Source organism: Pimephales promelas, chromosome 22, assembly GCF_988280905.1.
Source record: "Pimephales promelas chromosome 22, fPimPro1.hap1.1, whole genome shotgun sequence".
NCBI lineage: Eukaryota > Metazoa > Chordata > Actinopteri > Cypriniformes > Leuciscidae > Pimephales > Pimephales promelas.
The window spans coordinates 29,193,032-29,260,848 of NC_142790.1; the positions used below are offsets into that span (position 1 = coordinate 29,193,032).

The window sequence follows — 67,817 nt, forward strand, 5'->3', positions numbered from 1 at the left end:
TTTTGCACTAATGCCACAAACCACATGCTAAACTATTATGACTCATCTAATCTTTAGCGCTATCATCACACACCACATGCTAAACTACTATGACTCACACAAATATTTTTTCAGGCACCCCAAAAGAGCTACACACACAAGTGACTAGGATAATGACCAAATACAGATGGTCAACGTCACACTCATTGTTCCCTATATAAAGAGATAAGTTACAGCACAATATTGCAAGCTCACATCATTGTGCCATCTAAAGGTAAGAGCACACATCATTTAGATTAAATTGTTTATGAGGACTGAACAATAGAATAAGAGGACTTCTCAATAATGATGTTTCTTTTTTATTGAAAGGACTTGGACAGTTTTGGATTTCATCTGGTAAGACATGCTTATATAAATTTTAACAGGTGTGTGTGCATGTGCATGTGTATGCATTTATGTTTATGCAATATTTTCTTTTTGAATACAATAATTATTGAGAAATATTGTACATTTTTATATTCATAAATAATTATATTTAATTCATATTTATATATATTTTTAATTGTAAACCGGTTGTAAAAGTTCAGAGAATTTTGTCATCTATTTCTCAGTCTGATTGAAAGATGGGGGATGCTGTGATGGCAGAGTTCGGGCCAGCCGCCCCGTTCTTACGAAAGTCAGACAGGGAGCGTCTGGAGGCCCAAACTCGCCCCTTCGACATGAAGAAAGAATGCTTTGTGCCCGACCCTGCGGTTGAGTATGTCAAAGCCTCCATCACCAGTAGAGACGGTGACAAAGTCACTGTTGACACTGAATTCGGGAAGGTAAGATTTGATCTCTGCAGTGTTGTAGATTGTAGACAGAAGTAGCGAGTGACTGTCAAAACATTTTTGTGTGTTATCCACAGACAGTCACTGTGAAGGAGGTTGATGTTCACCCCCAGAACCCGCCAAAGTTTGATAAAATTGAGGACATGGCGATGTTCACCTTCCTGCACGAGCCCGCTGTGCTGTTTAACCTCAAAGAGCGTTACGCAGCCTGGATGATCTACGTGAGTCGAGTCTTAAAACACTCACATGTTCTCTTTATCTTGCATGAGCAGATCTAAACCTTCTGTGAATCTCTCACAGACCTACTCTGGGCTCTTCTGTGTCACTGTGAACCCCTACAAGTGGCTGCCAGTGTACAATCAGGAAGTTGTGAATGCATATAGAGGAAAGAAACGAACTGAGGCCCCTCCACACATCTTCTCCATCTCAGACAATGCCTACCAGTACATGCTGTCAGGTGATGATCTGACTTCTTATTTTTTGGGATTTTTGAAATGAAATTTCAAATTGTAAGTTTCTTATGTTTCATTTTCTCACAGACAGAGAAAACCAGTCTGTTCTGATCACGTATGTAATGCATATTATGCCGTAGCATAATATTCCTCCTTTCACTAATATTTTCTTTCAATGCTGTATTTGAATTACTGTTTTTATCCTAAGTGGAGAATCCGGTGCTGGAAAGACTGTGAACACTAAAAGAGTGATCCAGTACTTTGCGAGCATTGCAGCAGCAACAACCGGCAAGAAGGATCAATCAATGGAGAAAAAGGTGCTTAAATACCCAAAAATGGCTCATCATGGAAGAATGAAAATACCTACTATATGGCATTTACAAAATAATTACTAAATTAAAGATGTCTTCAAAATTGGAGTTAAATATTATTAAACATTGGAGTCAAAAATTGTCATAATTTATTACTCCCTTACTTGGACAATATTGCAATGCATTTACAGGTAACAAACAACATGTTTGTCCCAATTATATTTCTAAATAATTTGATGGATGTGACTTAGGTTCTCTAAGGATTATTATTATTATTACAAGACTACATAGCGTATGAAAATGTGCATGGCAGTTAACTGAAAAGAAGGTACATCAAATGTTTACACACCTATTGTTAAAATATGATTCTCAGGGTACTCTGGAGGATCAAATCATCCAGTGTAATCCTGCTCTGGAGGCTTTCGGTAATGCCAAGACCATCAGAAATGACAACTCCTCCAGATTTGTAAGTTGGGTTTTTACATTGGTGTTGTGATTCTATATTGGTTTTTTCATGATATGTTATATGAGCGTGTTGCATTATTCACAGGGTAAATTCATCCGCATCCACTTTGGCCACAGTGGAAAGTTATCTTCTGCTGACATTGAGACGTGTAAGTACTGCCCAACATTATTCCAACAAATCACACATTGATTAAATGTATAACTGTTTTAATATTCATCTATTCATCAATTCATTTAGATCTGCTGGAGAAGTCTCGTGTCACTTTTCAGCTCAAGGCTGAGAGAGACTACCACATCTTCTATCAGATTCTGTCCCAGAGAAGACCAGAACTGCTGGGTAAAATTACCCATCATATCTATTAATATTGCCATCTCTAATTAGAAGAGTCTTTTCTGATCTATGTTGCCATTTCTCCATAGAGATGCTGCTCATCACCAACAACCCCTATGACTACGCCTTCATCTCCCAAGGAGAAACACAAGTGGCTTCAATTAATGACGGTGACGAGCTGATGGCCACTGATGTGGGTGTTTGTTAAAACATAGGCAGTTCACAATACAAGACACCAAATATTATAAAATATTATAAGAAATAGTCCATGAAGCATTTGCAATTTAGTTACCATTAGCACTTTTGACAACCTGTATGACTATATTTTTGGTGTAAAACATAAATTGATAATCTCTTGGCTGATTTCCATACTTTAAAAGCCTATAGTGATCAGGGGCTGTCAATAAGTATTAAAAAGTACCATAAAAGATCCACAAAACTTTCACCAACATGCAATACTTTTGTGTTGGACATAAGGAATTAAGTCATACGGGTATAGAACAACTTGAAAGAAAATTGATTCTCTCGGCCAGTCTATTCTTTAAAAAGAAAGACTACTAATGCACTAGTCAAAATTAGAATATGAAACATTTGCCATGATATTTTAAATGCTCTGTTCATTTGTTGTAGGAAGCGTTCGATGTGTTGGGCTTCACCCATGAGGAAAAGAACAGCATCTACAAGCTGACTGGTTCCGTCATGCACTTTGGCAACATGAAGTTCAAACAGAAGCAAAGAGAGGAACAGGCCGAGGCTGATGGGACTGAGGGTCAGTATAACTCAGAAAAATGAAATCAGTAGAACTTGGAAACATGTTGTATATAGAGTCATAACTCTGTATTCTTTTTAACATGTAGAAGCTGACAAAATCTCATATCTGATGGGCCTAAATTCAGCTGACCTGATCAAGGGTTTGCTCCACCCAAGAGTCAAAGTAGGAAACGAGTGGGTCACCAAGGGACAGAGTGTCCAGCAGGTAATGAATGAAAATAATAATCTAATGGACATTTACAATTTTCAACATCATAAGTTCACTTTCAAAGACATACAAACAAAATCTTTCATGTATCTGAAAAATCGCTTTCTATTTTGCAATGTGACAAATTCTGCAAAATTCTATATTTTCTTTATTAGGTGTACTACTCTATTGGTGCTCTGGCAAAGTCAGTGTATGAGAAGATGTTTCTTTGGATGGTTGTAAGAATCAACCAATCCCTGGCCACCAAACAGCCTCGCCAGTACTTCATTGGTGTGCTGGACATTGCTGGATTTGAGATCTTTGATGTAAGTGGAAATCAACAGATTTTTTTTTTATTCAAGAACAAATTCAACAAGAAGTACAATCTGTTTGACCATTGTGATTATACGTTATATTCCACCTGCAGTCCAACACCTTTGAGCAGCTGTGCATCAACTTCACTAATGAGAAGTTGCAGCAGTTCTTCAACCACCACATGTTTGTGCTGGAGCAAGAGGAATACAAGAAGGAGGGCATTGAGTGGGTTTTTATTGACTTTGGCATGGACTTGCAGGCTTGTATTGAGCTTATTGAAAAGGTGGGTATATATCATGTTGATGATTACACTGTGAGGGGAAAAATCACATTTTTTGATTTTAACTCTTGTGGTAAATTGATATATTGACTGCCACGATCTACAATTCATTTTAGCCCATGGGTATCATGTCCATCCTTGAAGAGGAGTGCATGTTTCCCAAAGCCAGTGATGCTACATTTAAAGCTAAGCTTTATGACAATCACTTGGGGAAAACTCCAAACTTCCAGAAGCCCAGGATTGTCAAGGGTAAACCAGAGGCTCATTTTGCCCTCGTTCACTATGCTGGTACTGTGGACTACAACATTTCAAACTGGCTGGTAAAGAACAAAGACCCTCTCAATGAGACGGTTGTAGGGTTTTTCCAGAAGTCAACTCTTAAGCTGTTGTCCATTCTGTTTGCTAATTACGCTACTGATGACTCAGGTAAGTACACACTGACGTGTGTCATGAAAATATAATAGGCACTACTTTTACGGTTTAATAATAACAAAAAATATTTATTTCACAGCTACAGATTCTGGAGGAAAGGCTGCCAAAGGCAGCAAAAAGAAGGGTTCTTCCTTCCAGACGGTGTCAGCCCTTCATAGGGTATGAAATATTAAAACACGGCTTTATCTCACACGGTTTTATTGCATTTAAATCTGAATCATTTGTGGTCTAACAACAGGAGAACTTGAACAAGCTGATGACCAACTTGAGGTCAACTCACCCTCACTTTGTGCGCTGCCTCATCCCCAATGAGACCAAGACTCCTGGGGCGATGGAGAATCCTCTGGTCATGCACCAGCTGCGCTGTAACGGTGTGCTGGAGGGCATCAGGATCTGCAGGAAGGGATTCCCCAACAGGGTCCTGTATGGAGATTTCAAACAACGGTTAGTATGAAGGCAAATTGCTTTCATTTCTTACATAATTATTTAATGTATGACTCCAAATTTAATTGTACCTTGTTTAACTTTAATGTAAGCATTTGCTAGAAATAAAATAAAATAAATATAGAAATAATTGTTAATGTGTGTTGCTTTTTTGGTAGATACCGCATCCTAAATCCTGCTGCTATCCCTGAGGGACAGTTCATTGATAACAAGAAGGGTTCAGAAAAACTTCTGGGCTCTCTGGACATCGATCACAACCAGTACAAGTTAGGGCATACTAAGGTATTATTATATTGACATTAACTTTTTAACCATTAATCAAAACCACGTTTCCATTGTCATCCTGTTTGATGCAAAAAATGTTTCTATTCAGGTATTTTTTAAGGCTGGTCTTCTGGGAACTCTTGAAGAGATGCGAGATGACCGTCTTGCACTTATTATAACTGGAATTCAGTCCATGTCTCGTGGTTTTCTATCAAGAGATGAGTTCAAGAAAATTGTGGAAAGAAGGTTTGATTCTAGCTCTTTGATCTTTAATGTATTTTCCAAGTTACATTTTATAATTTAAGACATAAATTTTAATTTTATTAATTTTAGTTATTTTTTAATATCTACAGAGACTCTCTGTTGGTGATTCAGTGGAACGTACGTGCTTTCATGGGTGTCAAGAATTGGCCCTGGATGAAGCTCTACTTTAAGATCAAGCCTCTGTTGAAAAGTGCAGAGACTGAGAAAGAAATGGCCAACATGAAGGAGGAATTCACCAAGTTGAAGGAGGCTTATGCCAAATCTGAAGCCCGCAGAAAGGAGCTTGAGGAAAAGATGGTTTCTCTTATCCAAGAGAAGAACGACCTGCAGCTATTAGCACAGTCTGTAAGTTCACATGAGACTACAACTCTGGACTTTTCACAAGTCACAAAACAAAAAAAAAGTTTTCAATTATTATTATTTTCATGTTGATAGGAGCAAGATAATCTTACAGATGCTGAGGAGAGATGTGAGGGTCTGATCAAGAGCAAGATCCAGCTTGAGGCCAAAGTCAAAGAAATGGCTGAAAGACTGGAGGATGAAGAGGAAATGAATGCTGAGCTGACTGCAAAGAAACGAAAACTGGAGGATGAATGCTCTGAGCTCAAGAAGGACATTGATGATCTTGAGCTCACTCTGGCCAAAGTGGAGAAAGAGAAACATGCCACTGAGAACAAGGTCAGTTTTTAGCACTGAACCTGTTAGTGATGTTAGAATTGTATGTTAAGTGTCTGTTGATGCAATAACACATTTCTACAGGTTAAAAACATGATAGAAGAGATGGCAGCTTTGGATGAAATCATCGCTAAGCTGACCAAGGAGAAGAAAGCTCTTCAGGAGGCCCATCAGCAAACGCTGGATGACCTCCAGAGTGAGGAAGACAAAGTCAACACACTCACCAAAGCCAAAGCCAAGCTGGAGCAACAAGTGGATGATGTAAGAGTCAGAAAACACAACACTAGAATTAAAATGAGAAACATTTAAAGTAATTACACAATTATTTTTATATTTGTTTTGCATGATATTTAGCTTGAAGGTTCTTTAGAACAAGAAAAGAAAATCCGCATGGATCTTGAGAGAGCTAAAAGAAAGCTTGAGGGGGACTTGAAGTTGACTCAAGAGAATGTGATGGATTTGGAAAATGACAAGCAGCAGACGGAGGAGCGGATAAAGAAGTAATATATTTTATAAAATATACAAACCAATTTTAATATTAAAAGATATTTGGTAACACTTTACAATAGGTTCCAGTTTACTTTAGTTAACATGAACTAATAATGAAATGTACTTCTAAGCATGTATTAATCTTACTTGATGTAAATTTAAACATTCACTAACAAATTATTAAGCTTCATTGCAGACACAAGCTAACAATGAAAAGTTTTCTTTTTATCAATAAATCTCAACAAAGTTTAATAGATACTGTAACAAATGTTTTGTTAATTGTTAAGTTAATGTTGTTTAATGCATTATCTAACATTAACTAATGGAACCTTAATGTAAAGTGTTGCCAGATATTTTTAATGTGAAATTGTATGTAATCATTCATCCTGTTTACTTGGCAGAAAAGACTTTGAAATAAGCCAGCTCAATAGCAAGATTGAAGACGGACAAGCTTTGGAGTCCCAACTCCAGAAAAAACTGAAAGAGTTGCAGGTAAACTTTGTATGTTTTAATAAGATAGAAAGTTGGATTGTTAGAAAATTTAACCTTAATTGTTAATTTATGCACATTACTAGGCCAGAATTGAAGAGCTTGAGGAAGAGCTGGAGGCCGAGAGAGCAGCCCGTGCCAAAGTTGAGAAACAGAGAGCTGATCTATCCAGAGAATTGGAGGAGATCAGTGAGAGGTTGGAGGAGGCTGGTGGAGCCACTGTTTCTCAGATTGAGATGAACAAGAAACGTGAAGCTGAGTTCCAGAAACTGCGCAGAGACCTTGAAGAGTCCACTCTGCATCATGAGTCCACTGCGGCTACACTGAGGAAGAAACATGCAGACAGTGTGGCTGATCTGGGGGAGCAGATTGACAACCTCCAGAGAGTGAAGCAGAAGCTGGAGAAAGAGAAGAGTGAACTCAAACTGGAACTGGACGATGTGGTCTCCAGCATGGAGCAGCTTGCAAAGGCAAAGGTGAGTGAGAGAAATTATACTTAGAGTCTATAAATTATGTTTTGTCAGTGAAAGTAAGCAAACAAATATGATACAATTTATCCTCAAGACAAACCTGGAGAAAATGTGCAGGACTCTGGAAGACCAGATGAGTGAGTACAGAACCAAGGCTGAGGAAGGTCAGCGCACAATCAATGATTTTGCATTGCAAAAATCCAAGCTGCAAACTGAAAATGGTAAGAACACAAAATAGTGTGTTATGTTACCAATTGTACCAAAACGATACTTAGGAAAAAGTCAATATTTTTTAATGTTGCATTTTAGGTGAACTTGCCAGACAGTTTGAGGAGAAAAACTCCCTGGTGACTCAGTTAACCAGAGGCAAACAATCCAACACTCAACAAATTGAAGACCTCAAGAGACAGCTCGAAGAAGAAGTCAAGGTTTTCAAAATCTCATTCAATGTCTAAAAATTTAGCTAAAATCCACTATTGTAATAAACAACTGGCCCCAAACATTTGCTTGGCTTTAGGCTAAGAATGCCCTGGCCCATGCAGTTCAGTCTGCTCGTCATGATGCTGATCTGCTGAGGGAGCAATATGAGGAGGAGCAAGAAGCCAAGGCTGAGCTACAGCGTGGTATGTCCAAGGCAAACTCTGAAGTGGCTCAGTGGAGAACCAAGTATGAAACTGATGCCATCCAGAGGACTGAGGAGCTGGAGGAAGCCAAGTAAGACACAAATAACAATTAAAAGTTTTGTTTTTAGTGATTAGACACTTTTCTAAAATGTATGCTAAAGTTTGTGGCCTATAACACATTTAAATACAGTTTAATGAATAATGCTTCTGATGTTCACCATATTTTGTAATTTGATTACTACAGGAAAAAGCTGACTCAGCGTCTGCAAGATGCAGAAGAAGCTGTGGAAGCTGTCAATGCTAAATGCTCCTCTCTGGAGAAGACCAAGCACAGGCTGCAGAATGAGATTGAAGATCTCATGGTGGATGTGGAGAGATCCAATGCTGCTGCTGCTGCTCTGGACAAGAAGCAAAGAAACTTTGATAAAGTAAGGAGAGAAAGTACATTTTGTCATTAGCTGGAAAAATCAGCCATGAAAAATGTTACAATATAAAATATCAAGTAGCATCGAAAATGTTCAATGTTACATTGATAGTAAAAGCAACTTTCTAACTATGGATTGGCACAAGTACTTTAGGGTATATTCGTTACCACTAAATCATTTGACCAAAACGTCTCATTGGTTATTTTGACCTTGTTAAATTTAACCAGGTCCTGGCTGAGTGGAAGCAGAAGTATGAGGAGTCCCAAACGGAACTGGAAAGTGCCCAAAAAGAAGCTAGATCTCTGAGCACTGAACTCTTTAAATTGAAAAACTCGTATGAGGAGTCATTGGACCACCTGGAGAGCATGAAGAGGGAGAACAAGAATCTCCAAGGTAAGAGTGGTTTTTCAATTCAAAACCATTACTTTAATTGCTTGTATTTATGAGATCGTACATTATTTCTATTGCCCAGAGGAAATTTCTGACCTCACTGAGCAACTTGGTGAGAGTGGGAAGAATATTCATGAGCTGGAGAAACTACGAAAACAACTGGAGCAAGAGAAACAAGAGATACAAACTGCTCTCGAAGAGGCTGAGGTAAAAGAACAACCATTTACCCCAAAGTTCTTGTTCATTTGAGAACTCCTTGATTTAAATCAATCTTTAGTTTAAAGCAATTGATCATTCCAGATTATTTTAAGGGAGGTCAACTCCCACCCCCCCAAAAAAAACAAAAACAACAACACATGGCTAAACAAAAACGTTAAATCTCAATTATAACAAACACCCATTTTACTCTTCATAGGGTTCCCTTGAACACGAGGAAGGCAAGATACTTAGAGCTCAGCTGGAGTTCAATCAGGTCAAAGCTGATATTGAACGTAAGCTGACAGAGAAAGATGAAGAGATGGAGCAAACCAAGAGGAACTTGCAGAGAATGGTGGATACCCTGCAAAGCTCACTGGAATCAGAGACTCGCAGCAGGAATGAAGCTCTCAGACTGAAGAAGAAGATGGAGGGAGACCTCAATGAGATGGAGATTCAGCTCAGCCAGGCTAACAGACAGGCATCAGAAGCCCAGAAGCAACTCAAGGGTCTTCATGGACATCTCAAAGTATGACAAATCTTCAAATCAAGATGTTATGATGCTCTGGTTAGATCCAACATAGTTCTTCAGTCTTTTTATTTGTAAAATTTGTACTTTACAGGATGCCCAACTGCAACTAGATGAAGCTCTTCGTAGTAATGATGATCTCAAAGAGAACATCGCCATTGTGGAGAGACGCAACAATCTGCAGCAGGCTGAACTGGATGAGCTGAGATCCCTGGTGGAACAAACTGAGAGAGGAAGGAAACTGGCTGAGCAGGAACTGCTGGATGTCAGTGAGAGAGTTCAGCTCCTACATTCTCAGGTATGACACATCTGTACTAATACTATGCAAAATAAATCCTCTTAGTAAACAATGTTATCAAAAGACAATGTCAACATTGTCCATGTTCAGAACACCAGTCTGCTGAATCAGAAGAAGAAGCTGGAGGGGGATAATACTCAGCTTCAGACTGAGGTTGAGGAGGCAGTGCAGGAGAACAGGAATGCCGAGGAAAAAGCCAAGAAGGCCATCACTGATGCTGCCATGATGGCAGAGGAGCTGAAGAAGGAGCAGGACACCAGTGCTCATCTGGAGCGCATGAAGAAGAACATGGACCAGACCATCAAGGACCTGCAGCACCGTCTGGATGAGGCTGAGCAGATCGCCATGAAGGGAGGCAAGAAGCAGGTCCAGAAACTGGAGGCCAGGGTAAGCTGCTGATGTTTTTAGGAACAAGTACAGTTTTCTGCTAAATGCTTTATTTTAACTTAACATTGTTTTGTACTAAAATTGTGACACAACTGTTAGGTGAGAGAGCTGGAAAGTGAGGTGGAGATAGAACAGAGAAAGGCCAGTGACTCCATCAAGGGGATTCGTAAATATGAGAGACGTATCAAGGAGCTCACCTACCAGGTAGGAAAAATGTTGCCTAATAAAGAATTTCCCCCTGATTAATTTGATCATGTTATTTATTTAAAAAACAAAGTGCTGTCTTGGAGTATTTAACTGTATATTGTATATACTAAAACATTTTTGCTTTGCATAGACTGAGGAAGACCGTAAGAATCTGGCTCGCCTGCAGGATCTGGTGGACAAACTCCAGCTGAAGGTCAAATCCTACAAGAGATCTGTTGAGGATGCGGTGAGTATTTCCCCCAGTGGTGCCATCAAATGATACGACTTCTGTAATTGTATCTTTAGATTTTCACAAATGATGTTTAATCTTTAGGAAGAACAAGCTAATGCCAATCTGGGCAAGTTCCGTAAGATACAGCATGAGCTGGATGAGGCAGAGGAGAGGGCGGATATTGCTGAATCTCAGGTCAACAAGCTGAGAGCCAAGAGCCGTGATACTGGATCCAAGGTAAGAGTAGGCAATTAAAATAAGTGATTTTGGTCACAAAAATAAAAATCTCAGAAAAGCCACAAATAAATAGTCATAGTTAAGTCGACTGGATAGTTCAACTCTATATCTCCACTTTTTAGGTTGTGTTCACATTTGGCATGTTTGGTTTGATTAAAACGAACCCTGGTGCGATTGCTCTGTTAGTGCGGTTAATTTAAATAAGTGTGAATGCTACCATTCGAACCCTGGTGTGCATCAAACAAGCGGGCCGAGACCGCTGAAAAGATGGGTCTTGGTCCGATTCCAAACAAACTCTGGTAGGGTTCGAACGAACTATGAATGCAACACAGACCAAAGGCAAGTAAACAAACCAACAATAGGAAGATAAGAACCTAAAAAGGACAGAATCCTGACACATAAATGTTTTTTCTTGTTATAGTTGTGATGCTGCCATCACAGTTCGGTAAAGGCATCAGAACTGTCTCCTAGCAGCAGATCTTCGTTTGTGTAGCAGATCTTCCGCTGTTCTGACTCCATTTGAAACACATTTTATAAGCTCTACACAAATTGTCAGCTGGTCAAAATACCATCATATTGTAGGCTATTCAATATACAACGAGCGCATTTGCTCAGCACACAGCATTGTTTTGAATGTTCGCTCCGTTCGTCACAGAATAGGCAACACAAGATAACAGCCGACCAATCAGGTTGTGCACATATCCCTATGCCTTTAGGTTCTGTATCTTTAGGTTTGGAGTTAAAAATGCCCATCTGAATGCTAATGCTAAGAACTAAATGTTTTTTTTTTGTTTTTTTATGGTCCGGACCAAAAGAACCAAGCAAACCGAACTAGCGTGAACACACCCTTAGTGACTTTATGATATGATTAGCAAGAAGTTTCAAGAACTTCACTTGATGAAATGCATTTTACTATTTAACAAGTGTGGCAATTGAAAAAACAAACAAACATCCATATCGATTAGCGGTGTAGAGTTTAAGCCATTTTCAACGGGATCAGCTTACCTTTAACATTTTTTCCTTTTTCTTCCAAACAGAAGGGGGCCGACGAAGAGTGAAAATATTAGATGGGTCTCTCTAAACATTGATTGCTGTGACAATCTCTTCTGTAGTTCTGTAGAATAAACCAGACATGAAAATGAATACCTCATCCTCTTCTTTTAAACAATCTAGACATTGCAATATCTCAACATGATCCTGAACACAACAGTAAATCAGTTGCCTGAATGTCCTCTATGTGCCACAGGTTGTCTAGTTTAAGATCTTATTCAAACTCAAAATGTTTTTAAATTGTCATTTGAAGTAAGGTCAACCATACAAAGATACAGGGTGTTTACTAGTTTTACCAAACTAATACAAACCAGGTAATGCAGCTAAAGCTGTAAGCCACTGACAATTATGATGTATGTTTTCCAGCAGCACTTTGCCCATAGAGGGCGCCGACCTGCCTGCCTTTTTTTTTAATAATGTCTTTTTTACTTTAGAATGTGTTCTCTCCAGAATGATATTTGCATGCACTTTCAACGTCGTTACGTTTATCACGTTGGTGTAGTAGTAGCCAATAGGCTGCCTTCTCTGGGCTCTAGCTCACTTAGCCCTACAGTGCTGGAATTTAAGCCAATGGTTCCCTGGTTGATACGCAAAAAAGGCTAAAAGTATTATTACACTGTATTCAGCACAAACTCTGCTACAATAATATGTCAGTAGTGCGTATGTAAAATTTTTTAGTTTTGAGATAATGACGTTTATGCGTGGTTAGTGAAAAAAAATTGTCACTGAAATAAGGTCATAAAACCCATACTGAGAATAACTAAGCCTTATTTATATATCATGCTGTGTTTAGTATCAAAGATAAAAACAATCTCATTTCTCACAACTCAATCTCATTTTATAACATTTTAGTCTGGTACCAGTTTAACTAGTAGCTACAATGTAAAGTAGGCTATATACAACCATAAGATGTCTTACCTTAAAAACTTCCAAACTCGACGAAAAGCAGAGTCGCTGATTCTTTGTTTAGAGGTGATGAGGGTGGTAACAGCTGTGCGTTCCTCCGCGTGGATCATTTGAATTTGAACAGCTCGCGCGCGCGTGTGTGGGCGTGATCGCATGAGCGCTAATCAGCTCGGACTGGAGAAACTAAACATGTCGTTGCTTTCATACGGATGAACTTCAAATTGAGAGAGAAGGGAGAAGGCGCATCATGTTTATTTTCTTTATTTTACAAAAAACAACATTTTGTTTTTATTATTAGTGTACACAAATAAAAGTAGACATTTAACAGTTTTGATTGATGTATAACACTTGACTGTATCACAAAAATCAACAGTTATTTGAGTCTCTATTGCACTGATAAGAAAAAAAGAGAGACAATCACGTCGGTGTGATTTTCGACCCCAGGGGGTTAATTTCATCATGTGTGTAGGCTACTTCTAACATGTTTGGTTGGTAGAATAAATATGTTTTAAATTCAAATCATGATCGTCTTCCGTGTCTGAAATGGATGTATTCTTCAGTCTATAAGGTAACAATAATATAATAAAATAACTTTTGAATTAAGTTTAACAAAATTTTAATAAAAGAATAACATTTTGGTTTAGTCTATACTACTAGGTACTTATACTATATTGACTGGGTTAAAATAGAGTTGCATTACTAAAAAGATACTCAAATACAATTGACTAAAGTCAATTGACTTTTCATTGACTAAAACTAGACTATGTCTTTTGTCGACTAAAACTAGACTAAAATGTCATCAGTTGTTGTAGACTAAAATTAGACTAGACTAAAAAGAATATGAATCCTTACCTTTAAAATATGTATGATAAAATGTAATTTTAAAAATATACTTTTTAAAAAGAAAGATTACACTTGAAATATTATTAAAATTGCAACTATTTTAGAGGATACATATTCCAAAACTTTATGAAAGTACAGTATGAAATTTAACTATTTAATTAACTGTTTACCTTGGATATTATAGAATTTGCATGCATACAAAAATTTGTGGAAAAAGACAATTTTTTTCAAAAACGTTTCCAACTCTAACTTTGAACCAATTCTATAGAATACACACACACACATCCATCCATCTTCTTCTGTTTATCCGGGGCCGGGTCGCGGGGGCAGCGGTCTAAGCAGAGATGCCCAGACTTCCCTCTCCCTAGACACTTCCTCCAGCTCTTCGAGGGGGACACCGAGGCGTTCCCAGGCCCGCTGGGAGACATAGTTTCTCAAGTGTGTCCTAAGTCTTCCGAGGGGTCTCCTCTCCCGGAACATCTTCCCGGGAGGGCGTCTAGGAGGCATCCGGAACAGATGCCCGAGCCACCTCAGCTGACCCCTCTCGATGTGAAGGAGCAGCGGCTCTACTCTGAGCTCCTCCTGAGTGACCGAGCTTCTCACCCTATCTCTAAGGGATCGCCCAGCCACCCTGCGGAGAAAGCTCATTTCGGCCGCCTGTATCTGGGATCTTGTCCTTTCAGCCATGACCCAAAGCTCATGACCATAGGTGAGAGTAGGAATGTAGATAGACCGGTAAATCGAGAGCTTTGCCTTACGGCTCAGCTCGTTCTTCACCACAACAGACCGGTACATTGACCGCATTACTGCAGAAGCTGCACCGATCCGTCTGTCAATCTCTCGTTCCATCCTTCCCTCACTCGTGAACAAACCCCTAAGATACTTAAACTCCTCCACTTGAGAAAGGATCTCTCCACCAACCTGAAGTGGGCAAGCCACCCTTTTTTTGACTGAGGACCATGGCCTCGGATTTGAAGGTGCTGATTTTCATTCCAGCCACTTCACACTCGGCTGCAAACCGTCACAGTACATGCTGAAGATCCTAGTCTGAAGAGGCCAACACAACAACATCATCCACAAAGAGCAGAGATGAAATCGTGTGGTCCCCAAACCTGACACCCTCCAGCCCCTGGCTGCGCCTAGAAGTACTGTCCATAAAAATTATGAACAGAACCGGCGACAAAGTGCAGCCCTGCCAGAGTCCAACATGCACTGGGAAGAAGTCTGACTTGCTGCAGGAAATGCGAACCTGCCGAAAGGCAGGAGCTTTGTTCTCACATAATATATATATACACACACACACACACACACACATATATATATATTCATTCTACAGAATTGGTTAAAAGTTCGATTTTGAAACAGCTTGATAATGCATAAACAAATGTATAAATGAACTGAGCCATATTGCAACGTGTTAGTAACTACTGAATTTGATCTTAATGTATGCATGTCAGTGTCTTTTATATTCACTTATAATTACACTATTCACCCTTTCATTACCCCTTAAACCACCCTTAAAAATACCCATACCACCAAATCTGTCCCTAATTTTACCTGTATCTACCTCAATAACAGCAAATGTGTTTTGGGTAGCACTTTTTTTTACAGTCCTTTTCTGCATGTACGTACTATTTATTTATTGTAGCAATTACAATAACTGGGTTACAACTAGGTTCTAACCCTGAACATTCACCTTAACCTAACCTTAACCCATGTAGTCACCATATATTATTATTGTTGGTTCTCACAAATTATGACCATGAGTTTAATTCAATATTTATGAAACATGGTATTTGAAACATTTTTCCTGTCAATTACAACACTGAGCAACTACAAATCAAAAAGAAAAAGCATTGCTTTGCATTACCTTCATCTGTGCTTCAGATATGAGTTGGATCTTCTCCTGCAGGGAGCACAGTGTTTGTGTGTGGGTGAGATAGAAAAAAACAGGGACAGAAGAGTGAGGGAAAAAAGTCATGCTAATTTGCCTAAAGGAAGCACATAATTTATTCTTATGGAGAAGAACCAAAGTCAGAAAGATAAAGAGGTACAGGATGCAAAGAGTAATACCTGTATTCTCTGATTCTCTGTCTCCATGATCCATCTGGCTCGAACAAGGGATAAAGAAGAAATGACAAGCAACTCAATCCAAGGAGCAAAAGCATCATGTGACGTCCGTTGGACACTTGTCCAAGTGAATCAAACAGACCCCCCTTAGTCTCCATTAATAGCCTCCTTAATGGTCATGGATACATAATGGGTCAAGTTATTGACCCTTTGGTGATCTGAGACGACAAAGGGCCTAAATAGCTGAGAATGAACTACATCCGTCTCAGTGAATAGGAATAGGAATGTTCCACCTCGTCATAGCAAGAGATGAACTTTTATATACCTAATGACCATTTTCCTTAGACATACAAGCAATGTGATACTTTGAGCCAATTGTTCAATGAGGTAGCCATAGCTTTTGAAAGTTCAAGGTGTTATAAGAGAAGGCATTAGGTCATGTAATAGGTCATGCAAGTGATGGATATCTATAGATGAGACATGTCCTACATACTATCTGATATCTTCTATCACAGAGGCACTCAAAGGAATTTAACAAGTTATCTTTGTATTCAAGGCTAAATTAAAAGAAACAATGCCACGTAAACAAGACAACTTGAAGGGTATGGCCCCCTCGGTCAGCTCTCTGAGGGACAGCAACAGACTGCAAGCACTTCAACAGACTCATTCAGTGCTTTGAAGCATATTGGAGCTGTTTTATTCTGGCTTTGGCAGAACATAAAGGCCATTTTTTGTAATAGCGCCATGCAACTCTAACAAAACATAGTTCATGTTTAAATCAACCATCTGTTTTCACGTTTTCAGTCCTTGAATCCAAGTACTGTACTTTCAAGAAGCGTTAGTTAAAGTTTTATTCATTTTTATTTTAATACATCAAGTTACAATAAATTAAAATAAGACATGGTGCCTGGGCTGGCAGTTTTTATTTTATTTTTTATTTTTACTTTTATTTCAGTTATTGTTCATTTCAAGAAATGAAAATGTTTATGGTTTTATTTATAGTTAACTTTAACCCCACTGTTTATCTCAATGAAACTATATAAAAAAAATAATATCTGCTGAGTCATTCTTTCATGACATGTGTCCTTGTCACTGTTGCGTTTAATCAATGTGCCGTTGTTTAATGCTTAAGAATTACACCTACTCCAGGTTGAAATAAAATTTTTAGTAGCAAAACTAGCTGCATGGTCTGAAACAGAAGACAGGAGGTAGAGACACAACGCATTCCTATTTAACACAACAGATGCAAGACCATTCTAGTGCACCCAGTGACAAAAGGAAGCTCCGATTACAATCTTTATTAGACATAAGGTTGCCCCCATTTCTTCCATTCTTGCTTTGCGTTTTGATAAACAAGGGTAAACAGACAGGTCAGAATGAGGCTTTGTAAAGTATGAAGGGCCTAGAATAGATTGCAAAGTGATAAGTCTAAGTAAGGTGCTTATTGAGAGAGTGCAGAACAACTGAGGGACGAGAGGTCATGACAAGTCAGAAACCTCACAAAAGGTCTTGAGTGATGCTCACACAGATCAACACCATAAACCATAGAGCTGTTTAGAAACAGATCTGGGGCTAAGACGATTAGTTTGACCTGCTCGCCATGTTCTTTCTGTTAAGAAGGAATAATTATAAGCATCTACATGGTAACTGATGCACAGAAAAAGTAACACTGATGTAAAGTATTCGGAATATATTAACTTTTGTAAACATACAAATTAGATTTTGTAACTTACAGAATCTTATTCTTGCATTTTTTTGCTAGAAAATCCTTTTGAAGAAAGAATGGGTTTGAACATGGATGAACATGAGTTGTCCATTTGAATGACTGCTAATGAACTTTGGGAAATCATGAAAGGTCAAAGCACCAAACAAGAACAAGCAAGAGTTGCAGCTGTCTCTTCATTAGGCGAGAACAAAAGGTTGCAAGTGCAGATATTCATTGTTGACGTTACAGCTGTCTACTGACAATTTTGCTGTTCTGTGATAGGTGTACTGTTCGTGAAACATTGTTACCTTGTCTTGATCCTTAAACGCAAAGATAAACCTGTGAAATTGCCAGTGCATGCCTGTCTCTCTTTGAGGACAGAAAATTGAATAGTTTAAGAAAAGCTCATAGTGCATTATTTCTGGAATCTAACTTTCAATTAAGCAATTTTTTTAAAAAAAGTAGTGTGTGGATATTCAACTATGGTTCAGATAGATTTTATATACAAGAGTGTCTACCATTATAATGCTTTACGAACTGAAAGAATTTAGACTATGAAACTAACTATAAAATATGAAAGTGGAGGTGTACATTTCAGTATGAAACACTTTAGTAAAGATCTGATATCTTTAAAAAAAAATAAGATATACATATGGTACAAAAATAGCATCATTGTGATTTAAATCCTTTTTGGTCGTGTTGCACTACCATTTCCACATGCCAAACTACTGTGACTCACACAAAGATTTTTTTCAGGCACCCAAAAAGAGCTACACACACACAATTGACCCGGACCAAATACAGATGGTCAACGTCACACTCATTGTGCCTCTATATAAAGAGATAAGTTACAGCACAATATTGCAAGCTCACATCATTGTGCCATCTAAAGGTAAGAGCACACATCATTTAGATTAAATTGTTCATGAGGACTGAACAATAGAATAAGATGATTTCTCAATAATGATGTTTCTTTTTTTATTGAAAGGACTTGGACTTTCTTGGGTTTGGATTTCATCTGGTAAGGCATGCTTTTATAACTTTTTGTCAACACAATGTGTACAGTATCTCTAATATTGTATGTTATAGTATATGTATGTTTTTTTTCTTTTTGAATGCAATAATTTTTGTTGAAACACCAATAAATGAAGAAATATTTTTTATTTATAAATATTAAAAATCTTATTGTTTTATTTTTACATTAGATCTTCTAATTGTAAACAAGTTTTACAAGTTCTAAGTATTTTTTCATCTATGCCTCAGTCTGATTGAAAGATGGTGGATGTGATGTCAGAATTCGGGCCAGCCGCCCCGTTCTTACGAAAGTCAGACAAGGAGCGTCTGGAGGCCCAAACTCGCCCCTTCGACATGAAGAAGGAATGCTTTGTGCCCGACCCTGCGGTTGAGTTCGTCAAAGCCTCCATCACCAGTAGAGACGGTGACAAAGTCACTGTTGACACTGAATTCGGGAAGGTAAGATCTGATCTCTGCAGTGTTGTAGATTGTAGACAGAAGTAGCGAGTGACTGTCAAAACATTTTTGTTATCCACAGACAGTCACTGTGAAGGAGATTGATGTTCACCCCCAGAATCCACCAAAGTTCGATAAAATTGAGGACATGGTGATGTTCACCTTCCTGCACGAGCCCGCAGTGCTGTTTAACCTCAAAGAGCGTTACGCAGCCTGGATGATCTACGTGAGTCGAGTCTTAAAACACTCACATGTTCTCTTTATCTTGCATGAGCAGATCTAAACCTTCTGTGAATCTCTCACAGACCTACTCTGGGCTCTTCTGTGTCACTGTGAACCCCTACAAGTTTTTGCCAGTGTACAACCAGGAAGTTGTGAATGCATATAGAGGAAAGAAACGAAATGAGGCCCCTCCACACATCTTCTCCATCTCAGACAATGCCTACCAGTACATGCTGTCAGGTGATGATCTGACTTGTACATTTTTTTGTTGATTTCTAATGCAATTTAAAATGCTAAGTTTCTTATGGTTCATTTTCTCACAGACAGAGAAAACCAGTCCGTCCTGATCACGTATGTAATTCATATTATGACGTACCAAAATACTCCTCCTTTTACCAATGTTTTCTATGCTGCATTTTATCAGCCATTTAATGAACTGTTTTTATTTTAAGCGGAGAATCCGGTGCTGGAAAGACTGTGAACACTAAAAAAGTAATCCAGTACTTTGCAAGCATTGCAGCAGCAACAACTGGCAAGAAGGATCCATCAATGGAGAAAAAGGTGCTTAATTTCCAAAAATAGCTTATTATGGATAAATAAACATATATCTTCTATATAACACAGCATACAAAAATGATTACTAAATAAATGGTCTTTGTTTCTTAAATATTGAAGTCAAAAATGATCATAATTTGATACTAACTTACCATACTGCAACGCATTAACACATAAACAAAAACATTTTTGTTTTCCAAATTAGTTTTCTACTGTGACTTAGGTCTTAGGGATTATTATTATTTTTATTATTATTACAAGACTACATAGCGTATGAAAATATGCATGGCAGTTAACTGAAAAGAAGGTACATCAAACATTTTACACACCTATTGTTAAAATATGATTCTCAGGGTACTCTGGAGGATCAAATCATCCAGTGTAATCCTGCTCTGGAGGCTTTCGGTAACGCCAAGACCATCAGAAATGATAACTCCTCCAGATTTGTAAGTTGGGTTTTTACATTGGTGTTGTTATTCTATATTGGTTTTCATGATATGTTATATGAGCGTGTTATGTATTGCTTTATTCACAGGGTAAATTTATCCGTATCCACTTTGGCCACAGTGGAAAGTTAGCTTCTGCTGACATTGAGACTTGTAAGTACTGCCCAACATCATTCCAACAAATCACACATTGATTAAATGTGTAACTGTTTTGATATTCATCTATTCATCAATTCATTTAGATCTGCTGGAGAAGTCTCGTGTCACTTTTCAGCTCAAGGCTGAGAGAGACTACCACATCTTCTATCAGATTCTGTCCCAGAGAAGACCAGAACTGCTGGGTAAAATTACCCATCATATCTATTAATATTGCCATCTCTAATTAGAAGAGTCTTTTCTGATCTATGTTGCCATTTCTCCATAGAGATGCTGCTTATCACCAACAACCCCTATGACTACGCCTTCATCTCCCAAGGAGAAACAAAAGTGGCATCTATTGATGATGGTGACGAGCTTCAAGCCACTGATGTGGGTGTTTGGTAAAACATAGGCCGTTTATAATACAAGAACAACACCTTTGACAACCCGTATGACTGCATTTCTGCTGTGGAACACCAATTGATAATGTCTTGACTGGTTTCCATACAATGAAACCATATAATGATCAGGGGCTGTCAATAAGTATGAAAAAGCACCATAAAAGGTCCACACAACTTGTTTTTCTGAAGCCATGTGTGTTAAGGAAAATAACCTTTGTTTTCAATTTTGTCTTCCACAGAAGAAATTAAGTCATACAGGTATAGAATGACTAGAAAGAGAATAACCGATTCTCTCGGCCAGTCTATTCTTTAAAAAGAAAGACTTCTAATGTTCTTGTCAAAAAGTAGAATATGAAACATTTGCCATGATATTTTAAATGCTCTGTACATTTGTTGCAGGAAGCGTTCGATGTGTTGGGCTTTACCCAGGAAGAGCAGAACAGCATCTACAAGCTGACTGGATCCGTCATGCACTTCGGCAACATGAAGTTCAAGCAGAAGCAAAGAGAGGAACAGGCCGAGGCTGATGGGACTGAGGGTCAGTATAACAGGAATCTCAGTTTCATAAAGGAAAGAAAAGTCTAAGATATGTTGTATATAGAGTCATAGCTCTGTATTCTTTTTTAACATGTAGAAGCTGACAAAATCTCATATCTGATGGGCCTAAATTCAGCTGACCTGATCAAGGGTTTGCTCCACCCAAGAGTCAAAGTAGGAAATGAGTGGGTCACCAAGGGACAGAGTGTCCAGCAGGTAATGAATGAAGATAATAATCTAAAGAGTTTTCAGCATCATTTTCAGCATCACTTTCCAAGACAAACAAAATCTTTCATGTATCTGAAAAATCGCTTTCTATTTTGCAATGTGACAAATTCTGCAAAATTCAATATTTTCTATATTAGGTGTACTACTCTATTGGTGCTCTGGGAAAGTCAGTGTACGAGAAGATGTTCCTCTGGATGGTTGTGAGAATCAACCAATCACTGGAAACCAAACAGCCTCGCCAGTACTTCATTGGTGTGCTGGACATTGCTGGATTTGAGATCTTTGATGTAAGCTGAAATCACCTGCTTATGTTTATTCATAGAACAAATTCAACAAGAAGTACAATCTGTTTGACCATTGTGATTATACAATATATTCCATCTGCAGTCCAACACCTTTGAGCAGCTGTGCATCAACTTCACTAATGAGAAGTTGCAGCAGTTCTTCAACCACCACATGTTTGTGCTGGAGCAAGAGGAATACAAGAAGGAGGGCATTGATTGGGTGTTTATTGACTTTGGCATGGACCTGCAGGCTTGCATTGAGCTTATTGAGAAGGTGGGAGAATACTATATTGACAATTATACTGTGAGGGTAAAAATCAAATTTTTCAGTCTTAACTCACTGTCACTGTCATTATAGCCCATGGGTATCATGTCCATCCTTGAAGAGGAGTGCATGTTCCCCAAAGCCAGTGATGCTACATTTAAAGCTAAGCTTTATGACAATCACTTGGGGAAAAATCCAAACTTCCAGAAGCCCAGGATTGTCAAGGGTAAACCAGAGGCTCATTTTGCCCTCGTTCACTATGCTGGTACTGTGGACTACAACATTTCAAACTGGCTGGTGAAAAACAAAGACCCGCTCAATGAGACGGTTGTAGGGTTTTTCCAGAAGTCAACTCTTAAGCTGTTGAGTGTTCTGTTTGCTAATTTTGCTACTGATGACTCAGGTAAATACACACTGACGTGTGTCATGTGAAAAGATAATATTTGTACTTTTTACTGTTTAATAATAACAAAAATCATTTATTTCACAGCTGCGGACTCTGGAGGAAAGGCTGCCAAAGGCAGCAAAAAGAAGGGTTCTTCCTTCCAGACGGTGTCAGCCCTTCATAGGGTAAGGAATATTACAACACTATATTGTCTCACAAGGTTTTATTGTATATTAATATAAATACTCTGTGGCCTACCAACAGGAGAACTTGAACAAGCTGATGACCAACTTGAGGTCAACTCACCCTCACTTTGTGCGCTGCCTCATCCCCAATGAGAGCAAAACTCCTGGGGCGATGGAGAATCCTCTGGTCATGCACCAGCTGCGCTGTAACGGTGTGCTGGAGGGCATCAGGATCTGCAGGAAGGGATTCCCCAACAGGATCCTGTATGGAGATTTCAAACAACGGTTAGTATGAAGGCAAGGCAAGGCAAGTTTATTTATATAGGACATCTCATACAATGGTAATTCAAAGTGCTTTACATAGGAAAGAAATTAAAATAATCAGAAACTATAACACCTGAATCACTAAATTCGGGGCTCCCCTGTTTAAATGGAAGAGTCAAAGAACTTCGGTTCGTGAGACACACTAATAGCAGCTCCCTGCTTCATAGTGACCCTCCTACCCATCAATAGGGTGGAGTATTCTAACACCTTCCGCCTCTGATGGCTTCCAGTGTACCTCCAACCCCTTAATGGAGTGGAATTTTCACCAACCGTCTGCTTTCGGTAATACACCAGCCTGCATCCAAGAACCTGGTGTCCCACACTCAAGTCTGAGTGTGAGCGTAAATATCTCTCTCTTCACTCTCTCTCTTCCCAATTTTCTCAACACTTCCAAGCAGACAGCCCTTACCAAAAATTAAAAAAATTAACCAAAAATAAAAGTTTACAGTTAATAAAAAGATGATACAGAGATAACATGAAATGCAATCAGTAGGACGTACAGTGGCACAGTGCTCATTCAGTAAATGAAGAACTAAACAGATGTGTTTTGATTCCGGATTTGAATGGGACTACTGCTGGAATCTCTAATCCAACATCTAATCTCTTCTGGAAGCTTGTATGAAACAAAATGGCTGTAATGTCTTACAAAACAACTTTATGTATAAATTTTAAGTTATTGCAAGTTGCATCATTTCAACAATCTGTTTGCACAATTAAGCATTTGCTAGAAATAAATAAATATATATATATTTATATATAAAAATGTAATGTGTGTTGAATTTTGTGTAGATACCGCATCCTAAATCCTGCTGCTATCCCTGAGGGACAGTTCATTGATAACAAGAAGGGTGCAGAAAAACTTCTGGGCTCTCTGGACATCGATCACGAACAGTACAAGTTAGGGCATACTAAGGTATTATTATATTAACTTTAGCCAAAACCACTTTTCCACTGTCATCCTTTTTGACCCAAAATTCTTTACTATTCAGGTCTTTTTTAAGGCTGGTCTTCTGGGTGGTCTTGAAGAGATGCGAGATGACCGTCTTGCACTTATTATAACTGGAATTCAGTCCATGTCTCGTGGTTTTCTATCAAGAGAGGAGTTCCAGAAAATTGTGGAAAGAAGGTTAGATTTGGGCTTTTCAATCTTTGAACATATTCTACAAGTTACATTTATAATGCAAGACTGAATATTCTTTTTTAATATCTACAGAGATTCTCTGCTGGTGATCCAGTGGAACGTACGTGCTTTCATGGGTGTCAAGAATTGGCCCTGGATGAAGCTCTACTTCAAGATCAAGCCTCTGTTGAAAAGTGCAGAGTCCGAGAAAGAAATGGCCAACATGAAGGAGGAATTCACCAAGTTGAAGGAAGCTTTTGCCAAATCTGAAGCCCGCAGAAAGGAGCTTGAAGAAAAGATGGTTTCTCTTATCCAAGAGAAGAACGACCTGCAGCTTTTAGCACAGTCTGTAAGTTCACATGAGACTACAACTCTGGACTTTTCACATTTCAAACAAATCAGAAAAAAAAACAAGTTATCATTTTTTTTCATGTTGATAGGAGCAAGATAATCTTACAGATGCTGAGGAGAGATGTGAGGGTCTGATCAAGAGCAAGATCCAGCTTGAGGCCAAAGTCAAAGAAATGACTGAGAGACTGGAGGATGAAGATGAAATGAATGCTGAGCTGACTGCAAAGAAACGAAAGCTGGAGGATGAATGCTCTGAGCTCAAGAAGGACATTGATGATCTTGAGCTCACTCTGGCCAAAGTGGAGAAAGAGAAACATGCCACTGAGAACAAGGTCAGTTTTTAGCACTGAACCTGTTAGTGATGTTAGAATTGTATGTTAAGTGTCTGTTGATACAATGACACATTTCTACAGGTTAAAAACATGATAGAAGAGATGGCAGCTTTGGATGAAATCATCGCTAAGCTGACCAAGGAGAAGAAAGCTCTTCAGGAGGCCCATCAGCAAACGCTGGATGACCTCCAGAGTGAGGAAGACAAAGTCAACACACTCACCAAAGCCAAAGCCAAGCTGGAGCAACAAGTGGATGATGTAAGAGTCAGAAAACACAACACTAGAATTAAAATGAGAAACATTTAAAGTAATTACACAATTATTTTTTTGGATGAAATTTAGCTTGAAGGTTCTCTGGAACAAGAAAAGAAAATCCGCATGGATCTTGAGAGAGCTAAAAGAAAGCTTGAGGGGGACTTGAAGTTGACTCAAGAGAATGTGATGGATTTGGAAAATGATAAGCAGCAGATAGAGGAGCGACTAAAGAAGTAATATATTTCCTATTTAAAAAATACAATTTTAATAATAGTAACACTTTAAAATAAGGTTCCATTTGACTTCAGTTAACAACATAATTTAACAAATTAATAATGAAAAATATTTCTAAGCATTTATTAATCTTAGTTAATGTAGATTTAAACATTAATTACAAAATTAAAATTGATTTTAATAATTTGACTACATGTTAATTTTATGAAATGGTCCTGAGCTAACAAACAATGAAAAGTTTATTTTTCATTAATTATTGTTAACAAAGGTTAATAAATACTGTAACAAATGTAATGTTCTACGTTAGTTAATGGTGTTCAATTCACTGTCTAACGTTAACTAATGGAATCCTACTGTAAAGTGTTACCTGGCATTTTAAATCAATTATGCATGTAATAATTCATGTGTAATCTTGTTTACTTGGCAGAAAAGACTTTGAAATAAGCCAGCTCAATAGCAAGATGGAAGATGGACAAGCTTTGGAGTCCCAACTCCAGAAAAAACTGAAAGAGTTGCAGGTAAACTTTATATATATATCTTAATAAGATAGATAAGTTAGGAATTTTAACCTTAATTTTGAATTTATGCACATTACTAGGCCCGAATTGAAGAGCTTGAGGAAGAGCTGGAGGCTGAGAGAGCTGCTCGTGCTAAAGTTGAGAAACAGAGAGCTGATCTGTCCAGAGAACTGGAGGAGATCAGTGAGAGGTTGGAGGAGGCTGGTGGAGCCACTGCTGCCCAGATTGAGATGAACAAGAAACGTGAAGCTGAGTTCCAGAAACTGCGCAGAGACCTTGAAGAGGCCACTCTGCAACATGAGGCGACTGCAGCTACACTGAGGAAGAAACATGCTGACAGTGTGGCTGATCTGGGGGAGCAGATTGACAACCTCCAGAGAGTGAAGCAGAAGCTGGAGAAAGAGAAGAGTGAACTCAGACTGGAACTGGACGATGTGGTCTCCAACATGGAGCAGCTTGCAAAGGCAAAGGTGAGTGAGAGAAATTATACTTAGAGTCTATAAATTATGTTTTGTCAGTCAAAGAAACCAATCAACTATGATACAATTTATCCTCAAGACAAACCTGGAGAAAATGTGCAGGACTCTGGAAGACCAGATGAGTGAGTACAGAACCAAGGCTGAGGAAGGTCAGCGCACAATTAATGATTTCACCATGCAAAAAGCCAAGCTGCAAACTGAGAATGGTAAGAACACAAAATATTGTGTTATGTTACCAAACTGTACCATAATGACACTTGAAAAAAGTAAATATTTTTTAATATTGTATTTTAGGTGAACTTGCCAGACAGTTTGAGGAGAAAGACTCCCTGGTGACTCAGTTAACCAGAGGCAAACAATCCAACACTCAGCAAATTGAAGACCTCAAGAGACAGCTCGAAGAAGAAGTCAAGGTTTTTAAAATCCCATTCAATGTCTAAAATGTTTGCTAAAGACAAAAATCATTATTGTAATAAAGAACTGGCCGCAAATATTTGTTTGTTATTGTTTGTCTTCAGGCTAAGAATGCCCTGGCCCATGCAGTTCAGTCTGCTCGTCATGATGCCGATCTGTTGAGGGAGCAATATGAGGAGGAGCAAGAAGCCAAGGCTGAGCTACAGCGTGGTATGTCCAAGGCAAACACTGAAGTGGCTCAGTGGAGAACCAAGTATGAAACTGATGCCATCCAGAGGACTGAGGAGCTGGAGGAAGCCAAGTAAGACACAATAACAATTAAAAGTTTTGTCACTTTAGACATTCTCATTAGACACTTTTCTAAATAACCTGCTATAGTTTGAAACCTATTAAATACATTTAAATACAGTTTAATGAATAATGCTTCTGATGTTCACAATATTTTGTATTTTGATTACTACAGGAAAAAGCTGACTCAGCGTCTGCAAGATGCAGAAGAAGCTGTGGAAGCTGTCAATGCTAAATGCTCCTCTCTGGAGAAGACCAAGCACAGGCTGCAGAATGAGATTGAAGATCTCATGGTGGATGTGGAGAGATCCAATGCTGCTGCTGCTGCTCTGGACAAGAAGCAAAGAAACTTTGATAAAGTAAGGAGAGAAAGTGTCATTTTGTCATTAGCTGGAAAAATTAGCCATATATTTACAAAACAAAATATCACCAAATTGTACTGCTCTCAATGACCAATTGGGCCTGTTAAATTTAACCAGGTCCTGGCTGAGTGGAAGCAGAAGTATGAGGAGTCCCAAACGGAACTGGAAAGTGCCCAAAAAGAAGCTAGATCTCTGAGCACTGAACTCTTTAAATTGAAAAACTCGTATGAGGAGTCATTGGACCACCTGGAGTGCATGAAGAGAGAAAACAAGAATCTCCAAGGTAAGAGTGGTTTTACAACTCCAAACCATTACTTTAATTGATTGTATTTGTGAGCTCACATGTTATTTCTATTGCCCAGAGGAAATTTCTGACCTCACTGAGCAACTTGGTGAGAGTGGGAAGAATATTCATGAGCTGGAGAAACTACGAAAACAACTGGAGCAGGAGAAACAAGAGATACAAACTGCTCTCGAAGAGGCTGAGGTAAAAGAACAACCATTTACCCCAAAGTTCTTATTCATATGACAACTCTTTGATTTAAATCAAGCTTTTGTTTAAAGCAATTGATCATTCCAGATTATTTTAAAGGAGGTCAACTCCCACCCCAAAACACAGGGCGAAACAAAAACATTAAATCTCAATTATAACAAACACCCATTTTACTCTTCATAGGGTTCCCTTGAACATGAGGAAGGCAAGATACTTAGAGCTCAGCTGGAGTTCAATCAGGTCAAAGCTGATATTGAACGTAAGCTGACGGAGAAAGATGAAGAGATGGAGCAGGCCAAGAGGAACCAGCAGAGAATGGTGGATACCCTGCAAAGCTCACTGGAATCAGAGACTCGCAGCAGGAATGAAGCTCTCAGACTGAAGAAGAAGATGGAGGGAGACCTCAATGAGATGGAGATTCAGCTCAGCCAGGCTAACAGACAGGCATCAGAAGCCCAGAAGCAACTCAAGGGTCTTCATGGACATCTCAAAGTATGACAAATCTTCAAATCAAGATTTTATGATGCTTTGGTTAGATCCAACATAGTTCTTCAGTCTTTTCATTTGTAAAATTTGTACTTCACAGGATGCCCAACTGCAACTAGATGACGCTCTTCGTAGTAATGATGATCTCAAAGAGAACATCGCCATTGTGGAGAGACGCAACAATCTGCAGCAGGCTGAACTGGATGAGCTGAGATCCCTGGTGGAACAAACTGAGAGAGGAAGGAAACTGGCTGAGCAGGAACTGCTGGATGTCAGTGAGAGAGTTCAGCTCCTGCATTCTCAGGTATGACACATCTGTACTAAAACTGCAAAAAAAACAGCCTAAATCCCCTCTTAGTAAACCATATTATAAAAGACTACATGAATGTAAATATTGTCCATGTTCAGAACACCAGCCTGCTGAATCAGAAGAAGAAGCTGGAGGGGGATAATACTCAGCTTCAGACTGAGGTTGAGGAGGCAGTGCAGGAGAACAGGAATGCCGAGGAAAAAGCCAAGAAGGCCATCACTGATGCTGCCATGATGGCAGAGGAGCTGAAGAAGGAGCAGGACACCAGTGCTCATCTGGAGCGCATGAAGAAGAACATGGAGCAGACCATCAAGGACCTGCAGCACCGTCTGGATGAGGCTGAGCAGATCGCCATGAAGGGAGGCAAGAAGCAGGTCCAGAAACTGGAAGCCAGGGTAAGTTTTTAGAAACAAGTATTCAATTGTTTCTGTAAAATTGCTCATTCTAAAAAAAATTCTTTGTATACTAAAATTGTTACACAACTGTTAGGTGAGAGAGCTGGAAAGTGAGGTGGAGATAGAACAGAGAAAGGCCAGTGACTCAATCAAGGGGATTCGTAAATATGAGAGACGCATCAAGGAGCTCACCTACCAGGTAGGAAAAATGTTGCCTAATAAAGATTTTGCCCCTGATTGATTAACATTCATGTTATTTGTTGAAAATACATAAAGTGCTTTCTTACAGTATAGTGCACTAAAAACATTTTTTGCTTTGCATAGACTGAAGAAGACCGAAAGAATCTGGCTCGTTTGCAGGATCTGGTGGACAAACTCCAGCTGAAGGTCAAGTCCTACAAGAGATCTGCTGAGGTGGCGGTGAGTATTTCCCCCACTGGTGCCATCAAATGATACGACTTCTGTAGTAATTGTATCTTTTTCACAAATGCTGTTGTGTGTAATCTTTAGGAAGAACAATCCAATGCTAATCTGGGCAAGTTCCGTAAGATACAGCATGAGCTGGATGAGGCAGAGGAGAGGGCGGATATTGCTGAATCTCAGGTCAACAAGCTGAGAGCCAAGACTCGTGATACTGGATCCAATAAAGTAAGAGTAGGCACTTAAAACAAGTGATTTTGGTCACACACTCTAAAAAACTCAAGTAAATAGTAACAGTAGATCAGCACTTTTTAGTGACTTTAGGATATGAATAGCAAGTAGTTTCAACAACTACACTTAATGAAATGCATTTTGATATTTAAGTGTGTATTCAAAAATAAAATACCATCTAAATTGATTAGCGGTGTAGTTTAGTTTTGAACAGGATCAGCTTACATTTAATTTGTTTTTCCTTTTCTTTCCAACAGAAGGGGGCTGATGAAGAGTGAAAATAATAGATGGGTCTCTCCAAACATTGATTGCTGTGACAATCTCTTCTGTAGCTCTGTAGAATAAACCAAACATGAAAATGAATACCTCGTCCTCTTTTATTTAAACAATGTAGACACATTGCAATATCTCAACATGATCCTGAACACAACAGTAAATCAGTTGCCTGAATGTCCTCTATGTGCCACAGACTAGCCTGTCTAGTCTAAGATCTAATTCAAACTCAAATTGTTTCTAAATGGTCATTTGAAGTACGTTTGAGGTCAAGATACAGGGTGTTTACCAGTTTAAGCTGTAAACCACTGACAATTACAATGTATGTTTTGACACAGCTCATCCTCAGGGAATAAAATAAAATTAAGGCACTATGATTTGAAGTACACATGGATCTATTATAATGCCTCTATCAAAGACATTAAAATAGATTTATTCAGTTTTGTCAGAGCAGTGAAATCCAGGAAAAAATTCAAGTACCATATAATAAAAGCCAATATAGACCATTAGATCTCTATGGTGAATGTGAATGTGAATTATCATTGGAATTACAGTCAATATAAATTATTGTTGTTAGACTAAGAATTTAGGCATAAAGTTCAGCTATATTCAGCAGAATCTCCTTCTCATCAATTATGTTGGCAATATATAAATTCTAAACCTAAAGTAACCTCCACAATTCTGTGAATGTGAGAACTGCAATAGTCAGTCACCGCCACTTGAGAGCAGCACCACCATTAAATATCATATGAAGCAGTTTCTAGGCGTCCATGTCAAGCAGGATGGGGCAAGATGTCAGCACTTTTTATTTCTTTAATGTTTCAGTGTAGGATTATTTTTTAACATCAATTCATGAACACACAATTTACATGTAAAGGCTTAAAAAAATCTTCTAACATTTCCACTGGTATTACTTAGAGAAAAAGGTTTTTACTACCTTTGCAACAATTTTGCAATAAGGGTCAATTTGTTAATGCATTATGTACAACAATGTATAGATTTATATGTTTATGCTATATACACATTTTCATTAACTCATTAAAAGTTTGAAAAAAAAATGTATATGCAGAAATTAACATTAGCCTATATTCCTAAATTGTAAAACCATTGTTCATTGTTAGTTACTGTAAAAACTCTATTAATAAAATGTTAAAAAAATAATTAAGAAAATGTTGGAAGAGCAAAAATATTTAAGTTGAACTAATATTCATGCTTGGGATAAACTGTGCTTTTGAGACCGTCTTTGATTTACAGCAGTTGTAAGCAGAAAATACTGTTGAATTTGCACATGGTTTGTCTTAAAGTATATTAAAAACACCAGATAGACACATAAACATTAAAAACGTCTCGGTTACGTATGTAACCCTCGTTCCCTGAGTAGGGAACGGAGACGTTACGTCAGAAGTGACGGAGATTGGGGGATTTCGCATAGAAAGCCAATCCTCTTCGAGTATTAAAACACGAGCCAATGGCATGCAATGCCTTGGGGCTGCGGAAATTTGCATAGCGTACTCCGCCCTACTCCGTGAGTATAAAAGGAGGAAGTGAACGCAACCGCAGTATGTCTTCGCTGAGGAGCCAAGACTGAACTCGGCCTCTACCCAGCGATACAGCAGAAGTGGCAGGGAGACGTAACGTCTCCGTTCCCTACTCAGGGAACGAGGGTTACATACGTAACCGAGACGTTCCCTTTCGTAGTCACTTCGAGTTACGTCAGAAGTGACGGAGATTGGGGGTCTGTGCCATCACGCCAACTTCAGGCTGTCTTCCAGTGCCCTGCGAAAGTCTAACCCCCGAGCCTTACCTGTTTTCCTTAGGGGATCCGACTTAGACACAGGATTACCAAGGTACACTGGGAAACATATCCCGAAGGGGACATGCTACCAGCTGCCTACCGAAGGGAGGACTTACGAATACACATATGGCCACATAGGAACACATATGGAATCACTGGAGCACCAACCGCAGGTGGCTACTAATTTCAGCTCCAGGGGTGGCAGATGGCTTGCCAAGGGAAGACACATGCTCAGAGAGGCTTACAGTGGATAATACACATGAGACGGTTACCAAGGGGGAACCGTACGCATGGAGGCACCTAGCCAGCATCCAGAGCCACAGCAGTGGTGCCCGCATCGTCGGTGCTGGAGGACTCAAGGCTTCAATGGAAGAACTGAGGAAATATCGCACTTATCCAGTCCGGGGAGTGGAGTGGCGAGCAAGCGAAGACACCTGAGCGGATCCAGAACTGGCCGAAACGAGTACGTGAGAGGATACCGGCTCAATTCGCAGATTATAGAATCTGGCGAAGGTGTTGGGTGTCGCCCAGCCTGCAGCTCTGCAGATGTCTGTTAGCGAGGCACCGTGCGCTAAAGCCCAAGAGGAGGCCACACTCCGAGTGGAATGGGCCGTCACACCAAGGGGGCACGGAAGGCCTTGCTGCTGGTAAGACAAAGCAATGGCATCCACAATCCAGTGGGACAGCCGTTGCTTTGAGAGAGCCCTTCCCTTCTGGCTCCCTCCAAGACAGACAAAGAGCTGGTCTGAGGTCCTGAAACACTGCGTTCTGTCGACATAGGTGCGGAGAGCACGTACCGGACAGAGCAGTGCCAAGGCTGGGTCTGCCTCCTCCGGGGGCAGCGCTTGCAGGTTCACCACCTGGTCCCGGAAGGGAGTGGTGGGAACCTTGGGCACATAACCAGGCCGGGGTCTCAGGATCACGTGAGAGTAAGCCGGCCCGAACTCCAGGCACGCTTCGTCAACGGAGAATGCGTGCAGGTCCCCCACCCTCTTGATGGAGGCCAATGCAACCAGGAGTGCTGTCTTCATGGACAGAAACTTTAACTCTACCGATTGCAAAGGCTCAAAGGGATGCCTCTGCAGAGCATTTAAAACTACCGAGAGGTCCCAAGAGGGTACGAGGGGAGGACGAGGCGGATGCAGCCTCCTCGCTCCCCTCAGGAACCTGATGACCAGGTCGTGCTTCCCTAAGGACTTACCTTCCACTGCTTCATGAGAAGCGGCAATGGCCGCGACGTAAACCTTAAGGGTGGAGGGCGACAGCCTGCGCTCCAACCCTTCTACAGGAAGGAAAGCACGACACTGATCGAACATCTCCGGGGGTCTTCTCCGCGAGAAGAGCACCAATTGACGAAGAGGTTCCACTTCAACGCATAAAGGTGTCTCGTGGACGACGCTCTTGCGGAAGTGATGGTTGCCGCCACCGCAGGTGGCAGCGAACTCAAACCTGCCTCGTCCCGTCCAGGAGCCACACGTGCAGCCTCCAAAGATCGGGACGAGGGTGCCACAGAGTGCCCCGTCTCTGAGAGAGTAGGTCTTGTCTCAGAGGAATAGGCCAAGGAGGTGCTGTCGCGAGGAGCATGAGATCGGAGAACCACGTCTTGGTGGGCCAGTAGGGGGCTACCAGCAAGACCTGCTCCTCGTCCTCCTTGATCTTGCACAACACCCGTGCAAGGAGGCTCACTGGGGGAAACGCATACTTGCGTGGGCCCCGTGGCCAGCTGTGCGCCAGCGCATCCGAGCCGAGAGTGCCGCGGGTCAGAGAATAAAACTGGGCGCAGTGGGACGAGTCCCGAGAGGCGAACAGGTCTATCTGTGCCTCCCCGAACTCGTCCCAAATCAGCTGGACCGACTGGGGATGGAGTCGCCACTCGCCGGAGAGGGGACGGACCCGGGACAGCTCGTCGGCCGCCCAGTTCCGGTCTCCAGGAATGTACACTGCACGAAGGGACCTCAGGTGCTTCTGACTCCATATCAAGAGGTGGCGGGCGAGCTGCGACAACTGGCGTGAGCGTAGACCCCCCTGGTGGTTGATGTACGCTACTGCCGTAGTGTTGTCTGAGCGGACAAGCACATGCTGGCCCTTGAGTAACGCTCGGAAGCGGTGTAGGGCGAGCCGTACTGCCAACAGCTCGAGGCAATTGATGTGCATGAGGCGCTGGGCTCCTGTCCAGGAACCGGCGGCTGCATGCCCATTGCACATGGCACCCCAACCCGTGGTAGATGCATCCGTGGAGACAACGAGATGCCTGGAAACTCGCTGAATAGGGACGCCGGTCCGTAAGAAGCTGAGGTTCGACCACGGGAAGAAGGTTCGCCGGCATGCCGGAGTCACTGGGACTCGGAGCGAGCCGCGATGCCATGCCCACCTCGGGACTCGATCGCGAAGCCACAGCTGAAGCGGTCTCATATGAAGCAAACCGAGCGGCGTTGCCGCGGCCGCGGATGCCATATGCCCCAGGAGCCTCTGAAATAGTTTCAGTGGAACCGCACTCTTGCCCTCGAACTGTCGAAGACAAGTCAGCAGTGAGTGCGCGCGCTCGTTCGTGAGCTGCGCGGACATGGCGACCGAGTCTATCTCCACGCCGAGAAAAGAGATCCTCTGCACGGGGCAAAGTTTGCTCTTCTCCCGGTTGACCCGAAGGCCCAGACGGGCTAGGTGCCGGAGCACCAGGTCTCTGTGTTCGCAAAGCTGAGCTCGAGAGTGTGCTAGTATCAGCCAGTCGTCGAGATAGTTCAGGATGCGAACCCCGTGTTCGCGAAGGGGAACAAGGGCTGCCTCGACGATCTTCGTGAAGACGCGAGGGGACAGAGCTAACCCGAATGGGAGAACGGCGTACTGATATGCCTGGCCCTCGAAGGCAAACCGAAGAAACGGTCTGTGTCGAGGTAAAATGGACACATGGAAGTACGCGTCCTTCAGGTCGATCGCTGCAAACCAATCCTGATACCGAACACATTCGAAAATGCGTTTGGCCGTGAGCATTTTGAACGGTAGTCGATGGAGAGAACGGTTCAAAATGCGCAGGTCCAGGATCGGTCGTAACCCACCGGTCTTTTTGGGGACAATGAAGTAGGGGCTGTAAAACCCGGACCTCACCTCGGCTGGAGGGACCGTCTCGATTGCACCCTTCGCCAGCAGGGTCGCAATCTCCGCTCTCAAGACTGGGGCATTGCCACCGACCATCGTGGAGCGAACTCCCGTGAAGCGGGGAGGAGACCGTGCGAACTGAATCGCGTAGCCGAGTCTGATCGTTCTGATGACCCAGCGGGATATCCCAGGAAGCGCTAGCCAGGCTTCCAGGAAATGAGCCAACGGGGTCATGCGAACCACAGACGTCCCCCCGGAGGGGCAGCGGTGCGGGTCGACTGGCACGCGTGCAGGAGTTACCCCGCTCGGATGCGTCGAAGCCCGCTCCCCGACAGAAGGGACCAGGGAAAGCGGAGCGTTCCACGGGGGTCTGTTCTGCCGGGGGTCTGGCGACAGAGGGGGAAGGGATTGGTGTAGCCCTGGGACGACACACGCACCCTTCCGCGCCCTCAGAGACAGAGAGGAGTGTGTGGGCTGACGCACGGGGGCATCGAGCGCACCCACTCCAGTCTGTGAGCTCAGTGAGGATGTCAAGTCTTTCTTTAACCAGTTCAGGGTGCTGCCCACCCGTGGGTGAGCAGCGGGGAGCTGAGAACAAAAGATTCTCCCCCGGCCCTCCACCGGGGGAAGGAGGGGGCCTGCTACCGCCTCCTGGGAAAGACTCGAGATCGTCACTGAGCGGCCCGTGTCAGGATCTTCGCTTGGCCTGGCGTTTAGCGGGGCGAGCGGCCTGAGGGGGCTGTGACGCCGGCCTGCGGCCTCCTCGACGCCGGGGCCCGGGTGAAGGCTGCTGCTGGGGCCGGGCGGGAGGGAGGGGAGCCGCAGGGGGGCGTCCTCGGCGGCGAGCAGAGGGAGGCACCTGCGCCGATGACTGGGTGGAGGCAGCAGCTGGTCGCCGGGGCAGGATGTGTTTGATGGCCTCCGTCTGCTTCTGAGCGGTGGAGAACTGCTGGGCGAAGTCCTCGACCGCACCGCCGAAAAGGCCAACCTGGGAGAGCGGAGCGTCGAGCAGACGAGTCCGCTCAGCGCTCCGCGTATCTGCCAGGTTGAGCCAGAGATGGCGCTCCTGAACCACCGAAGTGGCCATCACCTGACCGACGGCGCGAGCGGCCACTTTCGTTGCCCGGAGAGCAAGGTCAGTGGCGGACCGCAATTCCTTAAATGCCGTCGAGTCAGTCCCGCCCTCGTGCATGTCTCTGAGCACCTTCGCTTGGAAGACCTGCAAAGTGCTCATGGCATGCAAAGCGGAGGCCGCCTGTCCCGCCGCTCTATAGGCCCGCGCCGCCATAGCAGACGAGAACCCACAGGCTTTGGATGGGTGCTTAGGAGGACCACGGGTGGAGGCGCTCTGTGGACACAGCTGCATCGCAACAGAGCGCTCCACCGGGGGCATCCCAGTGTACCCACGGGCGGCCCCACCGTCGAGGGGGGGAAAGGCGGGGGAGAGATCGCGCTCTCGAGTGGACAAAGGAGCCCCCCAAGAGCGCGATAACTCCGCATGCAGCTCGGGGAAAAAAGGTATCGGAGTTGGCCGTGGCCTTGCGGCGGCAGCTTTGTCCAGATACCAGTTATCCATCCGCGAGAGATCGGGGCAGGATGGAGGTTTCCATTCTAGCCCGATACTCCCAGCGGCTCGAGACAGCATGGCCGTCAGCTCGGGATCTGACACGGGCAACGCTGGCACTCCCGAAGGAGGCAACGCAGCCGCATCTTCCTCTCCCGAGGACTCAAGCCCGCCTAGTGATGCAGTGATAGACATCACATCATCATCTGGAGCGCTGCTAGAAGCAGCCGGCGCCGCCGAAGAGACAGCCGACCGAATCGAGCTGGCGCTCGCTGGCTCACGCACTGAGGCGGGAGGTGTGGCCCGAGGAATCGTCGGGGCTCTATCCCACACCGTCACCGTTAGATCGCCGGGTCCCCGGGTCGACGGGCCCCCTTTCGTGAAGGAAGCCGATCGAGTAGGGGGGACCGGGGCTCTCACTCTAGTGAGATCATTGAGCCTCGACCTCAGTGTGGAGATGGTCATGCTCCCACAGAAGGAACATGAGTCATCCACGAACGCTGCTGCTGCATGCTGAATGCCCAGGCATACAAAGCAGCGTTCGTGACCATCAGATGATGACAGAAATCTACCACATCCAGAAGGGCACGGGCGAACCATCTTTAAAAAGACGTGCCGCGTGCAGCTCTTTCACTTTCACTTTTAGAGAAAGGAGAAATTCACTCTTTCAGCGCTGAAGCTACCAGGGAGAAGTGCAAAGTCTGGCAGACCACTGCTCAGATCGCAGGCAATGCAAAATCTCGCTGGGTACCGCCGTCACACCAACACTGAAGAGGACGCTCGTTCTCGAAGAGTCTTGAATCAGCTTTTAGGAGTGAAGAGGTTCTCTTGGCTCCGAAGCGAAAACATACTGCGGTTGCGTTCACTTCCTCCTTTTATACTCACGGAGTAGGGCGGAGTACGCTATGCAAATTTCCGCAGCCCCAAGGCATTGCATGCCATTGGCTCGTGTTTTAATACTCGAAGAGGATTGGCTTTCTATGCGAAATCCCCCAATCTCCGTCACTTCTGACGTAACTCGAAGTGACTACGAAAGGGAACTTTATTTTCATCACAGGGGGACTTTAAATGTTTTGTGTGAGTAACTACATTTTGCAGACGTGTGATAGTTGATAGACAAACAGTTGTGGAAGTTGCACTTACAGTTTAAAAAATGTGCTGACTTTGAAAAACTCTAATGGTACTCACATATTATGAGCATGTGACCATGAGTTTAATTCAATATTTATGAAATATGGTATTTAAATTTTTTTCTGTCAAATATAATACGCAACTAAAAATCAAAAAGAAAAAGCATTGCTTTGCATTACCTTCATCTGTGCTTCGGATATTTGTTGGATCTTCTCCTGTGTTTGCGTGTGCCTGAGATAGAAAAACCAGGGACAAAAGAGTGAGGGAAAAAGAAACATTTGTAGAACAGAGGTCAAAAGTCATGCCAATTTGCCTAATGGAAGCACATAATGTGTTCTTATGGAGAACAATCTAATTCAGATAGATAGAGGTACATCATGCAAAGAGTAATACCTGTATTCTCTGATTCTCTGTCTCCATGATCTCGCTGGCTCGAACAAGGGATAAAGAAGAAATGACAAGCAACTCAATCAAAGGAGCAAAAGCATCATGTGACGTCCGTTGGACACTTGTCCAAATAAATCAAACAGAACCCCTCAGTCACCATTAATAGCCTGCTCAATGGTCATGATGCACAATGGGTCAAGTTATTGACCCGTTGGTGATCTGAGACGACAAAGGGCCTAAACAGCTGAGAATGAACCGCCTCCGTCTCAGGGAAGAGTGGATAGGAATGTTCCACCTCGTCATAGCAAGAGATGGACCTGGCAGCTAAAGGAAAAGAGTCAGGATGTGACGGTTCTCCAGATCTCCCGTTAATCCAGTGTGAAGGACTTAATTAGGCCCTTGTGCAAATCACTAAAAACATGTAAGCAACATGCCACAAATAATTGCACTTTTTTAACCTTCAAGACCTGCTAATAAGAAAAAGAAGAAAAAAAACAGGCAGAATGAACGTATATATCCCTAAATATAGGTATTCAGATATTTATTGATTATTAGAATATATAATAGGATGTTGTATGATTTATAAACAAAGTTGCTTGCCGCACTTTAAGCGGTTAAAAAAACATTTACTTTTAGCTGCATGACATAAAACCGAAATTGAGATATGGCTTAGTGCAATTATTAATTTGCAAAGGCTGCGATATATTTTTTTCACAGTGAAATATTAAAATAGTAATATTTCTTCTTAGTTTTTATTCAGTATTTTTTATAATTTATTATAGCCATATTGATATATAATCACAAAATGTTACCTACAGCCCTACAAACAAGCACACCAAACCTGATTTTTTTTAAACATATTTTAAATGACAATTTTTGTCAGACAAATCACAATTGGATTTGTTCGCTAAATTGTGCAGCAGTCTTTGTCATCTTGATCTGTCCGTTACAGAACTACTCGATAGGTAGGAGAGATGTGACAAGTACCTGCTTCTGCTCAAGATGCAGTGGCTCCAATAGATGTGTTAAATAAAGGATGGGGCTAATCAACACTTGATGAAGAAAGTGTGGCGACTTTAACACTTGTCACTTGTGCTATATTAAGAGCTTCAGCTATCAAAAGCTTAGCACGTAAAGTATTATATGTGAGAGGAGCCACTGACAGAAATAAAAAGCTTTAAAATGGTAATAAACTTGACAATGACCATTTTTCTTAGACATACAGACAATGTGATAAATTTGAGCCCATTTGTGCATTAGCATTGTTTAATTGGAGGTAGCCATAGCTTTTGAAAGTTCAAGGTGGTTCAACAATATCTCAAGCATGGCACAGAGGAGGGATTAGGTCATGTAATAGATCATGTAACTTATGTAGTACGAGTTCATGCAAGTGATGGACATGTCCTACATACTATCTGATCTCTTCTATCACAGAGGCACTCAAAGGAATTTAACAGGTTATCTTTGTCCTCAAGGCTAAAGAAAAGAAACAATGCCACGTAAACAAGACAACTTGAAGGGTATGGCCCCCTCGGTCAGCTCTCTGAGGGACAGCAACAGACTGCAAGCACTTCAACAGAGTCGTTCAGTGCTTTGAAGCATATTGGGGCTATTCGTCAAGCTTTTAGCCTGACGTAAATTTATGTTTCACTTGTCCATGCACAAAAGTCACTTGTCCGGGTAAAGATTTATAATTTTATCTAGGGCTGCACGATTTGGGGAAAATGTCATATTGATTATTGAGGTCAATATTGCGGTTGTGATATGCGTTTGCGATATGATAAACAAATGGTTTCATGAGCCAACTTGTTTGGTTCTAAACCAAATGCACACACAGATTAGTGATAATTCTGAAATTAGCAATAACAACTAAATGATTGATAACACCTATAATGATCAAAAAATTAACTGTCTAACAGATAAGACATACAGAAATTGAATAAAGTTATCAAACAGTCTGTGCTGCATAAATTATATATAGACTATTCCTTATTAAAGCTACACAAGTTCTTTAGTCAAGAGCAGTGAGTAATTTTCTCTGTTCCCTTTGTTCATTCATTAACTTTACTGACTGAACGCTTTATTGGTAGCTGGCCCTTTAAGAGCAGCCGCTGAGGACAGAGACGGGGATCTCACACGCGCCTCATTCTCTCACGAGTCACACAACTCTTTATGTCCATCATAAGACTGCTCTTATGTTATGAAGATACTACTACAAATGACATTTTGGCTTAATTGTGTGTGTTGTTGATGTTCGTTCAAGCGCGAAAGAGAACTTCTGGCGCACGGTCTGTGCATGCGCATTATACTGGCGCGCGTCTTTCTGTGAGTCACATTCAGGACATTCACAGGCAGCGCGAAAAATGTGTTCGTTTCAAATCGGTAAAATTAAATCTGTAAAATAGACGTAACGAGTGGCACATAACATGAAGTAACATGACATTTTATTTTGTTTGAAATTTACGTTAACTTGTCCGGTCGGACAACTAATTTTCTCTTCTACTTGTCCTACAAAAAATCCACTTGTCCCGGACAAGCGGACAAGCCTTAATGTCGAGCCCTGCATTTTTATAGAATTTTTATTTGTTTACAATTGTACGGTTAGATCATTTGGATACATGCAAAATATTATATTTTTAAGTTATAAAATGTTGTTAATTAAAATGTCAACTGCACTGAACTAAAATCAAATTTAAGAGGCATTTGACTTTTGAATAATTCAATGAGGAACGAGGCTGGTAGAGTGTAAGGTTTTTAATGAAAACATTCCAGGATTTTTCCCCATATAATGGACTTCAGTGGGAAACAGACGGTTCAAGGTCCAAAAGACAGTTTCAGTGCAAACTGCAAACTTGTTCAAAGGGCTTTAAATGATTCCAGACGATAAATAAGGGTCTTATCAAGCAAAACGATCGCTCATTTTTTTTTTAAATAAAAGAGTTTAAGTTTTATAAGATCAAACGCTCGCCTTGCTGTTCTGTGGTGCACGTTAGTGACTCTCCTGTTCGAACTCGTTCAACAAAATGAACAAATCTTTTTCAAAATCAATTTGTTCGTTTCTTTAGCCGAATGAACCAAATGACTCATAAAAAGATTTGTTCATTTTGATGAACGAGTTCGAACTGGAGTGCGTTACAGAACAGAGCAAGGCGAGCGTTTGAGCTTATAAAACTTGAACTTTGTTATTTATTTATAAAACGAGCCATCGTTTCATCGTCTGGAATCGCCCTTTGAACAAGTTTGCAGTTTGTACTTTAAGTTTCTTTTGGACCTTGAACCGTCTGTTTCCCACTGAAGTCCATTATATGGAGAAAAATCCTGGAAGGTTTTCATCAAAAACCTTAATTTCTTTTCGACTGAAGAAAGAAAGACATGGACATCTTGGATGACATGGGGGTGAGTAAATTATCAGCAAAAGTTTTTCAAAAGTGAACTACTCCTTTAATTATTCTTATTTATATTGATTGTTTTACTTCCTTCTATGTAAAGCACTTTGAATTTCCATTGTGTATGAAATGTGCTATATAAATAAACTTGCCTTGCCTTACAAACATGAAGGCAAACCACCACCAGGATTACAAAAAAGCAGTAAAAGAAAAAGATGCAGTGGCTTTGACAGTTTATTTTCTTCTTACCTGTTTCATTTATTTAATTTATTTTTTAATTATTATTTATACAATTTATTTATGTTTTTACATTATACATTTGTGTACAAGTGCAGATTGTTCATTGTTCAATAAATGTTTTTGTTGAGAATTTTTGTCTATGTTAAGCAATTATTATTTCTGTTACATTTTATCTTTCAAATAAAGGTTAAAAAACAAGCACATATTGGCCAAGCTAAATCGGCAGCATTAATCAGCCAGCGGCTGACCCGGATTTCAAAAAGATCAGCATCGGCCTGAAAAAAAAAAAAACATATCGGTCGACCTCTAGAGCGTATGAACAGAGTGGAGCGGTGAGCGGGTTCACCCCCATTATCGTTCAGCGCTCAACGCATTTTGCTTCGCGCTCCACATATATGCTGGGTCATTCTGTAAAGATGTTTCCTTGCCACTGTTGCGTTTAATCAATGTGCCATTGTTTAATGCTTTAAAATTACACCTACTCCAGCTTTGAAATAATTTTTTTAGCAGCAAAACTAGCTGCATGGTCTGAAACAGAAGACAGGAAGTAGACCATTCTAGTGCACCCAGTGACAAAAGGAAGCTCCGATTACAAACTTTATTAGACATAAGGTTGCCCCCATTTCTTCCATTCTTTCTCCTGAGTTTTAATAAACAAGGGTAAATAGACAGCTGAGAATGAGGCTCTGTAAAGGATGAGGGGGCTAGAATAGATTGCCCAAGTGCTAAGACTAAGTAAGGTGCTTGTTGAGAGGGTGCAGAACAACTGAGGGACGAGAGGTCAAGGCAGGCCAGAAACCTCACAAAAGGTCTTGAGTGATGGCTCACAAAACAAATCAACACTATAGAGCTGTTTAAACACAGATCTGGGGTCAAGACGATTAGAGTTTGACCTGCTCATCATGTTCTATCTGTTAAGAATGAATAATTTTTTCGTGGTAACTGATGCACAGAAATAGTAACACTGCTGTAAATTATTCAGAATATATTAACTTCTGTAAACATACAAATTACATTGTGTATCTTACAGAATCCTATTCTTGCATTTATTTAAGAAATCTTTGTAAAGCTGGAAAAAGAAAGAATGGGTTTGAACATGAATGAAGCTGTTGTTCATTTCAATGACTGCTAATTAACTTGTAAAACGCAAATGAAGGATACAGCTTTGGGATATCAAGAAAGGTCAAAGCACCAAACAAGAACAAGCAAGAGTTGCAGCTGTCTCTGCATTAGGCGAGAACAAAAGGTCGCAAGTGCAGATATTCATTGTTCCCGTTACAGCTGTCTACTGACAATTTTACTGTTCGTGAAGCATTGTTACCTCGTCTTGGTACTTGAGCACAAAGATAAACCTGTGAAATTGCCAGTGCATGCCTGTCTCTCTTTGAGGACAGAAAATTGAATAGTTTAAGAAAAGCTCATAGTGCATTATTTCTGGAATCTAACTTTCAATTAAGCAATTTTATTTAAAAAGTATTGTGTGGATATTCAACTATGGTTCAGATAGATTTTATATACAAGAGTGTCTACCACTATAATGCTTTACGAACTGAAAGAATTTAGCTTATGAAACTAACTATAAAATATGAAAGTGGAGGTGTACATTTCAGTATGAAACACTTTAGTAAAGATCTGATATCTTTAAAAAAAAAATAAGATATACATATGGGACAAAAATAGCATCATTATGATTTAGATCCCTTTTGGTCGTGTTGCACTACCATTTCCACATGCCAAACTACTGTGACTCACACAAAGATTTTTCAGGCACCCAAAAAGAGCTACACACACACAATTGACCCGGACCAAATACAGATGTCAACGTCACACTCATTGTGCCTCTATATAAAGAGATAAGTTACAGCACAATATTGCAAGCTCACATCATTGTGCCATCTAAAGGTAAGAGCACACATCATTTAGATTAAATTGTTCATGAGGATTGAACAATAGAATAAGATGACTTCTTAATAATGATGTTTCTTGTTTTATTAAAAGGACTTGGACTTTCTTGGGTTTGGATTTCATCTGGTAAGACACACTTTTATAAAAGTCAACACAATGTGTATATAGTACATTTTATGTTATAGTACATGTATGTTTATGCAATATTTTCTTTTTGAATGCAATACTTTTTATTGAAAGACCAATAAATAATTAGAAATGTTTTATATTTATGAATAATAAAATCTTATTGTTTTATTTTTACATTAGATCTTCTAATTGTAAACAAGTTTTACAACTTCTAATAGTTTTTTCATCTATGCCTCAGTCTGATTGAAAGATGGTGGATGTGATGTCAGAGTTCGGGGCAGCCGCCCCGTTCTTACGAAAGTCAGACAAGGAGCGTCTGGAGGCCCAAACTCGCCCCTTCGACATGAAGAAAGAATGCTTTGTGCCCGACCCTGCGGTTGAGTTCGTCAAAGCCTCCATCACCAGTAGAGACGGTGGCAAAGTCACTGTTGACACTGAATTCGGGAAGGTAAGATCTGATCTCTGCAGTGTTGTAGATTGTAGACAGAAGTAGCGAGTGACTGTCAAAACATTTTTGTTATCCACAGACAGTCACTGTGAAGGAGATTGATGTTCACCCCCAGAATCCACCAAAGTTCGATAAAATTGAGGACATGGTGATGTTCACCTTCCTGCACGAGCCCGCAGTGCTGTTTAACCTCAAAGAGCGTTACGCAGCCTGGATGATCTACGTGAGTCGAGTCTTAAAACACTCACATGTTCTCTTTATCTTGCATGAGCAGATCTAAACCTTCTGTGAATCTCTTACAGACCTACTCTGGGCTCTTCTGTGTCACTGTGAACCCCTACAAGTTTTTGCCAGTGTACAACCAGGAAGTTGTGAATGCATATAGAGGAAAGAAACGAAATGAGGCCCCTCCACACATCTTCTCCATCTCAGACAATGCCTACCAGTACATGCTGTCAGGTGATGATCTGACTTGTGCATTTTTTGCTAATTTCTAATGCAATTTAAAATGCTAAGTTTCTTATGGTTCATTTTCTCACAGACAGAGAAAACCAGTCCGTCCTGATCACGTATGTAATACATATTTTGACATACCAAAATACTCCTCCTTTTACCAATGTTTTCTATGCTGCATTTTATCAGCCATTTAATGAACTGTTTTTATTTTAAGCGGAGAATCCGGTGCTGGAAAGACTGTGAACACTAAAAAAGTAATCCAGTACTTTGCGAGCATTGCAGCAGCAACAACTGGCAAGAAGGATCCATCAATGGAGAAAAAGGTGCGTAATTTCCAAAAATAGCTTATTATAGATGAATGAATATACCTTCCATATAAGACAGTAGTGTTGTGACGGTGAGGATATTTTCTCACCGGTTAATCGACATGTGACAACACCGGTAATACCGGTGTCTCACCGGCGGGGGCTTTTAAACCGCTAATTTAAAGGCAAACGTAAAATGCGCACGTTTTCACGGGCATACATAATGGTGCGGTAGTGCGGGAAAGAACTGTTTTGTTATTGTGCCCTGAATATGCGCTAGTTTGAAAACGAAACTAACTTTCACTTTTAAATTGGCGTCAATTCATCCTTCGCTTGGAGTTTGATTGACAGACATGATCTGACAGGATCAGTCAGAAAGCAGTCAGGAGTAGATTAACGTCGGTGGAACTTTAATCTGTCACGACACATTAAAGAGCCACAAAACGGTAGGCCTATTTATTGTTTGATTTTCTTTGACTGACCAAATTTGAAAGTTGAGACTGTTTCATATTAAATATTACCTGCTTGGTCCTGTCTGTCAACGCGTTGTGAGTGTCCTCTATTTTTCACTCCTCGAGAACATGGGTTGAATCCCAAATCGCCCCCTAAACCCTCATTTACTAGGCCTATTCCCTTCATTAGTCCACTAATACTGTTCACTTAAAGGATTGAATGAGAAGGAGTAAGTAAAAACGAGTGAGCGAATTCGGACAGCCGTTGCTGACAGAGACGCGATCTGACACGCGTCCCATTTTCTCACAAAATCTCTACGTTCGTTTAAGACTGCTCTTATGGACATTTTGGTATAATTTGTGTGTTATGTGTTAAGTCCGAAAGAGAACTCGATACCGACAAGCGTCTTTTCTGTGGGTTGTGTGTGTGTTAATAGGCAGGATTTAACGACTAATTGCGTTCAATATTTTTAAACTTTTTTTTTTCACATGCCAGCCGCGGTGGGCATGTCATGAAACCGGTGTTGCGACTGAACACCGGTAACACCGGTAACACCGACTACCGTGGCAAGCCTATAAGACAGCATACAAAAAATAATTACTAAATTAATGGTCTTCCTTTATTAGATATTAAAGTCACAAATTGTCATAATTAGATACTTCCTAACTTACTGTACCATACTGCAATGCTTTAACACGCAAACAAAAAACACTACATAGCGTCTGAAAATATGCATGGCTGTAAACTGAAAAGTAGGTACATCAAATGTTTACACACCTATTGTTAAAATATGATTCTCAGGGTACTCTGGAGGATCAAATCATCCAGTGTAATCCTGCTCTGGAGGCTTTCGGTAACGCCAAGACCATCAGAAATGACAACTCCTCCAGATTTGTAAGTTGGGTTTTCACATTGGTGTTGTTATTCTATATTTGTTTTCATGATATGTTATATGAGCATGTTATGTATTGCTTTATTCACAGGGTAAATTTATCCGTATCCACTTTGGCCACAGTGGAAAGTTAGCTTCTGCTGACATTGAGACTTGTAAGTACTGCCCAACATCATTCCAACAAATCACACATTGATTAAATGTGTAACTGTTTTGATATTCATCTATTCATCAATTCATTTAGATCTGCTGGAGAAGTCTCGTGTCACTTTTCAGCTCAAGGCTGAGAGAGACTACCACATCTTCTATCAGATTCTGTCCCAGAGAAGACCAGAACTGCTGGGTAAAATTATCCATCATATCTATTAATATTGCCATCTCTAATTAGAAGAGTCTTTTCTGATCTATGTTGCCATTTCTCCATAGAGATGCTGCTTATCACCAACAACCCCTATGACTACGCCTTCATCTCCCAAGGAGAAACACAAGTGGCATCTATTGATGATGGTGACGAGCTTCAAGCCACTGATGTGAGTGTTTGGTAAAACATAGGCCGTTTATAATACAAGAACAACACCTTTGACAACCCGTATGACTGCATTTCTGCTGTGGAACACCAATTGATAATGTCTTGACTGGTCAATAAGTATGAAAAGCACCATCAAAGGACCACACAACTTGTTTTTAATTTTGTCTTTCACAGAATAAGTTAAAGGCCAATTTATACTTCTGCGTCGAGGGTACGCCGTAGTGTACTGCGTTGGCTACGCACGTAGGCGACGCCGTTGTGAGCATTTATACTTCTGCGTTCAGGTCTTGGTTGCTCTGCAGTACTGCTCCGAAACGCTAGTTGGCGGCGGAGGGTTTTAATGTTCCACTGTGTTTAGATTCCTCGCAGCTAGGTTACTACAAGCAATAGCGATTGAAAGAGAGGGGATCATGTTGGAGTTGGAGCTTATTGAGGTGGAAAAACAGTTCACTTTAGTGAAATTACTAAAACTGAAAGGCAGAAACGAGAGAAGATGTCGGAGGAGATGGTACGTGTGGAAATCATAGACAGTGGTGGAAATGCGTGAGAAGGTACGTGCGGAAATGCGTAGGAGGAAATGCAATGCTACCAAGCCGACCAATCACCGATCTTGCGGTCCGCGTCGTCGCGACGTGTAGTTACATTTTTGAAGAGGTGCGCGTCAGGCGACGGCGAAGGGTACGCGGCATGGGACGCGTCTGTGCGTATGCTACATCGTACCTACTGCGCGCACCCTACGCAGAAGTATAAATTGGCCTTAAGTGATACAGGTATAGAATGACTAGAAAGAGAATAACCGATTCTCTTGGCCAGTCTATTCTTTAAAAAGAAAGACTTCTAATGTTCTTCTCAAAAAGTAGAATATGAAACATTTGCCATGATATTTTAAATGCTCTGTACATTTGTTGTAGGAAGCGTTCGATGTGTTGGGCTTCACCCAGGAAGAGCAGAACAGCATCTACAAGCTGACTGGATCCGTCATGCACTTTGGCAACATGAAGTTCAAGCAGAAGCAAAGAGAGGAACAGGCCGAGGCTGATGGGACTGAGGGTCAGTATAACTCGGAATCTCAGCTTCATAAAGGAAAGAAAAGTCTAAGACATGTTGTATATAGAGTCATAGCTCTGTATTCTTTTTTAACATGTAGATGCTGACAAAATCTCATATTTGATGGGCCTAAATTCAGCTGACCTGATCAAGGGTTTGCTCCACCCAAGAGTCAAAGTAGGAAATGAGTGGGTCACCAAGGGACAGAGTGTCCAACAGGTAATGAATGAAAATAATAATCTAATGGACATTTACAAATTTCAGCATCATAACTTCACTTTCAAAGACATACAAACAAAATCTTTCATGTATCTGAAAAATCGCTTTCTATTTTGCAATGTGACAAATTCTGCAAAATTCAATATTTTCTATATTAGGTGTACTACTCTATTGGTGCTCTGGCAAAGTCAGTGTACGAGAAGATGTTCCTCTGGATGGTTGTGAGAATCAACCAATCCCTGGCCACCAAACAGCCTCGCCAGTACTTCATTGGTGTGCTGGACATTGCAGGATTTGAGATCTTTGATGTAAGCTGAAATCACCTGCTTATGTTTATTCATAGAACAAATTCAACAAGAAGTGCAATCTGTTTGACCATTGTGATTATACAATATATTCCATCTGCAGTCCAACACCTTTGAGCAGCTGTGCATCAACTTCACTAATGAGAAGTTGCAGCAGTTCTTCAACCACCACATGTTTGTGCTGGAGCAAGAGGAATACAAGAAGGAGGGCATTGATTGGGTGTTTATTGACTTCGGCATGGACTTGGCAGCATGCATTGAGCTTATTGAGAAGGTGGGAGAATACTATATTAAAAAATTATACTGTGAGGGTAAAAATCAAATTTTTCAGTCTTAACTCACTCTGTCACTGTCATTATAGCCCATGGGTATCATGTCCATCCTTGAAGAGGAGTGCATGTTCCCCAAAGCCAGTGATGCTACATTTAAAGCTAAGCTTTATGACAACCATATGGGGAAAAATCCAAACTTCCAGAAGCCCAGGATTATCAAGGGAATACCAGAGGCTCATTTTGGCCTTGTTCACTATGCTGGTACTGTGGACTACAACATTTCAAACTGGCTGGTGAAGAACAAAGACCCGCTCAATGAGACGGTTGTAGGGTTTTTCCAGAAGTCAACTCTTAAGTTGTTGCCTGTTCTGTTTGCTAATTTTGCTACTGATGACTCAGGTAAATACACACTGACGTGACATGAAAGTATAATAAGCACTTTCTACTATTCAATAATAACAAAAATCATTTATTTCACAGCTGCGGACTCTGGAGGAAAGGCTGCCAAAGGTGCTAAAAAGAAGGGTTCTTCCTTCCAGACGGTGTCAGCCCTTCATAGGGTATGAAATATTAAAACACGGCTTTATCTCACAAGGTTTTATTGTATATTAATCTAAATACTCTGTGGCCTACCAACAGGAGAACTTGAACAAGCTGATGACCAACTTGAGGTCAACTCACCCTCACTTTGTGCGCTGCCTCATCCCCAATGAGACCAAGACTCCTGGGGCGATGGAGAATCCTCTGGTCATGCACCAGCTGCGCTGTAACGGTGTGCTGGAGGGCATCAGGATCTGCAGGAAGGGATTCCCCAACAGGATCCTGTATGGAGATTTCAAACAACGGTTAGTATGAAGGCAAGGCAAGGCAAGTTTATTTATATAGGACATCTCATACAATGGTAATTCAAAGTGCTTTACATAGAAAAGAAATTAAAATAATCAGAAACTATAACGCCTGAATCACTAAATTCGGGGCTCCCCTGTTTAAATGGAAGAGTCAAAGAACTTCGGTTCGTGAGACACACTAATAGCAGCTCCCTGCTCCCTAGTGACCCTCCTACCCATCAATAGGGTGGAGTATTCTAACACCTTCCGCCTCTGATGGCTTCCAGTGTACCTCTCCAACCCCTTAATGGAGTGGAGTTTTCACATAGTTATCGCATAATGAGCCTTCCATTCAGTTGTGTCACTGGGAATGTGAGGACTTACTTTGTATGTATACAAATTGTATAGTATCCCAAGTAAACATTTCTAGTAACTATGCAGTTAACACTTAAGAAGAACTTAACATGGGTTGTTTCAACTCTCTGTTTGCACAATTAAGAAACATAAAACAATAGTTAAAGTGTGTTGAATTTTTTTGGTAGATACCGCATCCTAAATCCTGCTGCTATCCCTGAGGGACAGTTCATTGATAACAAGAAGGGTGCAGAAAAACTTCTGGGCTCTCTGGACATCGATCACGAACAGTACAAGTTAGGGCATACTAAGGTATTATTAGATTAATATAAAATTTTTCCAAAGCCACTTTTCCACTGTCATCCTTTTTGACCCAAAATTCTTTACTATTCAGGTCTTTTTTAAGGCTGGTCTTCTGGGTGGTCTTGAAGAGATGCGAGATGACCGTCTTGCACTTATTATAACTGGAATTCAGTCCATGGCTCGTGGTTTTCTATCAAGAGAGGAGTTCCAGAAAATTGTGGAAAGAAGGTTTGATTTTAGCTCTTTAATCTTTGACATTTAAATGACTCCAAGTGACATTTAAAATAAAAGACTGAACATTATTATTTAAAATCTACAGAGATTCTCTGCTGGTGATCCAGTGGAACGTACGTGCTTTCATGGGTGTCAAGAATTGGCCCTGGATGAAGCTCTACTTTAAGATCAAGCCTCTGTTGAAAAGTGCAGAGTCCGAGAAAGAAATGGCCAACATGAAGGAGGAATTCACCAAGTTGAAGGAGGCTTTTGCCAAATCTGAAGCCCGCAGAAAGGAGCTTGAGGAAAAGATGGTTTCTCTTATCCAAGAGAAGAATGACCTGCAGCTATTAGCACAGTCTGTAAGTTCACATGGGACTACTCACTCTGGACTTTTCACATTTCAAACAAATCAGAAAACAAAACAAGTTATCATTTTTTTATGTTGATAGGAGCAAGATAATCTTACAGATGCTGAGGAGAGATGTGAGGGTCTGATCAAGAGCAAGATCCAGCTTGAGGCCAAAGTCAAAGAAATGACTGAGAGACTGGAGGATGAAGATGAAATGAATGCTGAGCTGACTGCAAAGAAACGAAAGCTGGAGGATGAATGCTCTGAGCTCAAGAAGGACATTGATGATCTTGAGCTCACTCTGGCCAAAGTGGAGAAAGAGAAACATGCCACTGAGAACAAGGTCAGTTTTCAGCGCTGAACCTGTTAGTGATGTTAGAATTGTATGTTGTGTCTGTTGATGCAATAACACATTTCTACAGGTTAAAAACCTGACAGAAGAGATGGCAGCTTTGGATGAAATCATCGCTAAGCTGACCAAGGAGAAGAAAGCTCTTCAGGAGGCCCATCAGCAAACGCTGGATGACCTCCAGAGTGAGGAAGACAAAGTCAACACACTCACCAAAGCCAAAACCAAACTTGAGCAACAAGTGGATGATGTAAGAACCAGAAACCTAACACTAGAATTAAAATGAGAAGCTATTTAATTAATTGCAAAATTATTTTTATATTCTTTGGATGAAATTTAGCTTGAAGGTTCTCTGGAACAAGAAAAGAAAATCCGCATGGATCTTGAGAGAGCTAAAAGAAAGCTTGAGGGGGACTTGAAGTTGACTCAAGAGAATGTGATGGATTTGGAAAATGATAAGCAGCAGACGGAGGAGCGGCTAAAGAAGTAATATATATATGTTTAATATATGTTTAAAAAAATTCAATTTTAATATTAAAATGTTAATATTATTAAATGGGCCTGAGCTAATAACAAACTAACAATGAAAAGTTTATTTTTTATTAATTATTGCTCACAAAGTTTAATAAATACTGTAACAAATGTAATGTTCATTGTTAGTTAATGGTGTTCAATTCATAATCTAACGTTAGCTAATGGAATCCTTTAGTAAAGTGTTACCTGATATTTTAATTAAATTATGCATGTATTCATTCATGTGTAATCCTGTTTACTTGGCAGAAAAGACTTTGAAATAAGCCAGCTCAATAGCAAGATTGAAGATGGACAAGCTTTGGAGTCCCAACTCCAGAAAAAACTGAAAGAGTTGCAGGTAAGCTTTATATATATCTTAATAAGATAGATAAGTTAGGAATTTTAACCTTAATTTTGAATTTACTCCATTTCTAGGCCAGAATTGAAGAGCTTGAGGAAGAGCTGGAGGCTGAGAGAGCAGCTCGTGCTAAAGTTGAGAAACAGAGAGCTGATTTGTCCAGAGAACTGGAGGACATCAGTGAGAGGTTGGAGGAGGCTGGTGGAGCCACTACTGCCCAGATTGAGATGAACAAGAAACGTGAAGCTGAGTTCCAGAAACTGCGCAGAGACCTTGAAGAGGCCACTCTGCAACATGAGGCGACTGCGGCTACACTGAGAAAGAAACATGCAGACAGTGTGGCTGATCTGGGGGAGCAGATTGACAACCTCCAGAGAGTGAAGCAGAAGCTGGAGAAAGAGAAGAGTGAAGTCAGACTGGAACTGGACGATGTGGTCTCCAACATGGAGCAGCTTGCAAAGGCAAAGGTGAGCAAGAGAAATTAGAGTGAGTCTATAATGTGTGTTGTCAGTTGTCAGTTGTCAATCAACTATATATAATCAATATCATTTATCCTCAAGACAAACTTGGAGAAAATGTGCAGGACTCTGGAAGACCAGATGAGTGAGTACAGAACCAAGGCTGAGGAAGGTCAGCGCACAATCAATGATTTCACCATGCAAAAAGCCAAGCTGCAAACTGAGAATGGTAAGAACACAAAATATTTTTAAGTTTCCAACTGTACCATAAAGATAATTTGGAAAAAGTAAATATTTTTTAATATTGTATTTTAGGTGAACTTGCCAGACAATTTGAGGAGAAAGACTCCCTGGTGACTCAGTTAACGAGAGGCAAACAATCCAACACTCAACAAATTGAAGACCTCAAGAGACAGCTCGAAGAAGAAGTCAAGGTTTTTAAAATCCCATTCAATGTCTAAAATGTTTGCTAAAGACAAAAATCATTATTGTAATAAAGAACTGGTCGCAAATATTTGTTTGTTATTGTTTGTCTTCAGGCTAAGAATGCCCTGGCCCATGCAGTTCAGTCTGCTCGTCATGATGCTGATCTGCTGAGGGAGCAATATGAGGAGGAGCAAGAAGCCAAGGCTGAGCTACAGCGTGGTATGTCCAAGGCAAACTCTGAAGTGGCTCAGTGGAGAACCAAGTATGAAACTGATGCCATCCAGAGGACTGAGGAGCTGGAGGAAGCAAAGTAAGAAATAAACAACATTTAAAATTTTGTCTTTAGTGAATAAACAATTTTTCTAAAATTGATGCTATAGTTTGTGGCCTATAAAACGCATTTAAATACATTTTAATTAATGATGCTTCTGATGTTCACCATATTTTGTAATTTGATTACTACAGGAAAAAGCTGACTCAGCGTCTGCAAGATGCAGAAGAAGCTGTGGAAGCTGTCAATGCTAAATGCTCCTCTCTAGAGAAGACCAAGCACAGGCTGCAGAATGAGATTGAAGATCTCATGGTGGATGTGGAGAGATCCAATGCTGCTGCTGCTGCTCTGGACAAGAAGCAAAGAAACTTTGATAAAGTAAGGAGAGAAAGTGTCATTTTACGATTAGCTGGAAAAATTAGCCATATATTTACAAAACAAAATATCCCAAATTGTACTGCTCTCAATGACCAATTGGGCCTGTTAAATTTAACCAGGTCCTGGCTGAGTGGAAGCAGAAGTATGAGGAGTCCCAAACGGAACTGGAAAGTGCCCAAAAAGAAGCTAGATCTCTGAGCACTGAACTCTTTAAATTGAAAAACTCGTATGAGGAGTCATTGGACCACCTGGAGAGCATGAAGAGAGAAAACAAGAATCTCCAAGGTAAGAGTGGTTTTACAACTCCAAACCATTACTTTAATTGCTTGTATTTATGAGATCGTACATTATTTCTATTGCCCAGAGGAAATTTCTGACCTCACTGAGCAACTTGGTGAGAGTGGGAAGAATATTCATGAGCTGGAGAAACTACGAAAACAACTGGAGCAGGAGAAACAAGAGATACAAACTGCTCTCGAAGAGGCTGAGGTAAAATAACAACCATTTCCCCCAAAGTTCTTATTCATATGACAACTCTTTGATTTAAATCAAGCTTTTGTTTAAAGCAATTGATCATTCCAGATTATTTTAAAGGAGGTCAACTCCCACCCCAAAACACAGGGCGAAACAAAAACTTCAAATCTCAATTATAACAAACACCCATTTTACTCTTCATAGGGTTCCCTTGAACATGAGGAAGGCAAGATACTTAGAGCTCAGCTTGAGTTCAATCAGGTCAAAGCTGATATTGAACGTAAGCTGACGGAGAAAGATGAAGAGATGGAGCAGGCCAAGAGGAACCAGCAGAGAATGGTGGATACCCTGCAAAGCTCACTGGAATCAGAGACTCGCAGCAGGAATGAAGCTCTCAGACTGAAGAAGAAGATGGAGGGAGACCTCAATGAGATGGAGATTCAGCTCAGCCAGGCTAACAGACAGGCATCAGAAGCCCAGAAGCAACTCAAGGGTCTTCATGGACATCTCAAAGTATGACAAATCTTCAAATCAAGATTTTATGATGCTTTGGTTAGATCCAACATAGTTCTTCAGTCTTTTCATTTGTAAAATTTGTACTTTACAGGATGCCCAACTGCAACTAGATGACGCTCTTCGTAGTAATGATGATCTCAAAGAGAACATCGCCATTGTGGAGAGACGCAACAATCTGCAGCAGGCTGAACTGGATGAGCTGAGATCCATGGTGGAACAAACTGAGAGAGGAAGGAAACTGGCTGAGCAGGAACTGCTGGATGTCAGTGAGAGAGTTCAGCTCCTGCATTCTCAGGTATGACACATCTGTACTAATACTATGCAAAATAAACCCTCTTAGTAAACCATATTATAAAAGACTATATGAATGTAAATATTGTTCATGTTCAGAACACCAGCCTGCTGAATCAAAAGAAGAAGCTGGAGGGGGATAATACTCAGCTTCAGACTGAGGTTGAGGAGGCAGTGCAGGAGAACAGGAATGCCGAGGAAAAAGCCAAGAAGGCCATCACTGATGCTGCCATGATGGCAGAAGAGCTGAAGAAGGAGCAGGACACCAGTGCTCATCTGGAGCGCATGAAGAAGAACATGGACCAGACCATCAAGGACCTGCAGCACCGTCTGGATGAGGCTGAGCAGATCGCCATGAAGGGAGGCAAGAAGCAGGTCCAGAAACTGGAGGCCAGGGTAAGTTTTTAGAAACAAGTATTCAGTTGTTTCTGTAAAATTGCTCATTCTAAAAAAATGTATTTGTATAGTAAAATTGTTACACAACTGTTAGGTGAGAGAACTGGAAAGCGAGGTGGAGATAGAACAGAGAAAGGCCAGTGACTCCATCAAGGGGATTCGTAAATATGAGAGACGTATCAAGGAGCTCACCTACCAGGTAGGAAAAATGTTGCCTAATAAAGATTTTGCCCCTGATTGATTAACATTCATGTTATTTGTTGAAAATACATAAAGTGCTTTCTTACAATATATTGCACTAAAAACATGTTTTGCTTTGCATAGACTGAGGAAGACCGAAAGAATCTGGCTCGCCTGCAGGATCTGGTGGACAAACTCCAGCTGAAGGTCAAGTCCTACAAGAGATCTGCTGAGGTGGCGGTGAGTATTTCCCCCACTGGTGCCATCAAATGATACGACTTCTGTAGTAATTGTATCTTTTTCACAAATGCTGTTGTGTGTAATCTTTAGGAAGAACAATCCAATGCCAATCTGGGCAAGTTCCGTAAGATACAGCATGAGCTGGATGAGGCAGAGGAGAGGGCGGATATTGCTGAATCTCAGGTCAACAAGCTGAGAGCCAAGACTCGTGATACTGGATCCAATAAAGTAAGAGTAGGCACTTAAAACAAGTGATTTTGGTCACACACTCTAAAAAACTCAAGTAAATAGTAACAGTAGATCAGCACTTTTTAGTGACTTTAGGATATGATAGCAAGTAGTTTCAACAACTACACTTAATGAAATGCATTTTGATATTTAAGTGTGTATTCAAAAATAAAATACCATCAAAATTGATTAGCGGTGTAGTTTAGTTTTGAACAGGATCAGCTTACATTTAATTTGTTTTTCCTTTTCTTTCCAACAGAAGGGGGCTGATGAAGAGTGAAAATAATAGATGGGTCTCTCCAAACATTGATTGCTGTGACAATCTCTTCTGTAGCTCTGTAGAATAAACCAAACATGAAAATGAATACCTCGTCCTCTTTTGCCTTTTTTTAAAAACAATGTAGACATTGCAATATCCCAACATGATCCTGAACATAACAGTAAGTCAGTTGCCTGAATGTATGTGCCACAGACTAGTCTAGTGTAAGATCTAATTCAAACTAATATTCTTAAATTGTCATTTTAAGTAGGGTCAACCATACCAAGAAACAAGGTGTTTATACGGTATGGAATATTTTTTCTCCCCCCAATTTTGTCACTAATGAAACACAATAATAAATAATTTTATGAGAAGGCTTATATTAACCTAGATCTATATATTTCTAATATATTTTTAGCTATTTTATTAAAAAGTTTTCGAATGTAAAATCAACAACAATGTCAATTTTAACAATATTTCAAGTGTAATCTTTCTTTGTAAAAGGCTTAAATTTTATCATACTGATTTCAAGTTAAGGATTCATTAGTGAGAGAAATTTAGTATCGGTGAGAACGAGCCAAAAGCTCACTCCCATACACTCGCATTTATTAATCTAAATCAACTGATATGGTAGTAAAAGGTCGGAAACCAAATCCATGTTTCACGTGCCACATTTGGAAAAATAAATCCCTGAAATACCGCTTGGTGTGAATTGTGCTCAAGAAACATTGCCTTCTTCAAAGTTACTCAGATTTAATCTTATTAGCTTGACAAACTATACATCATTAAAATATATAAGACTTAAGTTTCAGTATTTGACTACTATTTTATTCTGAGAAACTTATAGTGACAGTTAAGTATTAATTTGTGTCAGGAGTTATGTAATGAAAAAATGAGTCGATTCCTTTAATATGAATTTAAAAAAAAAACTGTTGTAAACTTATTTTGAAGTTGTAAGCTGGTCTATGTTCAAAAGCATAAACATGCAAGTATGCAGGCAGTGCCGGCCCTACCCTAAGAAATATAAAACATGGCCACCAGGGGGCCCTATACCAGATGTTCAGACAGTAATAAGTGGTAATAATAAGTTTGATATAGTTTCTCGTGCCAGTCGTGTGAGTTGTTTAAAAATGAAGAGGAGGTGGCACTTTCAATCTAGGGGAGAGAAAAGGAAAATAAGGGGGAAAAGTGAGCAAGATACGGGTAAGTGATACATTTTTAAAAGATATTGTTAAAATGGCGGTTTGCTGCATCATTTTTTATTCGGCATTCACGAGCATGTTGTAAAAGACTTGTATAGCCTACATATGCACATAATTTGTAACAGGTAAGAAAGATCTACAAATGATAGTTAACACATTTATAAATGATAAATGTTTACAATTTAGATCAGTGCATGCAGAAAGCTTATGATTTATTCATGCATTTACACATAATCTATAGCAGGTGTTGAACACTGTAGTTTGTACTGCAATGTTAAGTGCTGACTAGGGAGGGTAAAGACAGCTGTCTTCCCTGACACACATGAAGTCCTTAACCCCTGTGCACCTGCATGTGAGCTTAGGTGGAAGGTAAAACAGGTTCACATTATGGCACACTCTCCAACCAGAACACAAGTCTGTGCTGATGAGTGAAAGGATTTAACATAACCCACTAGAATCATTTGACTAGAAGTCATGCTTTTGAACACAGACCAGCTTACAACTTCACAAATCACAATATATCAATAAATTATATACTAATGATTTACTAATGGTTTGTTTATTGAGATAACAATACTAAAACAATTTGGTAAAGTAGCCTATACAGTAATAACGTAGCTACAAATTATTAACAAACTATAGTTTATATATTTTAGTCTCTACTTTGTTAATATTTTAATAGGCTATGTACATAGTGAGCTCTCCATTCATTGTCACTATGATTAACACCATTATTATTGTTTAATTAGCTTGTAGTAAAGGAATTGTTAATTAAGAATAAAAAGTTCTCACTTTGGATTAGTTCATGAAAAATGTCATTCATTGTGCCATTAAAATGTTTACAAATACATTAAATACACACACACACACACACACACATTGGCATATGTGGTAAGCAAACATACATATACTGTATATAAGTATGAATAAAATAAAAACTAATAGTTTGCAAATTATTTGTAAGTACTTTATTGCTGAATACTTATTATACATACAGTCATTATCTTAATAAAAATGGTTAATCATAAACAAATGATTAGTTCAAAACTAACCATATACTAATGATCTGTTTGATTATTTCATGATTTACAATTCAATACAATTTAGGACAGCTCACAACATTTGTAAATTGTTGTACGTATTAATGGTCACATATTAATCTTTCATCTGGATAATATCCGAATACATCAGTGTAAAATAAATTCAGTTCAGATACTATAATGATAAAGATTTTGATTGTACATTAAAAACATACTTTACATTTTCAATAACTTTTCCTATATTACAGCAATATTTTTCATATTACAGAAAGTAACTAGGAATTTAAATATTTAAAGACTACATTTCTTAATGCAAACATTATTCTTTTTTAGTGTGACAATATGTATGTGTAATATATATGTGACAATATGTAAATGAAATTACAGATATTTAGTAATGATTAATTTATGCAATTTTACTACTTCAATGGTTCTCACATAATATGAACATGTGGTTGTTTTAGTTGAGTATTTATGAAACAGTTTCATTCAGTATTTATGAAATATGAAACTTAAAACATTTTCCCTGTCTATTAAAACACTGAGCAACTAAACAACAAAAAGAAAAAGCATTGCTTAGCATTACCTTCATCTTTGCTTCAGATATGTGTTGGATCTTCTCCAGCAGGGAGCACAGGGTTTATGTGTGGCTGAGTGGGGGCAGAAAAACCAGGGTCAAGAGAGTTAGGAAAAAAGAAACATTTGTAGATCAGAGGTCAAAAGTCATGCCAATTTTCCTAATTGTGAAGAACAATGAAAATCAGATAGATAGATAGATCGATCATGGAAATATTAATACCTGTTTTCTCTGATTCTCTGTCTCCATGATCCCGCTGGCTCGAACAAGGGATAAGGGACAAATGACGAGCAACTCAATCAAAGGAGCAAAAGCATCACGTGACGTGCATTGGACACTTGTCCAAGTAAATCAAACAGACCCCCCTTAGTCTCCATTAATAGCCTGCTCAATGGTCATGAAGTACAATGGGTCAAGTTATTGACCCGTTGGTGATCTGAGACGACAAAGGGCCTAAACAGCTGAGAATGAACCGCCTCCGTCTCAGGGAAGAGTGGATAGGAATGTTCCACCTCGTCATAGCAAGAGATGGACCTGGCAGCTAAAGGGAAAGAGTCAGGATGTGACGGTTCTCCAGATCTCCCGTTAATCCAGTGTGAAGGATTTAATTAGGCCCTCATGCTAAACACTAAAGTCATGTAAGCAACATGCCCTAAATAATTTCTCTTAAAAAAAAAAAAACTCAAAACCTTGAAAAAACATCTGCTTGACCCAACATTGAGATGCTAACCAGAAATAATCATCCCCCCCAAAGTCCTAGTGATGAATGGGTCCAACTGGCTTTATGATGTTAAGACCTTCAAGACTTGTTAATAAGAAAAACAAACAGTCGGGATAACCTTATACATCCCTAAATATTGGTATACAAATATTTATTGATTATTAGGATGTATGATTGTATGTTATCTGATTTATGCGCAGTTGTTTGCCATATTTTTTATGTACACAAGTTGGAAACAGCAGTTTATGCAAGTTAAGAACATTTAATTTTAGCTGGATGACATAAAACCAAAATCAAGATATGGCTTAGTGCAATTATGAAATCACAAATGCTGTGATTTAATTGTTCTCACACACAAGCAGCTGATTTTATTTGTGTTACCGGTGTAATTATACAGTTGTAATACAAAAAAAAAAAAGAATATTATTTGTAATTTTTAAATTGTTAAATATATTTATTGTTTTGTTTTTATTCACTAATTTTTACATTTTTATTTAGTAATAATTATTATATAATAATTATTATATATAATATATATATAATTAATAATTATTATTATATATAATATATAAATAATTATATATATATATATAATTATTATATCATCTACAAACAAGCACAGCAAACCTTTTTTATCGTATTTTACAATTTGGCAATTTTATCAGAAAAGTCGCAATTGGATTTTTTTCCCAAATCGTGCCACCTTATTTAATCTTATTTATTTTCCCTTTACTTTAGTTTCATTTATTAATGGTTAAATATTTGCATTATGTCTGCCACGTTTATATAATTTATAATAAGTAGGTTTGCAAGTCAGGAAACCTTGTGGATAATAAAATAAAATAAAAAGGTTTAAAACAATACTCTGCTGTGACCTTCAAAGCCTAGAGTGACAATCGGGTCAAGTGAACACTATAGAAGGGTGCTATGAATGTGATATTTTAGGATCCTGACAACTGACTAAAACAACAGGAGAGTATATAATTCATAAGTATGCATGTTCCAACATCATTAGATACTGATGATGTTGAAAGGATCACATGTTGATCTTAATCCTTACATTAAAAGATCCCAAGGTTCCTAATAAAAGATGCAGTACTTCACACCACAACATTTGCAGCACTGAGAACAGCTGCTGCAGTCCTCACACGGCAGAGGCCCACGTATACAGCTGTCCTCAGCAGTGACTGTAAAGAAGCTGAGAAAAATGCAGTATGGTTATCTTTGTACTCAAGGATAGAGGAAAAACAATGGGATGTCAACAAGAAGAGCAAGAGGTTGAGGTCCAACCGTACAGACCGTGACAATCGAGCAGAAGACCATCTGTTGACTGTCTATCACAGTCTATAGACAGACCTGAGATATTTGTCACATCTTCTTTTTTTGCCTCCAGCTAATATGGCTACTGTCTAAAGCAATGACATTAAAACCTCTACAATGTGTGCATAAGTTAAACCTGATATCTCACAAAAAGTGTGCAGACTATACGTTGACAAAAGGGTGATTTGCCTTGAGCGGACAGTGGTACTTTAGAAAAATGGAATTGATTAACGTCTTATGTAAGAGAATAAAGTCCCAAAGTAGTAACTGAACAAACTTTAAAATCTGAGTCAATGCATTAAGCTTTAATATTAATTGGATGAATTGCATGTCAGCTCTTTGCAAAGTTTGTCTTTCTGAGAAAAAAAAAAGATAAAAAAAAAACAATGGTGAGGCTGAGCAAGACAATACGAATTCTCATGACATACCATGACAGATTCACGTTTCCAAAATAGCCAACTGTTGTTCTTGTTGACCTGAGACAACGTTGTAAAAGGAGTTCCAGATTAGGATGGTGTTGAAGAATCTTTTAGGCAGCATGGGTGTTCTTTTGTCCTTCCTTCCAGAAGACTATTGTTACATCACACCATATATGTCAACTACCGTAGCACACCCTGTGCCATCCAATCATTTGAAGGTTTATTTAGCGGGACAAGGGTGGGGCATCCATGACAAACCACCATTTTGGGATCAGTGACTCCCTTTAAAAAGGTAGCATCAACTCAGGATTGACACAACACACAGGACACCCCAAGGTAAGAACCAAAGAAACTGCATATAAAAAGACCACAAACACTTCTTCCAAGTTAATTCCATTACAAGTTTCGGTGTAGGGATTTTTTCTGATCAGTAACGAGCAAAATCACATCAGTGATCTCAAACGCTAATGACTCTTGTTTTGTCCTCAGCGTAACACCAGCTCTGCAGTTTTAGGGTACAGAGTTTGGACAAACACAAGGTGAGAAGTTTTGCATCTACCTGAAAAATATGTCTACAGTCCTGAAATGCATTGTAACTGGGATGCCGATTACATGTCACACTTGTTGTGAGTGCTTCAATGCAGTTTTTGTCAAAGAAGGACATTATAATTATTAGGCTTTACACTTCTAGAATTCAAAATGTCTGACGCCGTAATGGCAGAGTTCGGGTCAGCTGCTTCGTTCTTACGAAAGTCAGAGAAGGAGCGTCTGGAGGCCCAAACTCGCCCCTTCGACATGAAGAAGGAATGCTTTGTGCCCGACCCTGAGGTTGAGTACGTCAAAGCCTCCATCACCAGTAGAGACGGTGACAAAGTCACTGTTGACACTGAATTTGGAAAGGTAAGGGTGCCTTGGTTATCAATTAGCTTTTCCAAGGCTTCAGTTTATTGTAATAATACAATTTATATAAAAGTAGCAACATGGAACACAAGATATTATCAATCATATAAAGCTATTAAAAACATTAATTCATTTTCTCTGTTAAACAGACAATTACTGTGAAGGACGTCGATGTTCACCCCCAGAATCCGCCAAAGTACGATAAAATTGAGGACATGGCGATGTTCACCTTCCTGCACGAGCCCGCTGTGCTGTTTAACCTCAAAGAGCGTTACGCAGCCTGGATGATCTACGTGAGTGATGAATACTGAGTATTAATGAATTTATTGCCAGTAAATGTATGTACAACTGTACTGAACCTATCGCTCTGACATTACAGACCTATTCAGGGCTGTTCTGTGTCACTGTCAACCCATACAAATGGCTGCCAGTGTACGATGCCTCTGTGGTCAAAGCCTACAGAGGCAAGAAAAGGACTGAAGCTCCTCCTCACATCTTCTCCATTTCTGACAATGCATACCAGTACATGCTGTCAGGTCAGAACTGTATTTCACATCTATTCAACTAAACAAAATTTAAAAAATGTATTATTATATAAAACTTTTTTCTTTGTGAATTTCACCCAACAGACAGAGAGAACCAGTCTGTCCTGATCACGTAAGTCATCTCAGCCTAATATCTGTACGATTAAATTGGCTTAACTTGTTTAAATGATGAAAATGTTTATCCTTTAAATCCACAGTGGAGAATCTGGTGCTGGAAAGACTGTGAACACCAAGAGAGTAATCCAGTATTTTGCCAGCATTGCCGCTGTATCTGGGAAAAAGGATGCAGCTTCTGAGAAGAAGGTGAATATAGCCACAAAACTACCTGTATTGAAATATCTGTAACTACCTGTACTAAAATATGAATATAAATTAATTTAAAATTCCATTTTGTACAAAAAAAATCACAAGACAAAGAGATATTGTAGGTAGCCTGCATGTGTTGTTCATTTGAGAATTTGTGATAATATTATTATGTTATAATAGGGTACTCTGGAGGATCAAATCATCCAGGCCAATCCTGCCCTGGAGGCCTTTGGCAATGCCAAGACCATCAGAAATGACAATTCCTCCAGATTTGTAAGTACCCCCTTTATAATGAATGCATTGTGTCCAAATACTGAATTTAATTAACATTAATCATTATGTGATTTTATTCTTCTAACCAAAACAGGGTAAATTCATCCGAATTCACTTTGGTGTGAGTGGAAAATTGTCTTCCGCCGATATTGAGACTTGTGAGTATGCTTCGTTTAATTCAGACTATGATTGAACAACTATATACATGTAACACAGCAATAATTGTATGAATGTTTCATAATTAAGATCTGCTGGAGAAGTCTCGTGTCACTTATCAGCTCAAGGCTGAGAGAGACTACCACATCTTCTATCAGATTCTGTCCCAGAAGAAACCAGAACTCCTGGGCAAGTTTTGATGTGAAATTAGATATAAATATTTCAATGCATACCAAACGTGTCTGTCTACATACTATATCTAACTGTGATGCCCACTCATTACAGAGATGCTGCTCATTACAAACAACCCGTACGACTACTCTTACATCTCCCAAGGAGAAACACAAGTGGCCTCTATTGATGATGCTGAAGAGCTTATTGCCACTGATGTAAGTGACCTATTCCTATACAAGAACCACAAAATGTATAAGAAAGAGTGGAGGGATTTTATTGCTTCGTCTTGCTATTTTTAAACTACAGGAAGCCTTCGATGTTCTGGGCTTCACTGCAGATGAAAAGTCTGGCATCTACAAGCTGACTGGTGCCGTCATGCACTACGGCAACATGAAGTTCAAGCAGAAGCAAAGAGAGGAACAGGCCGAGGCTGATGGGACTGAAGGCGAGTGATATTAATTATTACCACACTGCCACTGGTGAATTTTTGAAAAGTACTTCTAAATTTAAAACAAACTTTCTTTCTTCACAAGATGCTGACAAAGTTGCATATCTGATGGGCCTGAACTCTGCTGATCTCATCAAGGGTTTGTGCCACCCAAGAGTCAAAGTAGGAAATGAGTGGGTCACCAAGGGACAGAGTGTCCAGCAGGTGAAGAAACTTCTTATCATTATTTTTTTTTTTAGCTTTGCAATCATATTACAGAATAAAAAAATACTGTAGTATGAATCCCTTTTTAATGTACATTTACTCTTTTCAGGTGTACTACTCTATTGGTGCTCTGGCAAAGTCAGTGTATGAGAAGATGTTCCTCTGGATGGTTGTGAGAATCAACCAATCCCTGGACACCAAACAGCCTCGCCAGTACTTCATTGGTGTGCTGGACATCGCTGGATTTGAGATCTTTGATGTAAGCTGATGTTATTATTATTCAAGAACAAATTCAACAAGAAGTGCATCCTGTTTGACCATTGTGATTATACGTTATATTCCACCTGCAGTTCAACACCTTTGAGCAGCTGTGCATCAACTTCACTAATGAGAAGTTGCAGCAGTTCTTCAACCACCACATGTTTGTGCTGGAGCAAGAGGAATACAAGAAGGAGGGCATTGATTGGGAGTTTATTGACTTTGGCATGGACTTGGCAGCATGCATTGAGCTTATTGAAAAGGTAAGTTTATGTGCAGAAATATTATAAAAACGTATTATGTGTACTTTCTTTTAAATACTGCTGCATTTTTGTGTGTTCTGTGTGTGTGTTTTTTTTTTTTTTTTTTCCTTTTTCATATTATTTATACTACATTTTGTTGTCTGCAGCCCATGGGTATCATGTCCATCCTTGAAGAGGAGTGCATGTTCCCCAAAGCCAGTGATGCTACATTTAAAGCTAAGCTTTATGACAACCACTTGGGGAAAAATCCTGCTTTCCAAAAGCCCAGGATTGTCAAGGGTAAACCAGAGGCTCATTTTGCCCTCGGTCACTATGCTGGTACTGTGGACTACAACATTTCAAACTGGCTGGTGAAGAACAAAGACCCTCTCAATGAGACTGTGGTCGGACTTTTCCAAAAGTCTACCGTGAAGCTGTTAGCTGTGCTGTTTGCTGGATATGCAGGGGCTGAATCATGTGTGTATAGATCTTCAGTATATATAATGTAGTATATATATATATATATATATACACTGTATTTTGTTTTGGATGAAAACTATGATTTATCAGAATGATATAAGCTAAAACAATTTCTTTTACATTTCCAATTGGTTTTAGCCTCAGACTCCAAGGGAGGTAAAGGTGCTAAAAAGAAGGGTTCTTCTTTCCAAACTGTGTCAGCCCTCCATAGGGTAAGGAATATTACAACAAATTAACAACAAAAAAAAATGTGTTCACAACAAAAATATACAAAATTGCTTACCTTACAACGTTATGGTTTGTTTTTTGATCATAGGAGAACTTGAACAAGCTGATGACCAACTTGAGGTCAACTCACCCTCACTTTGTGCGCTGCCTCATCCCCAATGAGACCAAGACTCCTGGGGCGATGGAGAATCCTCTGGTCATGCACCAGCTGCGCTGTAACGGTGTGCTGGAGGGCATCAGGATCTGCAGGAAGGGATTCCCCAACAGGATCCTGTATGGAGATTTCAAACAACGGTTAGTATGAAACCAAATGGCTTTAATGTCTTATTCTAAATTATTGCAAGTTGCATCATTTCAACTGAATAATTGACCATGATGATGATAAATTGAAATACAAAAACTACCGTAACCACACTGACTGACGACCGCCCTCAATACCAGCCTACTCTGCACTGAACCGAGGGGGCGAGGCTCCTTGTCGTGACGTTAAATGGCGTGAAGTTGAAAAAAAGAAGAAGCTGTTTTTACGAGCAGTCCAAGAAACGCTCTCTTTATCTACTAAATTAGTGCCCATATACTGTTTTAAATACTGCATTAATTGTTCATATGGTATTTTTATACAAGGTTATTTATTTTAGGTTTTTTTATACCTGCAATATGCTCTTTAAAATAATTGTTAATGTGTGTGGGGTTTTTTTGGTAGATATCGCATCCTTAATCCTGCTGCTATCCCTGAGGGACAGTTCATTGATAACAAGAAGGGTGCAGAAAAACTTCTGGGCTCCCTGGACATTGACCACACCCAGTACAAGTTAGGACATACTAAGGTATTATTATATTAACATAAATATTTTCCAAGGCCACTTTTCCATTGTCACTCTTTTTTGACGCAAAAATTCTTTACTATTCAGGTATTTTTTAAGGCTGGTCTTCTGGGAACTCTTGAAGAGATGCGAGATGACCGTCTTGCACTTATTATAACTGGAATTCAGTCCAGGGCTCGTGGTTTTCTTTCAAGAATTGAGTTCCAGAAAATTGTGGAAAGAAGGTTAGATTTGGGCTTTTCAATCTTTGAACATATTCTACAAGTTACATTTATAAAGCAATCCTGAATATTCTTTTTAATATCCACAGAGATTCTCTGCTGGTGATCCAGTGGAACGTACGTGCTTTCATGGGTGTCAAGAATTGGCCCTGGATGAAGCTCTACTTCAAGATCAAGCCTCTGTTGAAAAGTGCAGAGACTGAGAAAGAAATGGCCAACATGAAGGAGGAATTCACCAAGTTGAAGGAGGCTTTTGCCAAATCTGAAGCCCGCAGAAAGGAGCTTGAGGAAAAGATGGTTTCTCTTATCCAAGAGAAGAACGACCTGCAGCTTTCAGTGCAGTCTGTAAGTCCATATGGAAATATAATTGCTTTTCATTTTATTCAAAAGTCAAACAAATATGAATTATTCATAAATTATTTTTTTATCACTTTGATAGGAGCAAGATAATCTTGTAGATGCTGAGGAGAGATGTGAGGGTCTGATCAAGAGCAAGATCCAGCTTGAGGCCAAAGTCAAGGAGCTGACTGAGAGACTGGAGGATGAAGAGGAGATGAATGCAGAGTTGGTTGCAAAGAAACGAAAGCTGGAGGATGAATGCTCTGAGCTCAAGAAGGACATTGATGATCTTGAGCTCACTCTGGCCAAAGTGGAGAAAGAGAAACATGCCACTGAGAACAAGGTTGGCTGTAATGCCTCTTATAGCTTTTTCAGCATTGTACATAAATGATGTGTTTGGAGTGTTTATTGATCCAATGGCCTTTTTGCTTAGGTTAAAAACCTCACTGAGGAAATGACAGCACTGGATGAAATCATCGCTAAGCTGACCAAGGAGAAGAAAGCTCTTCAGGAGGCCCATCAGCAAACACTGGATGACCTCCAGAGTGAGGAAGACAAAGTCAACACACTCACCAAAGCCAAAGCCAAGCTGGAGCAACAAGTAGATGATGTGAGTAAAATAAAATCTCATATTGCCAAAAATTATATGTTTTGTAAAATAATGTAAATTAATTCTTATTTATATAAAAAGCTTGAGGGATCCTTGGAGCAAGAAAAGAAACTGCGCATGGACCTTGAGAGGGCGAAAAGAAAGCTAGAGGGTGATTTAAAATTGACCCAGGAGAGCATTATGGACTTGGAAAATGATAAACAGCAAATGGAGGAGAAGCTAAAGAAGTAAGAACATATCAAACATTTTATTCTGCTAAAACAAAAACAGTATGAAATGAAATCTAATCAAACTTTCTAATATTACCTTAAAGGAAGGACTTTGAAATTGGCCAGCTCAACAGCAAAATTGAGGATGAACAAGCTCTTGGTGCCCAGCTCCAGAAGAAACTGAAGGAGCTGCAGGTATGTTTTGACCAAAGTTAACTGTATAAATTTATACAGTTAAATGTTAAATAATAATT

At 40.1% G+C, this 67,817-nt stretch overlaps 6 protein-coding genes across 6 annotated transcripts in view; all 6 read left to right on the top strand.

Moving 5' to 3' along the window:
* The first annotated feature begins 596 nt into the window (after positions 1–596).
* Positions 597–1,401, top strand: LOC148969645 (myosin-7-like). Its single transcript, XM_089125431.1, has 4 exons — positions 597–803; positions 887–1,030; positions 1,110–1,266; positions 1,349–1,401. Exons 1-4 carry the CDS (start codon positions 603–605, stop codon positions 1,399–1,401), a joined length of 555 nt encoding a protein of 184 aa, XP_088981557.1. The 5' UTR covers positions 597–602.
* A 74-nt stretch (positions 1,402–1,475) lies between these two features.
* LOC120467725 (uncharacterized) lies at positions 1,476–30,015 on the top strand. The gene is made up of 65 exons (XM_089125432.1): positions 1,476–1,578; positions 1,946–2,038; positions 2,123–2,186; positions 2,276–2,374; positions 2,458–2,561; positions 2,999–3,137; positions 3,226–3,344; positions 3,503–3,652; positions 3,754–3,924; positions 4,038–4,347; positions 4,433–4,512; positions 4,592–4,797; positions 4,956–5,079; positions 5,171–5,307; positions 5,415–5,670; positions 5,761–6,003; positions 6,085–6,261; positions 6,355–6,500; positions 6,891–6,981; positions 7,065–7,454; positions 7,543–7,669; positions 7,758–7,876; positions 7,966–8,162; positions 8,316–8,499; positions 8,724–8,889; positions 8,969–9,093; positions 9,302–9,610; positions 9,705–9,908; positions 9,999–10,295; positions 10,395–10,499; positions 10,633–10,728; positions 10,816–10,950; positions 18,800–18,997; positions 19,077–19,220; positions 19,300–19,456; positions 19,540–19,567; positions 19,669–19,777; positions 20,125–20,217; positions 20,307–20,370; positions 20,460–20,558; positions 20,642–20,745; positions 21,156–21,294; positions 21,391–21,509; positions 21,659–21,808; positions 21,909–22,079; positions 22,164–22,473; positions 22,561–22,640; positions 22,720–22,925; positions 23,754–23,877; positions 23,954–24,090; positions 25,684–25,774; positions 25,855–26,244; positions 26,333–26,459; positions 26,548–26,666; positions 26,772–26,968; positions 27,131–27,314; positions 27,435–27,600; positions 27,680–27,804; positions 27,994–28,302; positions 28,397–28,600; positions 28,705–29,001; positions 29,096–29,200; positions 29,326–29,421; positions 29,512–29,649; positions 29,910–30,015. The coding sequence occupies exons 1-65, from the start codon at positions 1,567–1,569 to the stop codon at positions 29,928–29,930; spliced, it is 10,176 nt and encodes a 3,391-aa protein (XP_088981558.1). The 5' UTR covers positions 1,476–1,566; the 3' UTR covers positions 29,931–30,015.
* On the top strand, positions 24,182–25,259 carry LOC148969646 (uncharacterized). The gene is made up of 4 exons (XM_089126002.1): positions 24,182–24,433; positions 24,525–24,767; positions 24,849–25,025; positions 25,110–25,259. Exons 1-4 carry the CDS (start codon positions 24,218–24,220, stop codon positions 25,257–25,259), a joined length of 786 nt encoding a protein of 261 aa, XP_088982128.1. The 5' UTR covers positions 24,182–24,217.
* Positions 30,016–44,054: 14,039 nt separating the features above from the next.
* Positions 44,055–45,984, top strand: LOC148969647 (myosin-6-like). The gene is made up of 4 exons (XM_089126001.1): positions 44,055–44,226; positions 44,306–44,462; positions 44,545–44,572; positions 44,674–45,984. The coding sequence occupies exons 1-4, from the start codon at positions 44,149–44,151 to the stop codon at positions 44,801–44,803; spliced, it is 393 nt and encodes a 130-aa protein (XP_088982127.1). The 5' UTR covers positions 44,055–44,148; the 3' UTR covers positions 44,804–45,984.
* A 391-nt stretch (positions 45,985–46,375) lies between these two features.
* On the top strand, positions 46,376–48,227 carry LOC148969648 (myosin-7-like). Its single transcript, XM_089126000.1, has 4 exons — positions 46,376–46,452; positions 46,536–46,639; positions 47,550–47,688; positions 47,786–48,227. Exons 2-4 carry the CDS (start codon positions 46,538–46,540, stop codon positions 48,127–48,129), a joined length of 585 nt encoding a protein of 194 aa, XP_088982126.1. The 5' UTR covers positions 46,376–46,452; positions 46,536–46,537; the 3' UTR covers positions 48,130–48,227.
* Positions 48,228–48,966: 739 nt separating this feature from the next.
* LOC120467854 (myosin-7) overlaps positions 48,967–67,817 on the top strand; it is a 23,653-nt gene continuing 4,802 nt past the window's right edge. The window contains exons 1-46 of the mRNA XM_089125678.1: positions 48,967–49,041; positions 49,121–49,326; positions 49,851–49,974; positions 50,057–50,193; positions 50,285–50,540; positions 50,631–50,873; positions 50,953–51,129; positions 51,220–51,365; positions 51,660–51,750; positions 51,828–52,217; positions 52,311–52,437; positions 52,524–52,642; positions 52,748–52,944; positions 53,100–53,283; positions 53,403–53,568; positions 53,648–53,772; positions 53,962–54,270; positions 54,365–54,568; positions 54,664–54,960; positions 55,055–55,159; positions 55,285–55,380; positions 55,471–55,608; positions 61,636–61,685; positions 61,815–62,046; positions 62,196–62,339; positions 62,426–62,582; positions 62,676–62,703; positions 62,789–62,918; positions 63,078–63,170; positions 63,265–63,328; positions 63,417–63,515; positions 63,612–63,715; positions 63,807–63,945; positions 64,034–64,152; positions 64,262–64,411; positions 64,503–64,673; positions 64,820–65,129; positions 65,271–65,344; positions 65,449–65,654; positions 66,064–66,187; positions 66,272–66,408; positions 66,495–66,750; positions 66,845–67,087; positions 67,178–67,354; positions 67,436–67,581; positions 67,668–67,758. Of these exons, the coding sequence (XP_088981804.1) occupies positions 49,139–49,326; positions 49,851–49,974; positions 50,057–50,193; positions 50,285–50,540; positions 50,631–50,873; positions 50,953–51,129; positions 51,220–51,365; positions 51,660–51,750; positions 51,828–52,217; positions 52,311–52,437; positions 52,524–52,642; positions 52,748–52,944; positions 53,100–53,283; positions 53,403–53,568; positions 53,648–53,772; positions 53,962–54,270; positions 54,365–54,568; positions 54,664–54,960; positions 55,055–55,159; positions 55,285–55,380; positions 55,471–55,608; positions 61,636–61,685; positions 61,815–62,046; positions 62,196–62,339; positions 62,426–62,582; positions 62,676–62,703; positions 62,789–62,918; positions 63,078–63,170; positions 63,265–63,328; positions 63,417–63,515; positions 63,612–63,715; positions 63,807–63,945; positions 64,034–64,152; positions 64,262–64,411; positions 64,503–64,673; positions 64,820–65,129; positions 65,271–65,344; positions 65,449–65,654; positions 66,064–66,187; positions 66,272–66,408; positions 66,495–66,750; positions 66,845–67,087; positions 67,178–67,354; positions 67,436–67,581; positions 67,668–67,758 (7,263 nt within the window). The 5' untranslated portion in view covers positions 48,967–49,041; positions 49,121–49,138. The remainder of the gene's footprint in view (positions 49,042–49,120; positions 49,327–49,850; positions 49,975–50,056; positions 50,194–50,284; positions 50,541–50,630; positions 50,874–50,952; positions 51,130–51,219; positions 51,366–51,659; positions 51,751–51,827; positions 52,218–52,310; positions 52,438–52,523; positions 52,643–52,747; positions 52,945–53,099; positions 53,284–53,402; positions 53,569–53,647; positions 53,773–53,961; positions 54,271–54,364; positions 54,569–54,663; positions 54,961–55,054; positions 55,160–55,284; positions 55,381–55,470; positions 55,609–61,635; positions 61,686–61,814; positions 62,047–62,195; positions 62,340–62,425; positions 62,583–62,675; positions 62,704–62,788; positions 62,919–63,077; positions 63,171–63,264; positions 63,329–63,416; positions 63,516–63,611; positions 63,716–63,806; positions 63,946–64,033; positions 64,153–64,261; positions 64,412–64,502; positions 64,674–64,819; positions 65,130–65,270; positions 65,345–65,448; positions 65,655–66,063; positions 66,188–66,271; positions 66,409–66,494; positions 66,751–66,844; positions 67,088–67,177; positions 67,355–67,435; positions 67,582–67,667; positions 67,759–67,817) is intronic.

What these genes read in the sequence shown, in the direction of transcription:
- LOC148969645 (XM_089125431.1), top strand. Translation starts at nt 603, where the DNA reads ATGGGGGATGCTGTGATGGCAGAGTTCGGGCCAGCCGCCCCGTTCTTA. An exon ending in ACGCAGCCTGGATGATCTAC is followed by an intron (nt 1,031 to 1,109) that starts GTGAGTCGAGTC and finishes AATCTCTCACAG; the next exon opens with ACCTACTCTGGGCTCTTCTG. An exon ending in CTACCAGTACATGCTGTCAG is followed by an intron (nt 1,267 to 1,348) that starts GTGATGATCTGA and finishes ATTTTCTCACAG; the next exon opens with ACAGAGAAAACCAGTCTGTT.
- LOC120467725 (XM_089125432.1), top strand. An exon ending in CAAGCTGCAAACTGAAAATG is followed by an intron (nt 7,670 to 7,757) that starts GTAAGAACACAA and finishes GTTGCATTTTAG; the next exon opens with GTGAACTTGCCAGACAGTTT. An exon ending in TCCAGAAACTGGAGGCCAGG is followed by an intron (nt 10,296 to 10,394) that starts GTAAGCTGCTGA and finishes CACAACTGTTAG; the next exon opens with GTGAGAGAGCTGGAAAGTGA.
- LOC148969646 (XM_089126002.1), top strand. Translation starts at nt 24,218, where the DNA reads ATGGGTGTCAAGAATTGGCCCTGGATGAAGCTCTACTTCAAGATCAAG. An exon ending in TGCAGCTTTTAGCACAGTCT is followed by an intron (nt 24,434 to 24,524) that starts GTAAGTTCACAT and finishes TCATGTTGATAG; the next exon opens with GAGCAAGATAATCTTACAGA. An exon ending in TGGAGCAACAAGTGGATGAT is followed by an intron (nt 25,026 to 25,109) that starts GTAAGAGTCAGA and finishes GATGAAATTTAG; the next exon opens with CTTGAAGGTTCTCTGGAACA.
- LOC148969647 (XM_089126001.1), top strand. Translation starts at nt 44,149, where the DNA reads ATGGTGATGTTCACCTTCCTGCACGAGCCCGCAGTGCTGTTTAACCTC. An exon ending in CTACCAGTACATGCTGTCAG is followed by an intron (nt 44,463 to 44,544) that starts GTGATGATCTGA and finishes ATTTTCTCACAG; the next exon opens with ACAGAGAAAACCAGTCCGTC. An exon ending in AACCAGTCCGTCCTGATCAC is followed by an intron (nt 44,573 to 44,673) that starts GTATGTAATACA and finishes TTTTATTTTAAG; the next exon opens with CGGAGAATCCGGTGCTGGAA.
- LOC148969648 (XM_089126000.1), top strand. Translation starts at nt 46,538, where the DNA reads ATGCTGCTTATCACCAACAACCCCTATGACTACGCCTTCATCTCCCAA. An exon ending in ACGAGCTTCAAGCCACTGAT is followed by an intron (nt 46,640 to 47,549) that starts GTGAGTGTTTGG and finishes CATTTGTTGTAG; the next exon opens with GAAGCGTTCGATGTGTTGGG. An exon ending in CGAGGCTGATGGGACTGAGG is followed by an intron (nt 47,689 to 47,785) that starts GTCAGTATAACT and finishes TTTAACATGTAG; the next exon opens with ATGCTGACAAAATCTCATAT.